The sequence below is a fragment of the Salarias fasciatus genome, chromosome 16, assembly GCF_902148845.1.
Source record: "Salarias fasciatus chromosome 16, fSalaFa1.1, whole genome shotgun sequence".
Classification (NCBI taxonomy): Eukaryota; Metazoa; Chordata; class Actinopteri; order Blenniiformes; family Blenniidae; genus Salarias; species Salarias fasciatus.
Window position 1 is genome coordinate 3,114,091 of NC_043760.1, and position 60,948 is coordinate 3,175,038.

Below are 60,948 nucleotides of genomic sequence, written 5' to 3' on the forward strand. Positions count from 1 at the left end.
CGTCCTCCTCCCGTCAGGCTGTGGAGCCTCCTCCTCATTTATCCGCCCTGCGCTCGTTTGGAGGAGAACATATGTCGCAGGGATAAAAGTCCAACCACAGGTAAGAGGCTTCTGGGTCAAAGGTCGCCTGCCAGAGCGTTCTGACACGGCGACATGGCGAGCCGGAGAGGACAGCAATGAGGCAGAAATCAAATTCTTATCTTTTGATTAAACTAAAATTAATGCATCATGGTGGAATCTTTCAAATCGATATGTACTCAACAGACATGTCTGCATTATCTACCTAACCCTAACCACTTCAGAAGAAAAAACAGGGATTTAATCCAAAATGTCAGCTAAACTTAATCTCAATGAGGAGTCACGTCGCCTAATTCCATTCATTTTTAACCCTTGACAGGACACTCAATAAAACACTCCGGATTATCAACCTCAGAGTGTTCCTAAAGGATATTTCATGAAGTTAACACACTTAACATTTATAAAGAATAGAACGTGACAACATAATGTGAAGTAAGTAATACCAATCTAATGATGTGTGCTCTATGGGAGGAAGATGCTCTATAACCAGGATGTTGTTCATACGGACCAAACTGGAAGCTCAGTAAACATGTCTCACCTGTTCTCGGATTATTCCACTGCAGCGCCTCGTGAATGTCGACCAGGCGACTGACGGATGAAGCACTCGGAGCAGCGAACACCGAAAGGCAGCCTGTTGGCTGCAGGTGTGTGACGCGCTCAGCTGCTGGATGTGTGTCAGCTTGATGAGTCAGAGTGTTTCTGTACAGACAGGACAGACCGAGGTGCGCCCGTCTGCTCCACAAAAATGCTGTTTGACTTGAAACAAATCAGACGGAGAGGTTTGAGGCGTGGACCGGTAGAGGTTACGTAAGATCAGAACCTGACTCGGTCGATCGAACGTCTCATTTCGACAAACTCCTCAGTGAGTCCGCGGAAATCTGAAGGACTGTGTGACAGAAGACGTGTTACTGGAGGGTTTTACAGCTTGTTCTCACAGCAGCGGCTCCATGAAGCAGTTTCTACTGCTGCAAACAGCCGGAGCAGAGCTTTTGCTTTATTCACACTGAATACTTGAATTACGCCGATCAACTTGTGTTTCTTTACATACATGGAAAACATTTGAGTGAATTGCACTATATTACTGACGGTGTTGGATTAGACTGGATTAGCTGGATTAAGTTTGATGCCTCCTCATTAAATCCGTCTTTATTGCTGCGGAGGGCCGTTACAGGTCAGTATTTTACAAAATGCAGCAAGCAGCTTGCACAAGTTACCATTCACAGCTAACAGCTGGATTAGGGGTGTTCAACCTGCGGCTCTGGAGCCACATGTGGCTCTTTAGTCCCTCTGCAGTGGCTCCATGAAGCCTTCACCACATGATACAGGAAGAAACATTTAACTTATTTTGAAACTATTATATGATTCACCACTCTTGGCTCAAAAGGGATTCAAAAAGGGTTCAAGTACAATTGGGAAAAATAGCAAAAACCACAAAAAACGAGGAAGAAAAATGATAGAACAGCTTAAAAAACCTGAAATGTCTCCAATTTCTAACATAAGAAAATGAAATATGGGAGGAAAAAATATACCAAACTGTTTAAAAGGAGGTAAAATGGCTAAAATTTCAAAACTTAAAAAAAAAAAGCTTGACAACAACAAAACTGTTAAAATCAGGGACAAAAATAGGTTCAATGTAATAAAATGTTCTGTTCTAAACTGTTAAAACTTCATGAATGCATCAGAAGACACTTTTTATTTGTACATCAAAACCAAGAACAAAACTTCCTGAGCTGCATTCGCCTCATTTTAAAGGTTGAATGTTCTTTATGGCTCCAGAACTACTGGACTTGACAGAAAGCCACAGAAACGGCTCTTTTGGTCATAACGGCTGCAGAACCCTGGTCTGGATGATGGAGCATCTTCCTCCTATAACATCCGGATTACTGAGCGTTTCCTCCTCCTGACTGAAGTAACTTCAGCTCCCGTTCAGTTTTTACAGCCTGGAGTGTGTAGCACTAATTTCCATCATGTTTTTATCCGTTTCCTTTCCCTCAGTGAGGAAGTGAGTCCGTGTGAAGCGTGATGTCGCCCCCTTGTGTCCGCTGACAGAACTGCACGTCTGAATGAAAGGCCCGTTAATTAAAATACCAAGTTTATTGGGACACATATCATAAAAATACAGATTGAAAAGAGAGGGAAAGGTTATCCACACACACGCGCACACACACACTCTCTCACTCGGTGTAGTGATCACTTCCTGTTTCCACGGCGGCGTCACCAGCCGAACATGTACTCCATGGCCTTGGAGACGAAGCTGTCGTCTTTCCGGGGTGTGTGTCTGTCTGCCACCACCTGGAAAACACACATTCATCTGTACAGTCACGCGGCAGGACAAAAAAAACCAGCTGATTAAAGTGAAATAACACTATATATCAGTAATAACCTGTGTTTATAAACTCAATCTGACTGCGTGCCTTTGAGCAGCAGCGGAGTTCATTTTCTGTTGCACCTCAGCTCACGTTTTTTCCGCTACTCTTAAAAGAAATGAGTTATTTATGATTAAATGAAATGAAATAAATGTTTTCTCTGAGGTTTTTACCATTTCCTTACTGGTTTGGCCGGATTGGAGTCTTTTGCGGCCCAGTTCGGTCCATGGGCCTTATGTTTGACACCCCTGTCTTGAGGTGAAGATAAAAGCTATTTATCAATTTGTACAGTTTTAACTATATATTCTAAATGTGTGAAATATCTTTGGTGTCATAAGATTATTTTTTTCTCTCGTCCTTTTTTTAATAGTTTTAGACATTTCTTAAAAAACATTTTTCAGAGGAAATAAATTATTTTGAAATGTTTTAGTGTGAAGATAATCTGAATTCATGTGCAAAAGCCAATAATGTAACTAATTTGGCCTTTTGCCAGAGTGGAATAAAAGCAACAACAACTTTATAATAATGTGAGAAACCAGCTGAGGAGTTTTTACTGAGCCTTGAGAAAGTATTCGGCCTCCTTGAACTTCTCAAAGTTTTGCCACATTTCAGGCTTCAAACATAAAGATATAAAATTGAATTTTTTGTCAAGAATCAACAACAAGTGGGACACAATTGTGAAGTGGAACGAAATTTATTGAACATTGTGAACTTTTTAAACAAATAAACTGAAAAGTGTGATATTATTCGTCCCCCTTGCGTTAATTCTTTGTAGCGCCACCTTTTGCTGCAGTTGCAGCTGCCAGTGGTTTGGGGTATGTCTCCATCAGTTTTGCACATTGAGAGACTGAAGTTCTTCCCATTCTTCCTTCAAACAGCTGGAGCTCAGTGAGGCTGGATGGAGCGTTTGAACAGCAGGCTTCAGCTCTTTCCACAGATTCTGGGTTGGATTCAGGGCTGGACTTTGACTTGGCCGTTCTGACGCCTGAATATGTTGATCTGTGAACCGCTCCGCTGCAGATTTGGCTTTATGGATCATTGTCCTGTTGGGAGATAAATCTCTCCCAGTCTCAGGTCAGGTTTTCTTCCAGAGCGGTCCTGGACTTGGCTCCATCCATCTTCCCATCAGTTTGAACCATCTCCCCCGTCCCCGCTGAAGAAGAGCAGCCCAACCCATGATGCCGCCACCACCATGTTTGACAGTGGGGACGGTGTGTTCAGGGTCAGGAGCTGTGTTGCTTTTACGCCAAACATCATTTTGCATTGTGGCCAAAAAGTTGGATTTTGGTTTCCTCTGACCAGAGCAGCTTCTTCCACAGGTCTGGTGTGTCTCCCAGGCGGCTTGTGGCAAACTTTAAACCAGACTTTTTATGGATATCATTGAGAAATGGCTTTCTTGTTGCCACTCTTCCATAAAGGCCAGATTAGTGCAGTGTGGGACTGATTGTTGTCCTCTGGACAGACTGTCCTCCCTCATCTGGAGATCTCTGCAGTTCCTCCAGAGGGATCATGGGCCTCTTGGCTGATCTCTGATCAGTCTTCTCCTTGTTCCAGAGGAACGTTTAGAGGGACGGCCGGGTCTTGGTGGATTTGCAGTGGTCTGATAATTCTTCCATTTCAATATGACTGCTTGCTCAGTGCTGCCTGAGATGTTTAAAGGGGCTGTATCATGGAAAATTCACTTTTTGTATGTTTTAACCTTGTTATATAGTTATGTTCTCACCAAAAACACCCCCTAAGCATTTTTTCCTTCGTGCCTGCGTGTTTGAGCTTTCCTCGTGTTTCTGCTGCTCAGAGAGGCAGCCCCTCCCGCACCCATGAAAACGCTCTGTTTCCCACGTTCACGTCACACGGTGAAGATGGCTCCCCTGAGCCCCCCTCCCGCAGGCCCTCGGCAATCAGCGTTGCTGCTTTTTGTATCTCTGATTACGCAGATAAACTCTAACCATCGTCTGAAAGCAACAATCAAGCAAGAGCAAGAGTCTGAAGGGTCTGAAGGGTCTGAAGGGTCTGGAGGGTCTGCGCTTGGTGAGTTTCTAACAGGAAAAGACGCTTTCATGTGTCTTTGTGCGTAGAGAAGCTAGAGCTAAAGCGCTAAAGCTAGCCAACGTATTTGTTTTGAAGCGCTGATTGGTTGAAGTTCGCTGTCAGTCAAAGTCCACAGGGGGAGAGGCGGGATTTTCAGTGAAACAGAGCGTTTTCTCTTCCGGGTTTCAGAATTAGCTCCAGAAAATCTTTTATTTCACACAAAATGACTTTTCCTTAGCGCCAAAAATAAACTATTACCATGTTAATGCCATTTCTAGGGTTTGGACGAGCTAAAAAAGCAGGATACAGCCCCTTTAAAGCTTGGGAAATCTCTCTGTATCCACATTAAACTTTAAACTTCTCCACAGCAGTATCTGGGCCTGCAGGGGTGTTCCCTGGTCTTCATGATGCTCTCTGCGCTTTAAACTGAACCCTGAGACTGTCACAGAGCAGCTGCATTTATACGGAGACTTGATTCCACACAGGTGGATTCTATTCATCATCAGTCATTTAGGACACTGGATCCTTCAGAGATCCTCACTCAACTTCTGGAGTCAGTTTGCTGCACTGAAAGTAAAGGGGCAGAATAACATCACACGCCCCACTTTTCAGTTTTTTATTTGTTTAAAAAGTTTAAGATATTTAATGAATTTCATTCCACTTACGATTGTGTCCCACTTGTTGTTGATTCTTGACAAAAAAATTAAAATTTTATATCTTTATGTTTGAAGCCTGAAATGTGGCAAAATTTTGAGAAGTTCAAGGGGGCTGAATACTTTCACAAGGCTCTGTATAACCATGACTGAGAGTTGAGAGTTTCCTCCACGACCCCCTGTGGGCCCAGAGCCGCAGGTTGAGCAGCTGTACCTGGTAGTCGCTGGCTGAGCTCCGGTAGGAGGCGCTGAGCGGCCGGATGGCGGAGCGGGGCGTGGAGGGCAGCATGGAGGGGGTGGAGGCGGAGACGGGGGACGACACGGCGTCGCTGCAGTCCATCACGCTCTGCAGGAGACACAGGGACTCAGTGGAGCCGGGGCCAGAGGTCAGGGGTCAGAGGGCGGCGCCAGAGCTGCCTCACCTTGTCGATGCAGGGCTTGACTCCCACCATGATGGAGTCTCCGAACACCTTCCCGTCTTTGGACAGAGCCTTCCGGGCCTGGAGCCGGGACTGGTACTGGAGGTGCATCCAGTTCCCTGGAGAGGCCATCTGGCAGCAGGGGTCAGGGGTCAGCACAGGGGTCGCCACATTACCACAGACAAACATTCTTTCTGGTGTTCCAGCAGATTTGATGAAATGTTTGTAATTTTACAGGAAATGACTCCGAACTCAACACGAAGCCAATCTGGAGTGAAATCTTCCTGAAACTTCTCCTGCCGCTGCTGCATCAGGCTTTTTCCCCTGAACCCCTCCTGACAGCGAGGCCTTCAGGCTAATGCTAGCTAGCTAACTGATGGTCAGCTGGGATCTCAGCGCTCTGCTGTTCGCTACCATTAAGAAATTTGTTTCATTTAAAACAATAATCAATGTTTTCTTTGAAATTTTTACCACTATCTTGGTGGTTTGGCCGGATTGGAGCCTTTTGTGGGCCGGTTTTTGCCCCCGGCCCTTATGTTTGACACCACCGTCCTGGACACGCACACACCTTGTGTTTGAGGATGTTTCCGTACTGAGCGAACTGCAGCAGGATGAAGGAAGCCGAGGCAGGGGGGAAACTGGAAAACACACACAGAGACACACACCCAGTGAATACACACACACACACACACACACACACACACACACACACACACACACACACACACACACACACACACACACACACACACACACACACACACACACACACACACACACACACACACACACACACACACACGCGCAGTCTTGTATTTCTATCCTTGTGGGGACCGTCCATTGACTCCCATTCATGTCTAGCCCCTAACCCTGACCCTTACCCTAACCCTAACCCACACCACAACAAAGCCTAACCCTAAAGAAATGTTTTTGCACTTTTACCTTTTTTCAGTAACAACAACATGGTCAAGAAAACACTGTTTCTCCTACTTAGGACCGGAAAAAGGTCCCCACAAGGCACGTCGTTTCACGTTTTGCTATCCTTGTGGGGACATTTGGCCCCAACAAGGATAGAAATACGAGAACACACACACACACACACACACACACACACACACACACACACACACACACAGTCATGTAGAAATACCCGAACACGGTGACCCAGGTCTGGTCCAGCTGGTCGTCTGAGGACAGAGCTTCTCCCTGACTGTAGAACGGATCCACCTGAGCCGGAGACATACACACCTGCTGCATGCCCACACACACTCCTACACACACACACACACACCCATACAATTGTGAATCAGAAAGATAAAATGCAATTAATTCACAAAATTAAAATATGTGTTTCAGTCATTTCAGGTTGTCTCATTGGGAGTGTTTCAGCAGCCTCTCAGTAGAATTTGAATAGTTTTTCTGGAGTGTTCTGGTGTTTTCCTCAGGAGAATTTCAGCAGTTTTACAGAGTGTTTCAACACTTTTCCCCCCCAGAGTAGTTTACCTGTTCCAGGTGTTGAAGCCTGACGAGCCGACAGCGGAGACTGCATGACTGGAAAAGACTTCACGAAGACAAAAACACACAAAGGATTGTTTTGAAGTTTAATCATCACTTTGCGCCAACGTCTCCGTCTCTTCAGAGTTCACCAGCTATAATCCACCGTGACAAAACTTCACAAGACTGACGAAGAAGGTCAAACAGTAAATATCTTTTTTTAAGTCATGCAAAACTTAATGGATTCTAAGGCAGAAATTATCCAATTTGTACATTTCGGATCCAGTGATGTTCATTTCCAGCTGTGCAGTCAGATCTTTATTTTAAATGGTGACAGTTTGGAGGAAACGACGAGACTTTCTGAAGCTCAGCGTGAACGAAGTGTCTACTCTGACACGAGATCACAGATCCTGAGGTTTTCTAATGAAGCACATCCATTTGAATTAAACTTGTGTTTCGGCCCGTCGGTGTACCGACCTGTCTGTGTGTGTTAAGGGGCGTGGCTACAGTCACCAGGTCGTCATGGATACTGCGGACAGGCGGGGCTCCGCTCTTGTCTTTGGGCGTGGGGACGACGGGCTGCAGAGCCGATCCTCCTACGACTCCTTTAAAGACAAACAGAACCCAGTGAGCCCGCCGGGCCGGATCCCCAGGACTGCCCCCGACACTCCACACTTTGACCTCTGACCTCTGTGCGGCGTCGTGCTGTCCACCACGGGCGAGGACAGGCTGAAGGGGCGGGGCTGCGGGCTGGCCGGGGCCGGGGGGTCGCCCATCAGGAAGCCGGGGAGGAACTGAGCTCCGGAGGCGGGCTTCGGGGACGTGGGCGAGCCCAGGGTCATCGGTTCAGAGCCCACTGTAAGACACAAGCTCATCTGAACCGCTGGAACGCTGCCATTTCAGCCCCGAGGCTGCAGACACCTGCAGCATCCCGGTCAGTTAATTAAGAAAAATCACTGCAGCTTTAACTGTGACCCATGAAGACCAGGGTCTCAGCCCCGTTCAGGTCTGGTCTGGGCCTTCTGATGCCCTGACCTTACGTCCTGACCACAACACCAGTAATCATGGTAGATTTCTTCTTCCTTACAACTAAACCACACACAATTTAATCCCATTTAAATCAGCGCCCCATGTTTTAAGTTCAGCAGTGTGTTGCGGTCAGCTGTGTGGAGAACAGCACTCAGATCCTGAAGATTTGGAGCTCGAGATGCTGCTGCTCACAAGAGTCACGTGGTTTCAGCACTGGAGGAGTGTGAACACAAACGCACAGATACACATAAAAAAGCCCATCACAGGGAGAGAAATTCAGCTATATAAAGATTCAAAGTGGAGTTTTATTACCTTGCAGCTCCATGTCGGCTCTTCGTTACCTTCTGGCCGCGAGTTTCAAAAGCCGGAAGTGACGCTTGTTAGAAAAATGCCGACACTAGCTCACCAGGCTGGAGAATCTAACCGACAAACGTCTAGATTACAGACTGTTCCCGGAAAGGAACCTCGGCGACAGCATCAGAAATATCTTAAACAGTCCAGTCAAGTTATCCAGAGTATAAAAAAGACAAGCTTCCTCGGTTTAAGCTTTATTTCTGGAGCTCTGTCAAGCAGCTGAAGCCGCTGGAGCCACACTGGAGGAGCACTTCCGGTGCACGACAAGATGCGTTCAAGTGAGCTGTGGATATTTGACAGTTCGTCTTCCGGCTTTGTAGATGTAGTCTATTACAGTAGTATTTAATATATTATTTGTTTATCAGTTATAGTTTAGCCATCAAGACACTTTTTCTCAACGTTTAGATCTTTATTCTTCAATATGAATTCGTTCCAAACGTGAAAACCGTGGGAAAAAAAGCATGCAAATAAATACATTGTCTCCAAACCAGTCCAGAAAGGGACTGTGGCTGCTGGTCTCAAGTCAGTCCACCTGTAGACTTGGTGAAATAGGTGGAGTCTGTTGTGGTCTTGCTTGGTTGGAACAAAAACCAGCAGCCACAGTGGCCCATTCTGGACCGGTTTGGAGACCACAAACACGCCCGAAATTATTCATAACCCAGGCAAAGTTTTGCCTTAAGTTAGTTTTAGAAACCAGGAAGTTTCCATTGACCAGAAATGACACAGGAGTCGCTCAATAGATATAGATACTAAGATGATGAAGCATTGAGGGGGAAAAAGTCCACTTTTGTTTACATTTGATGAAAAAGTGCCAAGTGGCAAATCCTAAATTATTCATACCCTGTGAAAACTGCCAAAATCTCTTGTAAAAACAAAAAAGTCTGAGCTGTTCTAAAGCCTCTTAATTCCCCTCATTCACTGGGAACGGTTGTTTTAATCAGTTCAACACATGAAAAACAGCATCTCTGCAGCTGGTTTGTGAACAGTCATCAAAGGAGCTCACTGAGGACCTGCTGCTGCTCACGAGCCAGGAAAGGGTTATGAGGTGAATATCTATGTGTTTTAAACTCCCAGTGAAAAGTATTGTTAAAATCAGTATAACACGCACTGTGGAAAAAAGGAAGGAGCAAAAAGTGACACCTGTGCTGGACAGGAGCAAAGTGAGAGACATGAAAAAGCCTCTAACAGCAGCACCAAGGCCGTCCTGGTGAGTCTGGGATCTGTTGGTCCAACAGATACAGTCCAGGAGGACGGCACTTCTCCAGATAAGGTTCACAAAGGTTTTTTGGCCTGTGGAAGTGCTCATCTCTTCTGGACAGAGAGCAGTTTATACTCTGGGGGTGTTTTTCAGCTAATGGGCCAGAAAACCCAATCCCAGACCTGCGGTAAAGCTCCTTCACACACCTGGGGTGACACAGCCTGTCACTCACACACGCTCCAGGGCCCTCAGGGTGTCCTGCATGGGGTGGGAGACCTTGTCCCACCATCCCCACTGGGTCCAGGGGACACCCCAGGACAGAGCCGGCCTTCTGGATCAGCTGATCCAGCTTCCTCCTGTCAGCAGCTGAGATGCTGCTGCCCCAGCAGACCACTCCACAGAAAATGGCTGAGCCCACCACGCAGTCATAGAAGGTCTTCAGGAGCGGCCCCTGCATCGAGGAACTCAGCCTCCTGAGCAGGTAGAGTCTGCTCTGGTCCGTCCTGTACACTGCCTTATACTTTTGTCATTAAAGAAGTTTACAAAATTATCATTGCTTAAGGTTAAACAGAAATGATCACAAAACAAATTTCATGATGTGACCATTCTCAGGGGCGGGGGGGTTCAGATTATTTCAGGTGAAAATGGCTTGAGAAAATCATGGTGGCTGTTCATGATTTGACCATTCTCAGGGGGGGGATACAGATTTTTTTCAGGCAACAATGGCCTGAAATAATTTGCATCCCCCCTGTAACTTAGGGAAGAAGCGAGCTAGTCCTTTGAAACTCCATCATCATCATTCTTAAACAGAAACGATGACAAAATGGGGGGGGGGGGGGGGGTGTTACAGATCGAGTTGTACATGAAGTCTGCAGTGTACAGGGTGAACAGGAAAGGAGCCGAGACTGCTCCCTGCGGGGCTCCTGTGCTGCAGACCACCAAGTCAGACTCACAGTCCCGGACCCTCACTAGCTGATTCTGATCAACAACATCAGACAGTCTGCAGAGGAACTGCAGGGGACATTTTAACTCAACAACGACCCAAAACTCTCAGAGACGCTGACCAAGAAATGGCTAAAGGACCAAATCATGAACCGTTTGTGGCTGACATGAAACCAACTGACGATGTGTGGAGGAGCAAAAGATCAGAGTGACTGAAAGAACCTCCAGTTTGAAAGAGCTGGAGCTCATTACTGAACATGAATGATCAAAAATACCAGAGGAGACACAGAAAGCTGCTCAGCAGCTATAGGAAGAATCTGACGCTGGAAGAGACAATCAGGGTTTTTCTACTGATCATCAAGAAGAGTGTGAATAGTTTTTAGACATGCCACTTTTAGTTCGAAGTAAATAAAAGGAGTATATTTCCCCCACATTGGTGCTTCTTGTACATCGACTTTTTATTGTTTGGAAAAAAAACCTGTCATTTCCAATTTAAAACAATGAACAAACAAAAAACTTGCTGGTTGAATGAAAGTAACTTAAAGTCAAACTTTGGCTGGAGAATGAATACTTTTGGGCTTCAGTTGATAAACACATATGAAACTTCATATAAATAAATCTGTGTAAATAAATCATTCTGTGTTTTATGAAAATACATATACACAAATAAATCTATATCAAATGTACACTCAAATTTGTAGACATGCTTATTTATATACACACATACAAATACAAATATAACATGTAGATCTAGCTTTCCGTGTCTGAAAAGAGGCAGAGGAAAGTTCAATTTATTAACTTATGCATAAATTTATTTGTGCTTTGATTTAAAAGAAGTCTGTGGCGTTGTCACTTACAATGTTGGCATGTAGTTGGATGTTTGTTTGATGGTTTGTGTTAAATTTTAAAATATAAAAATACTCCAGTAAAGCATTTTCAATAATAAATTTGATGAAAGTTCTTGTGTAAAATGTCTAGGACATGAAGGAAGTTTCCCAAAGAAACTTGACACTACTGTTCTTTAAATAAGATACAAAAAATAATAATCTTTGAATTCACTTAACGTTAAAAATAAAGTATTAGTTGTGTTGAATTTGCAATGTTTTTTGTTTTTTTTTGTTGTAATTTTCATCGTTTTTATTTTTTACCGACCGGCCCTGAACTCACCACTTTCACACTGACGTCACATTGTGTGTGTCAAGTTAATGTTTCTGAAGCAACACTCATGAAGTCAGCGGGGGAATTATCTCGTAAAAGCTCTTATTGTCATAGGGAAAAGCTGGAAAAATAATTGTAACGTTCACTGAAGAATCGTAACGTTCATATTTATCAACTTGAAAACGAGGAAATAGTTTTATTATCGGTTAAACAGTGGTTGTTAGCGGAAGCTTTTATTGCAAAAAGCGGAAGTGGTCTGTTGCGGTCATGGGCAGGCTCGTATTGTGAAAAGCCAGTAGCGGAAGTGGTCCGTGGTGGTTTTGGCAGACTTGATCCCGGCGTGTGATCCGGGACTGGGACTCGGATGCAGATCTTCTTCTCAGAAGTTGGGACGCGTCAAAGGTAAAACATCTGCGCTTTTAATCTGTCAGATTAGGATTATCGTCATGTTCGCCGATGCTGAGCGTGCTGTTTAGCGCTGTGGCTAAGCTAACGAGCTAATCAGCCGTTCGGAAAGGGCGTTATTAGTTAGTTATAGCTTAGCTTAGCTTCATTTAGCTCACTTTAGGTAACAGAAATACAGAAATAATCGGAAAAAAGACAGTTTGAATCACATATCTGTTATAAATGCAGGGGCATTCATGTGTTATTACATATTACAAGGCCTCGTTGAAGTTTTTATGTGTTAAATCAGTGTTTGATCACTCTGTGTATTAAACCAGATGTTACAAATTACTCATAAATGTAAAAGGGTGTTCTCGATTTCGTCAGTTATCCTGCTAATATAACAACACTACGTGTCAGAGAGTGTGCAAACTCACGTGAGTTTATATCCGTGAGGGATGTAGAGGTGAAAAGCTGGAGAGCCAATCCACACTGGACACATCTGCAGACACACTTTCACTCATCCGACGAGTCAGGGCTGAAAAATGACTCTCAAACAGGAACACCTCAATAACTGAGGCCATAATGGATGAATACATGTATTTCTACCCTCGAGCATTCAATCAGATCCTCTAATAATCAACAGGATGCAAACGAGTCATGTAGTGTTGTAATTCCCCTTTGTACCACAAGATGGTGCATTGAGCTACTTTTACTGTGATATTGTGATAGAATTATATATAAATATACGAAAATAATATGCACAAAATATGAATATATAGGATAAAATAAATGATGAAAGTGCACTAATAGACAAAAAACATTGAAGTGAGACAAAAATATGTTTAAGAGATGGATAATAAGAATACACAAAAAAAACATTTTAAGCTGATTTTTCCCGTTTTTTAAATATGTTGATGAGTAAATGTGAAGTCTTAATATATAAACATTTCTATCTTTAGAAACTGTGCAGATGAAATGTTCATAAACAAACCATATTAAGACGTAAACATGCATAACACATCTGTATTTGGGAGTAATCTTTATAACTTTTATGTTTTAATAAAAACAATGATCTTTTACTGTTCACACGAGAATAACTACAGAGCTCCTGAAACAGGATAACAGCAGATTTCGAGTGCGTTAGTAACTCAGTGCTGCCACCTGCAGCGGAGGAAGTGGAATTACACAAATCTTCCAAACTTAGTGTAGTTTTAAAAGCAATTTAACCAGCTTCATGTTCCAAACCTGACCTCCGTTTGGACTGTAGGACATTTTCCCAAGTACCAGGAACCATGAGAGGAACTTTTTCTGTTTTTTCTGTCAAACTCCCCAGTAAACCTCTGGGATTAGCTGTGTCGTCCTGAACAGACTGGATGGTTACTGTTTAGTTTTGGGTTGGAAGCTTTTCGTTTCCTTAAAGAGAAGCGCCTGGAACTAAAGCTCCTTCTGCTTCAAACGCTGTCGTGCCTAACGACCGGGTGGAAGGTTCGAATCCTTCTCTCTTCTCAAACAATCTTGAGCTGAAGGCTGTTTGCGGGTCACCCGGTTCCTCCTACGATCCGCCACATGAGGACGGTTCTGGAGACGCTGGCAGCTCCCTGGACGTCTGCAGGTGTCTCTGTGGAGGACGGAGTGTTTGAAGCTGATCAAAACACAAACGATCCGATTCCTGCTGTTTATATGACCGTATTTTCTGGACTTTCAGTCATATCTGTTCTAACTTAGAGGTTGTTTTTTCCTTATGGCGGCACATTTTGGGACTCGTGGTCCAGGAGGGCGGGGGCCTCGGTCCCTGGAACCCGTCCTGATGCTGGATGAGCTGTCAGATTTCACGGGACGCTCTGGGTCTCTCTCCTTCCAGACGCTCCAGATGTTGGTTGTTGTGACCGTACTGAGAGCAGAGGCGATGGGGGGCAGGAAGGCTGCCGGGTGTCGGAGATCCCGCCCCTCCCCCGTCCTCCCAGCGCTCTTCCTCCTCGCTGCCGTCCTGGTCTCGGTTTGGGCCGATGGGCGGGATTACTACGACCTGCTGGGCGTCAGCCGGGAGGCCACGACGAGGGAGATCCGGCGGGCGTTCAAGCAGCTGGCGCTCACTATGCACCCCGACAAGAACCCAGTGAGTCCCTCCAAGGAACCCGGTGGAACCGTGCCCCGGCTCCCGTCCCACAGACCGGCTGCTAACGGCTCCGCGTGGCGTTTCAGGGCGACCCCTCGGCCCACGAGAAGTTCCTGCAGGTCAACCGGGCCTACGAGGTCCTGAAGGACGAGGACCTGAGGAAGAAGTACGACAAGTACGGGGAGAAGGGTCTGGACGAGCAGCAGCAGGGCGGGCGCTACGAGAGCTGGAACTTCTACCGATACGACTTCGGTACAGACTCAGACCCGACGGCGAGCCCAGAGGAGGCGCCGCGGAGGAACCCGCCGCTCTGAAACCTCTCTGTTCCCTCTCTCTGCAGGGATCTACGACGACGACCTGGAGATCATCACGCTGGACAGCGGAGACTTCGGTAGGAGCGTTTTAAGGCTTTACTTCCTGGTGTCTTTCGGGCAACTGTAGATGATTCGTTTCGCCTTTTATACCCGGGCTGTACCAGCTGGCTGTTTTCCTCTTTGACCAAAGTTATCCGTTTGAGAATCCAGAAGAAACGTTTTTCAGTGATCTCTTCGACGTTCTGAAGTGAAAACCTCAAACGTGGGTGAAACGATGAGACACGTCAGCGTGCGGACGACCAAACGGCGGTTTAATCAATTAAATTACAGATAAAACAAATAGAAATGAGAAAAAACTGCAAGAACAAGTCCGTCCAGTACGATTGAAGGACGTAGCCTCGATCTGCAGATGGACTTGTTTCAGGAGAAACGTGACTTTACAGCGTCTGTAATGTGAGTTTTCATTGAGCTCAGGTTCTGGGCGTGGCGTTCTGCTCCCAGGCAGGGTTTTCCTTCCAGTCTGTTTGCGTTGGAATCCATCCAAAGTTTCTTATATTGATCATGTGTTGGATCTTTTTGTCTTTTCTTGAATGTGTGTGACTAAAACCCAGTTTTAGGAAATGAAACCAGCCGCTACAGTCAGTTCCCTGGAGGCCTTTCTTTCGAGGAAATCAAGAAAACATGAAGATCTGACCTTGACTGAAAAATAACAGTGAAGGCTGCGAAGCTGAATGTCGAGTCAAAGGAGCAGAACTGATGATTACAGCAGTGTGTGTGTGTGTGTGTGTGTGTGTGTGTATGTGTGTGTGTGTGTTTCAGAGGCCGCAGTGAACTCTGGAGAAATCTGGTTCATCAACTTTTACTTCCCACGATGCTCGCACTGCCACGACCTGGCCCCGACGGTAACTCAGACCTTCAACAAGCCTCAAACTAATCTTTGTTTTTTACTTTGAAATGTTTGAAAATTTCCTGAAACGATCAACAGAATGCCAGAATCCCACATCTCCAAACTCACAGTGGTGCCTGCAGTCCCTGTAGCTTTAAATCGGTTCTCTAAAGACCAAAGAAAGAAGAAGATCGGTGAAAAGTGACATTAGAAGTTTTTACTGCCCTCTGGAGCTCAGAGACGGTACTGCAGGGATATTACGTCCCGTAAAAAAGGGGATTTTTTCTGGAAAAAGGGAAATACAACAAGGAAAAAGAGAGAAATAAAGAAAATGAAGGAAAAAAGAGGGTAAATTGAACATTTTAACTCAGACGAGTTATTTCAAAAACTTTAACCGAAGTGACCACATTCGGTGAATTCCACGTTTTTGTCCGATTCTGTCAGAATCTGCGTCATATTTAAGGAAAACATTCTGAAAATGCAGCGTTATGTCACAGGACAGTGGTGCTGCAAAATAACATGGAGCCAAACTTTTACACAGAGAAAGTGAAACATTCATCAGATTGAAGCATCTTTAACCACAAACTGTGATTTACAGGTCAGGAAATGCTTCCAGACAGATTGTTTAGTCAGTGTTTGAACACGGTTGTTGCTTCCAGAGGAAACAGGAAACCATCGATCCTGCAGCTCTGTGAACATGAACCTGGTCGTCTTGTGTTTGCTGCTGATTGACGGCGTGCTGATTGGTCCTCTTCTCTCTCTCTCTCTCTCTCTCTCTCTCCCCCTCTCTCTCCGCTCCGGGCGCCGTGCAGTGGAGAGAGTTCGCCAAAGAGATGGATGGCGTGATCCGGATCGGAGCAGTGAACTGCGGCGACAACAACCACCTGTGCCGGCGGATGGGCATCAGCAGCTACCCCAGCCTGCTGGTGTACCGGGCGCAGCAGGTCGGCGCTCGCCGCTCGCCGCACGCCGCTTGCCACACGCCACACGCCCTCAATCCAAACACAGCAGGTGGCCGGAGGCGGCCGGAGGCGGCCATGTCCTCCTGTTTTCTGGGCGGAGTCCAGGGAACTGCCGCCACGCCTTCCACCAGCATCGCCCGTTTAGCCGATGACTGTCATCAGAGTCCGTTTAATTACAGTCATTAGAGGTGATCGAGCTGGCTACATTAGTTGGACACAGGAAAAACAGTTTAAAGTCTGTTTCAAAGCTTTATTCTAAGGTTCCTGCTCTTTATTAGAGAAGAGTTCAGTGACGATCAGCTGATTCACTGCTTCTGGAGGGAAACAAAGACGAACCACTGGAAGTGACTTTAGTGACTGTCAGTGTGATTCATCCAGATTCTAGAGCATCTTCCTCCTCTAACATCACATTCTAGAGCATCTTAAAAGTCATGAATAAAATCTGCCGTTAACACTTCCAGCTGGTAGACGTGGATCTGTTGCTTCATATAATCTGTTTAATCTGGACTCCAGCCGAGGCTCCGTCAGCAGTCGTCCTCACAGAGCGTTGGTTTGTCTTGGCTTCCGGAACATGATGAGCAGCGTTAAGACACATCTGAGCGAGGCGGATCTGCGATCGGCAGAGCCTAATCTCCGGTTAATCTGTGTTTGTGTAGCGACCGGAGAGGTTCAATGGCGAGCGCAGTGAAGACAACCTGGTCCGCTTCGCCATGCAGTTCATCACCACCAGCGTCACGCAGCTCTGGCAGGGTGGGTTCCTCCTCCTCACACACCGTTCACACTCTTCTCCCAGCCTTCACCGAAACGTCTCGACCAATCAGAGATCAGCGAGGAGCTGCTCAGCCGTTCTGATGGGACGTCTGGAGGGTTCAAGGCCGTCTGGACACTTTCAGGCTCAGCTTTCACTCACATGCTTCTTTTGTGACGTTTAAGATTTACTTCTAGTGTGTGTGTGTGTGTGTGTGTGTGTGTGTGTGTGTGTGTGTGTGTGTGTGTGTGTGTGTGTTTTATCCAGGAAACATGTTTAACGAGATCGAGTCTGCGTTCTCGTCGGGCCTCGGCTGGCTGATCTCCTTCTGCTGCGACACTGGAGGTAACTGTTCACACTCTGTCTCCGTGGAAACGGGTGAAAACACAACTTTTTGAAAATGTGAGTCGATGGATAATCAGGAGCACGTTTTCCTCCAGAGTGTCATGACCCCCAGTCCAGATTCCCCCGGTCCTGGTCCCGGTCCTGGTCTGGGTTCTGGTCCTGGTCCCAGTCTGGGTCCCGGTTCTGGTTCTGATCCTGGTCCCAATCCTGGCTCCGGTCCGGGTTCTGGTCCTGATCCTAGTCCCGATCCCGGTCCGGGTCCTGGTCCTGGTCCCGGTCCGGGTCCGGGTCCTGGTCCTGGTCTCGGTCTGGGTCCTGGTCCCTGTTCTGGTTCTGGTCCTGGTCCCGGTCCCGGTTCGGGTTGTGGTCCCGGTCCGGGTCCTGGTCCTGGTCCCAGTCTGGGTGTCGGTCTGGGTCCTGGTCCTGGTCCTGGTTCCAGTCTGGGTCCCGGTCCCGGTCTGGGTCCTGGTCCTGGTCCCGGTCCGGGTCCTGGTCCTGGTCCCGGTCCGGGTTCTGGTCCTGGTCCTGGCTCATTTCCTGATGCTTCTCTCTGCAGACTGTCTGGAGCCCAGAACGAGGCAGAAGCTGGCGGGAATGCTGGTGAGCGGCGAGCCGTCACGTTATCTCCGGGTTTCCTCACGGCTCAGTATAGCTGACACACACATGCACGCACACACACACACACACACACACTCCACCTCCGCTGGAACAGAAATGTCCTCCGCAAATGTCAAACAACTTATCACCTGAGAGCTGAGCCGCCGTGGAGCTGATCGTCCCGCCGACCTGTTGACCTTCAGCCCTGCTGGCTCCTGATCCGGACCCCCTCCTGACGTCTACCTTTGGATTTAACTTTCATTTTAAGAACTTCAGAGCAGCCAAAGCCTCCTTTTAATACCCGGTGTCCTCCAGAGGGGGCCCAGACCAGAGGTTGGGAACCAATATAGCTGCAGTTCTGTTTTCTGGCTTGTTCCTCTTCAAGTATTCGACCCCTTAGCCGTCGATTTAGGTCCTAAAGTTGGTCCAGGACCGTGGAGAAGGTTGTAGTTATGCAACGCCAGAAGTCAGTGAAAAGCGTTTCTTTGGTTTTGTTTTGTTTAGCTCATGCTGGGTGACGTCGTCTCCAGTCTGGACTTCTGGTTGTGAATCATGAACCGTGAGGCTGAAGCTTCAGCATCAGGAGCTGATTCAGAGTCACGGTGTGTGTTGTGTGTGTGTTCAGGACGGCCTGGTCAAGGTGGGCTGGGTCGACTGCACCAGCGAGCAGCACCTGTGCGACAGCTTCCAGGTGAGGCTCCGCCTCCGCCCCGACCCCCCTGGCTCGGCCGGGTGAACCAGGCCTCAGTGGTGAGCCGGGCCTCAGTGGTGACGATTGATTTCTGATCAGGTGACGACGGGAGCGACGGCCCTGTTCCCTCCGGGGAGTTCTCTGAACCAGCAGGGCAGCATCCTGGTAGGAGCTGTGTGTGTGTGTGTGTGTGTGTGTGTGTGTGTGTGTGTGTGTGTGTGTGTGTGTGTGTGTGTGTGGCGTCGCGGCCGGTCGGACTGACTCGCTCCTCCTGTGTGTGAAGTGGATCAACTCTCTGGACAGTAAAGAGATCCACAGCCAGGTGATCAACCACCTGCCGGACCTGGAGCTGCTCACCGCCGACTCCTTCCAGGTACCGAAACGCCGCAGCCGCCGACTTTAACGCGGCGCCGCAGGACCGGCTGACGAGTCTCCGCCTCCCTGATCCTCAGAGCAAACTGGCTCACCACCGCTGGCTCATCAGCTTCACCTTCGGAGACAGAACTTCCTCCAACGAGTACAAGAAGCTGCAGGCTTTCCTGAGGAGCGACCACATCCAGGTGGCGTGTCTGTCCGTGTGTGTGTGTGTGTGTGTGTGTGTGAGATCTGTGTTGATTGACGCTCCGTCTTCAGGTGGGCAGAGTGGACTGTGTCGCCGACGCGCCGCTGTGTGAGTCTCTCTACATCCATAAGCGCTGCGTGGCGGTTTTCAAAGGCCTGGGGATCCACGACTTCGAGATCCACCACGGTGTGTATTCACAGCCCCTTTCATCCAGAAAACACACCATCGGTTCATCTTTTCACGAGCTGGATGACCTGCGGCTCCGTCTCTGGGGTTAGGTTACGTTTGAACAACCAGCCGGAACATTATGATCACCTGCCGAATGCCGGGAGATGCTGAATTCTCTATTCAACCTTCAGCTTCTGTGTTTTCATTACTCGCAGTAAAACCTTTGTTTTCTCAGGAAGACTCAGTTCTTCAGTGTTGCGGGTCGGATTCTCCGCCTGACTCTCCGTCCCTCCGTCTGCAGGTAAAGACGTGCTGTACAACATCGTGGGCTTTGCCAGGGACAGCGTGCGCGCTCACGTGACGACGCTGAGGCCCGAGAACTTCCCGTCCGACAGGAAGGAGCCGTGGCTGGTGGACTTCTTCGCTCCGGTCAGTCGCGACGCCGTCGCTGCACCGCAGACCGTCTGAGTGACGAGCAGCAGGTTTTCGTTCAGTGATCAGTGTAGATTTGTGTCTCCAGTCAGTGTCTGGAGGTTCACCTCCATTCAGATTACAGGAATAAAGTCTGGACCTGTCAGAGACTGCTCCTTCTTTTCTTAGTTTTGTCTCCAACACTTGGTTTTCAATAAGCTTTTCCATATGAATCCAGATTTGAAGCGAGTTCTCAGAGTCCAGCGTCTCCTGGACTCGTTCAGTCAGCTGCTCCGGTGGAAACTCCTCGTGGAGCCTGACACCTGCCGGGAGGCTTTTTATGGCTGTGAGCTTCAGGCTTGTTGGTTCAGATGGCTCCAGGTTTACCTTTGAGGCAGGTTGACGCTGCTCCGCCTTCAAGTCAAACAGAGACGGGGCGGCTGGAGGGAATCGAACCGCGACTCGCTCTCCTCATAACATGAACGCTGAAGAAATGAGGCTGGATGTGGAGAATTAATGAAACATCAACAGTAAACTTGATGCAGAATACAGGATTCCCATTTCAAACCAACACCTCTCCTGACTTCCTGTCTAAGCATCGCTCTTCTTCCTTCTTCTGTTCTTCTGATTTCTGCCTGCTTTTTGAGTTTTGGAGACATTTTCTGTTTTGAAAAAGCGTAGATATTAAAGCTGGTGTCTTCCTGGTGCAGTGGTGTCCTCCCTGCCGAGCTCTGCTGCCCGAGCTCCGCAAGGCCTCCATCCAGCTGGCCGGCCAGATGAAGTTCGGTACTCTGGATTGCACCATCCACCACGGCCTGTGCTCCACGGTGAGCACACACACACACACACACACACACACACACACAATTACGTTTGAGTAATTTTTCAAGTGATTTTCAAAAAGACTCTTAAGTCTCAAGTAAAATTGTTAAAAATGGGACACATTTAAAAAAAAAATCTAAAATAGCTGGAATTTCTGGAAAAAAATTTAAATGGGGGAAAAATATACAAAACTGTTAAAAAAATGGTTAAAACAGCTTAAATGTCCAACTTTTCTACAAAAAAATGCTGAAAAATACAGGTGAACTCACTAAAATCAGGCCCAAAACCAGGTGAAATGAAATATTCTCCGTCCTGAACTGAGTTTAAAACTTCATCATAAGAGAGTCTTTGTGCCTTTATCTAAACCACACGGAGCCCTTATTTCGGAGGTGGAGCGTGTTTATGGGCTCCAGCGGACCAGGATCGGCGCTGCCACCGTCAGTCTGACTCTCAGCCTCTCCCTCTCGTCCCGCCTCAGTACAACATCCAGGCTTATCCCACCACCGTGATCTTCAACGGCTCCTCCATTCACGAGTACGAAGGCCACCACTCGGCCGACGGCATCCTGGAGTTCATCCAGGTGACGACCCCCCCGCGGCGGCGCCGGGCTGTCTGATCGCTGGCATCACCACTCCTCAACGTCTGCTTTCTGCCTCCGCAGGATCTGATCAATCCCTCCGTCACCGTTCTAGATCCCTCCAGCTTCAAAGAGAAGGTGAAAGGTAAAGAAACTCATCTTACAGTGTGGAGGTTTGGGGGAATAGAAAACATGAAACTCTTCGTCCTGCAAAGAAGGAGCCGTCAGGAACACAGCTGATCACTTTTCTGCAGTCTAGACCCTGGAAACTTACTGGTCTCATAGAATTCAAAGCAATTCAAATAAAGTAATCAGTAACTTATTGCCAGGCAACATCCAGGAAGAGTTTAGTGTTAGAGAAAGAGGTTAGAATGTGACTGTCCTCATAAAACACTCAGCTGAACAGTGAAGACGGAATTAAATGTCGTGCAACAGTTTGTATTTCAAATATCTGAATATAAAAAATGAGCAACTCGGCAGTGGAGAGACAGTCCGGTGTGTCCAGTGTGTGTCCAGTGTGTGTCCAGTGTGTGTCGCGGTCCGCTCACGGCTCTGTCCCTGTGTTCCAGGCCGGGCCGACGGTCAGGTGTGGGCGGTGGATTTCTACGCTCCGTGGTGCGGCCCCTGCCAGGCTCTGCTCCCCGAGTGGAGACGCATGGCCCGGGTACGACTCCTGCTAACCTCCTGCTTCACACCGACACATTTCAGACGCTCTGAGTCCAGGTGTCTGATGGGAGATGAGCTAGGCGATCAGAGCAGGCCTCACATCTCCATCAAATCATTCATAAGAAAAGCAACTTCTGGGTTTGTCCACTAGATGGCACTGTTCTAATGTATTATTTACTGTACAGCTGTGAAGAAATCAGTTTTCATTCCTTCATCGCTGCAAACACCAACCTGGTTTCAGCAGAGAAACAAGTAGCAGCAGGATGGAAATAACCTGTTTGATGGAGCGAGAACCTTTCCAGACTCTCCCCACAACTGCTGCTGCTCTGGATGTTCTCAGTCTGATCATAACCAGGATGTGAGTCCTTCACAAGACGTGAGGATCGAGCGTTGAAAGACCTTCTAGAACTGTTAGATCGTCAGAAACTCCCACGCTGTCAGGGTTTGCTCCGAAGCGAAGGAGTCTGAATCTCAAAAAAAATACAAGAAATGGATCAAGGAGAGACCAGACGGAACAAGGAGCCACACAGTGTCAGGAGAACCGGACAGCATGAAGACCTGCTGTGCAGGAGGTTCCACGAGGACTCTGATCTTCTGCAGAACCTCTTAGAGAATCTCTCTCTCTCTCTCTCTCTCTCTCTCTCCTCAGCTGCTGTCGGGCCAGATCTCCGTCGGTTCCGTCGACTGTCAGCGTTTCCAGTCGTTCTGTCAGAACCAGGGAGTGAGAGCGTACCCCGAGATCCGCCTGTACTCCGGGAGCGCCCGGCAGCCCGACCGCTTCTCGTACGTTCCGTTTTAAAATGCTCAGAACCTCCGGGAGTTTCAGAACGTTCCAGATCAATGTTCCGTCTGTCTGTCTGCAGGAGTTATAACGGCTGGCACAGAGACGCTCATTCGCTCAGAGCCTGGGCGCTCAGGTCAGCACACACTTCCTGCTTCCTTAACCTTCTTTCCTCACATTCTGTTTGCTCTTTCACCCTTTATTTCTCTCTCTAATTTCGTGTGTGTGTGTGTGTGTGTGTGTGTGTGTGTGTGTGTGTGTGTGTGTGTGTCCAGCTCTTTACCTCGGGCCTCAGTGGATCTGACTCCAGACACCTTCAGGTCTCTGGTTCTGTCCGGTAAGGACCACTGGGTCCTGGACTTCTACGCCCCGTGGTGCGGACCCTGCCAGCACTTCGCCCCAGAGTTTGAAGTTCTGGCTCGGGTGAGATGATGATGATGACGATGATGATGATGATGCTCTCAGACTGGAGGCTCTTCAGTGGCTGTCTGTCCTGTGATTGGCAGATCCTGAAGGGGGAGGTCCGTGCCGGGAAGGTGGACTGTCAGGCTCATCATCAGACCTGCCAGTCAGCAGGAATCACAGCGTACCCCACAGTCAGGTTCTACCCCTACCAGGGCAAGAAGAGGGTGAGAACACACACACACAAACACACACACACACGAATGTGGTCCGTGAAACGGTGGACGCAGACTTGAGCGACTGGTTTTGTTCATTTGGTGGCAGCATCGAGTCTCTTCGGCCTCTGGGGGGCTCAGTTGTTCCTTAATGACACATTAACTTCAATTAAAAGAGATGCTGTTCCTGATCTGCCCACTAGAGGTCACTTTTTCAGAGTTGAGATTATAAAACAACTCCGAGATGTAAATCTGAACCATGAATAACCAGTGGTGGTATCAGGAGGGGAAGACAGCGAGCTAGCACTGGTTAGCATGGGTTAGCACTGATTAGTTTATGACAATGAACAGGTGACGCGACGAGCTGCTAGCATACGAGTGTCGCCGTGACAACGAGGACTTTAGACTCTAGAAATGGAAAAAATATGAGTGTTTTTAGTCCAGTTATAGGATTCCTGCCTGCCTTTCTTCCTTAGTTTGTAAACCGATTTGTGTGTGTGTGTGTGTGTGTGTGTGTGTGTGTGTGTGTGTGTGTGTGTGTATGTGTGTGTGTGTGTGTGCAGTACGAACAGAGTGGCGAGCACATCAACAGCCGGGACTCCGGCGTGATCGCCGACACCATCAGACAGCGGCTACAGCGACTGTCGCCACGGTTACAGCAGAAGCCGAAGGTGAGTCCAGCTGAACTGTCGTTCACACGGCGACGTTTCCGGTGGCAACGCTTCGTTTTTGCGTTCCCGTTAAAGAACAGTCTCACGTTTACACGGCTGTGTGTTGAAAACTGTGTCTGTTTCCATGGAAACGGCGGAAACACTGAACATGATTAAAATATAAACAGACACATTTCCAGCAAAAATCTTTCAGAAAGATGTTAAAATCATCAACAGGGTGTAAAGAAACAAACCAAGTCATTCTCAGTCAAGAAGTGTTGTAATTCCACTTTGTACCACAAGATGGTGCATTGAGCTGCTCCACCTCATGACAATACCACGAAAAAGACAATAACTTTATAATTTAGCACGTTTCAAGTGTGCAGCTTTGTGCGAACATCAATCCTCATTCAGGAATAGGGTTTAACTTTTTAATTTGAGCCAGTTATCGATTGAAACTTCCTCAAAGTTGCTCTTACACTGAGTTTTACGTCTTTTATGAGGTCAATTTAAAATCTGTGCTCCTTCACTGTGATTAAAGCCCTTCAGAGTGATCAGAGCTCCTCCGCCGTCTGACCTGCTGCTGTCGTTGTTGTCGTTGTTTGTAGGACGAGCTCTGATGACGTCGAGGGGCGATGTGATTGGTCAGGATGGGATGGTCAGCTGACAGTATTCTTCTGGCTGTGTGGGATCTACTGAACACTAGTCTTTCTTTGTTTGTCTCCATTGTTTGTATTTACTCTATGAAGTAAAGCTGTGGGACGCCGCACTCCGACCGTGTTACTGACTCGCTGTGGACATCGTGCTGTATTTTACCTGCTCTTTCTCAATAAAGTGTCTTTCTGTGAGGCTGTTCACAGAATTTTTACTAAACTTTCAGCTGTGTCTGTTTTCTTTCTCCGTCAGTAAGCTGACAGGAAGCACGAGGAGAACTCTGCACTCACAGTGTCGGGTTTCACCTGAAGCTTTCTGGAACATTTAAAGAAAACGAAAAGAAGATCTGAAGAGCCACTTTTAGCTTTCGTGTGGAAAAACATGAACACATTAATAATGACTTTATTCAAATACTTAACATTTTTTTTAAAGTTACATCACTGAACAATAAAAATAAGTGCTTGTGGATAAATACAGTATTTCATTTAACTAGCTGCCTCCGAGAAAACATGGCCTCTCAGGTTTTAATGAACCTGGGTTTAATTTCTTTTATATGAATTGACGACATAAAGCAAAGTTATTTTTGGTCAAAAAATGATTTGAGGGGTGAAATGATGCATTTTGCTCAATCTTGATGGCAAAACTACTCCTGACTGAGAAGCAAATTCCGGGATATTTTGAATTTCATTTTTGAACGAAAAAGTCATTGATTAGAGGTTTCATAATTCTACTTATATTAAATTCAAGATGGCGTCAAAATGGATGCCAAATATGGTTTCTTGCCATAATTTGACTTGGACACTTTGACTTGTTCAAGGCCTCTAACAATAACAGATAAACAAAAAATAAATAAATAAATAAAAACACATAACAGATCATAGAATATTTTAACCCTTCTAGATCATTTTCTTGTTTTTTTTTTCTTCATTTCTTGTGTAATTATGCCTTTGTAGACACATTTCTGTTTCAGACTGAATTATTTGTTTTGTCCTCTTGTGCCACTGACTTCCATTCAAACTAAATCAGTTAAAGGTGCATTAAGGAGTTTTTCAACTTTAAAAATACTTATTTTCCACCATAAATATGTTCCACATTTTTAATGATGTGTACAATGTGCCCTGACATATTCATTACCAGTACCTCTAACAGCGCTAAATTGTCACTTGAAAGTTGCAGTGCCGGTCCGGCACCAGAAATTTTTGGGGGAGAATTTGAAAGGAATGACGTAATGCGCACTCCGACTGGTTAGGTTTCGTTTTGTCCTCCATTACTCCGCCAGATGCTTAGTGAGCAACGACTGAGCAGGATCTTCCAGACAGTAAGAACAGACTGGCTTCTAGCACTGCCACAGCTCCACACAGACTCCACCAGGCAGAAGACACTTACATTTTACTTGAGCGCTACTAAAAGAGCCAGGAAGGAGTTCCTCTCTTCTGTGCACACGAGCCACAGGCACGAGTTTTTCATTAAGCTGCATTATGCCCAAGGCCTGCAGGGGGCGCTGTTTCGCATAAAACGTGCAAACTCCTTAATGCAGCTTTAACTGGTGAAAACAACCAGCATTTATACAGGATGAGAAGTTTTTATTTCACAAAAAAAAAAGTAAAACAAATAGTGCTGTCATGCGATCAAAAAAAACTTAATCTAATTAATTACAGGATTTGTAAATAATTAATCTAATTAATCACATTTTAATCTCATATCTGCTTTAGGTCCCCAAGTGAAGAATTCAAATTCAGGGATGTTACAGAATTGTAGTGCAGGACTCATCAAATGAAAACACCGAGAAGAGAAGATTTGAAATCCACATTTTTGTTAATGATGAATGAAGCTCAGTCAGGACGTCTTGTCCAGAATAAATTCTGAGCTCAATAAGGTAACTTAGATAACACTTTCAGTGTGTTTCATTAAAGAAATTCAAAAGAAGGAAAAGTTTAAGTACATCCCAGCAAACCAATTCGGCCTGGTGCACTATTCACAAATGCAGTACAAACACAGATAAAAAAAAACTGAAATAAAATAAGTCTCAAATAGCCACTTAAGCAAACTAAATTCAAAATGAATACTAAGCTAACTCAATACAGCAATTTAAAATGAATACAAATAAAATCAGAAAATTGTCAATTCAATCGAGGGGAAAAAACCTTTGTGGGATTTTTGCTATGAAAACAGCATTTAATCTCTAAATTGAACGAGGTGGATTCTGTACCATGTTCACATTTCGTTCTTGTTCCTATTCTGGGTTCAGGCTCCTGGTGTGTGATTGTTGTCCTGATGTGTTTCACCTGTGACTGTGAGTGTCTGACTGTTGTTGCGGAATTTAATTTCCATCTCAGCTGTTATACTTCCTTCAGTCAGCAGATGGCGCTGTTGATCCTCTGAATCCACAGAAAAACTGCAGGTTGGAAAACCTCTGACTTCTACTGATTAAATGTACTGGTACTGATCTTATTTTCACTGGAGATGGAATCCGTTATTTCTCCTTAAAATATGAAATCTGCAACTTTAATCAAGTCTGAGTCTTTATTCAAACTGTATGAAAACATTTCTGTCTGCTGTCAAATGGTGTGAAATGACTAAAATATGTTTTAATCGTCCAGAAAAACACCATAAAATACAGAAAAAACTGTTGAGTCAGACACTGGAGCCTGAAATGAAGTTGACTGAAATATTGACTTATAACTGAAGCTTTCAGAGCGTGGAGTAAATGTCAGGGAGCTTAATGGCTCTAAAAGTTCAGATCAGATCCCGAAGAGGAGAACGTTTTGGACAAAACTGGAATTTCAACCTCAAAATCTTCAAAACTCCGGTAAAATGTGAAGAATTGATGTTGGATAATATCCTAGAAATCTTCATTCTATTGACTCTTTATTGATTCTTCTTCCTCCTCAAGGTCGTATTTAGTAACTTGTGTATCTTCATTATGGTTTTCTCTGTACATAAATCTGATGGAAAAACTGAAACATGAGGGACAACAGTGGTTGTAATTCCTGAAAGTGTTTTTCTTCGTCCTGTTTGGACTTTTTGGTTGGTGGTCTTACATTAGAAATGTAGAAAAATGTGCTTAAACATCATCGCTCTGCAGAGAAAACTACTTGAAACCTGCACAGAATGAGTCCTGCAGGCCACATTCTTTTGAAAATAACAGATACAGAATTAATCAATCGCACACTAAAGACTGATGACTAAAACACATTGCAGTTATTTTAAGAAATTCAAAAATTGTGTGATTGACCCAAAGTAAACTATTTCTCGGTGGAATTTGTTAACCTAAATGTTGCGTGAAAGTGGAATGGAGGCTGTTTTTGAATTGAACTGCATCCTCCATAGTGTGCATGCTCTCTGTTTATTCGAGATATTCTAATTTCTTCAGTTGTATGGGGTCATTTTGTTCTGCACTCCACCTCAGTCATCAACATATGTTTGAGACGTCCATATTAAAACTGTACTTCAGGTTAGGATTGGGGTTGGGTCAGCCCCGGGGGCCACACACCAACATTAGGTGAAACACATCAGAACAATCAGACACCAGGAGTCTGAACCCAGAATCTCAAAGCAACCAGAACAAAATGTGAACATCGGACAGAATCCAACTCATCAAATGCCAAATTTAGTTATAAATCCTGTTTTCAAAGGAAAAAGGGTACAAAAGTTTCTTTATCCCCTCGTGTCCTAAATATGTAAATTATGTTCTCATTTAAACACAAACATGTGATTTTTCCTCCTTCCTTTGTGTGAAAAGTACAACATATTTTTTTACTACAGTAATGAATCTATTCTTTGATTTTCAAATCATTTATTTATTGACACGTTTAATGTTTTTTTTTCTTTTGAGAAATAACCCCCCCCCCCCTCAAAATAATCTTGTATATATGCTCATTTTAGCCAATTAAAGGCAACAATTCCTGAATACATATACATACATACAAGCTGACTAAAATGCTCCCATCATTTAGGAGTCCTTGGTGAGCACAACCTGAGGAAGAACGGACTTTTTGAAGAATACACTGCCAGGTGTCATCAGTTGTTTCAGTTGCTAAATCTTCTTGGGAGACCGTAAACTCAAAAATATATTACATATCACCTTGATTACCCCTCCGCTGTCCACATTTTATCTACTGTAGTTTCAGCTGGAAGGCCAGGGAGCTGGGGGTGTTTGCTATTTGGGAAACTTTGAATTTGAAGATAACGAAAGAAATGAATTTGTGGGATATTAGAATTTTGGGTCAATTGGGAAAATGAGTCAAATATCTAAAATCTTTAAAACTATGTGTGTCATTTGTGCCCCATATTTTGAAAGCTGAGTCAATCAAAGAAAGTGGAAATACGTAGTTACAGCAAATTGGTGATGGAATTGACATGGCATGTAATCCAAACCTTCTCCTGCACTGTAACCAAATTCTAAGGGAACTGTACACTAATGGGTTCCGTTTATAGGTGTACAGTTCTACGGGAAAAGCTGAGCCCAGCAGAGCAGACAGGGAAGTCTTACCACAGAGCGCTGATTCCATGTGGAGCCATGCTGCTGTCTGATAGTGATATTTGCAGTTCGGTACGGCCAGTCCTCCTGATTGTTTTGTTATTTGCTAAAAGTTCTTACAAATCTTAGGGGGGTATTATTCCACATAAATGTAGATATACAGTATATATTGGTCCAGTATTGAAATAATGTGTTTTTTGTTTTTTTTTTTTGTATGTTGGAAACATTGAAATCGATATTAGAATTTAGGTAAAATATTAATTTTCACTGCATTAATACATCCAATTAGTGATAATGGGAGATTGCTCCACCTTTGACATTCTGCTTTGGTGGATTTCAGGAGGGTGAAATTTTCATCAAATGAGTATTTTTGCAAATTTTGTAATTTAATGTCTAAATAAGTCAGGCGGTTGGTTTTTATCTTAAACTGAAATGGTTGAAATGATAGCTTTCTGGGTAATTAGTTTATGGGAAACAGTTCATTCACTAAATTTCTCTGACTCTAATGTCTGAATGCAGTTTTATGGTTGTTTTGATTCATATTGCAAAAAGGAGCAGCGACCATGGACATTCCGGCCTGGTTCCACGCGGTGGAGTGATAAATACTGGGATTGTGGCGTATTTGACCGATCACGAAGCATGGGTGAGCTACATAAAGATTTTATCCATAAAATAAAAGTTTCACCCAAACAAAATGTATTTAAAGTGTAATACAAATAATCCTCCAGCTAATCAGACGCCTTCTCGCGTCTAGAGATGAAGCAATCTCAGGTTATGGGGAGAATGACGTGTTCATGTTAAAAAATCTGTGTAAATTGAAAAAGCCATGAAAAACGAAAACAATTTAGATGCCAGCTTTCATTGCCACTTAGTATAATATGAAGAATACCGCATGCAGCAGTGAATAATAAATATTAAAGCCAACAGTAACTTCAACTTAAGTGAACTAAATGGTCCTTTAGTAAAATTGCTCATTGAACAGTCTTGTCCTACATTAACAGGGCTTCAAACTTTTTTCAGACCATGACCCTGTGGAGGTGTTGATCCACCAAATATTTTGATACAAAAATTCTAATAATCAAAATAAAATGCTGTGAAATATGGCCTAGCCCCCTGCTGTGACCCATTTAATGGTCTGGACCCCACTCTTTATCAACTCTGCTTTATAAGATCAGCATGCGGCGCCTCAAGGCAGCACTGGACTCTGCCACCGGGTCGATAATGCCTTCACTGTCATCACTGTCTTTTTCTGTGGACAACAGAACAGCCTGCAGGCGATCCGGGCCCATGGAGGTCCCAAGTCTGTTCTTCATGAACTTCAGTATGGCGAGAGTCCTTTCACAGGCCTCCTGCGTGACTCTCAACGTCAGCAGGAACTTGTTTGCTCGACCACTGGCAAGCTAGGCATCTGTAGGTAAAGAGACAGGATGTGATCGAAGCACGAGGGACAGTTCCTGCGAGAGGAGCAGCTCCTGCTGTCCAGCTCCAGGCCCTCCGGAGCCTCAGTGCGCGCTTCTCTTCTGACAGTTCGGTGACTGTCCTGACCTTGACGGTGGCGTCTTCAGTGTCTCCCGCTGAGGACCAAGGCCCGTCAGTTTGGGGTTGTGGCTCGCTCGTCGGCATTTGCTGAGCTCTGCCAGGGCTGTGTTTTGGGAACACCATATCCAGGTTTTCAGGAAAGTTTCTTGGTCGGTGCAGACGAATCAGAGCAGAGCGCTGCACTTCTGCAGAGTGACAGTGATGCCGTCTGTGGCTGTGTCGAGGATTACATAATGCACTTTGGGGTTGTCGTCCCTCTCAACATCCAAACCAGATTCATCGTGTGGCCGTTCACCTGCCATTACTTTCTCTTTTCGTTGGCGATTCTCTGGGAGGACAGTCTGGACGTTAACATCACAGTCATCCAGCTCCTGGAGGTCCAGTTTTCCCGGCGCTCAAACACACCTCTGCTTCCTTGACACTGTCAGAGTCTCTGGAACCGTTTCTCAGGTGGTCGTCTGTTCCTCTGTGCCTGTAATTAAACGCTGGGCAGTTAGCATGTCCACTGGTCGGAAGATACTTTGAGACTGCAAATTCTACAATTTCATTTAGCAGACGCTTTTGGTCCTGCCCGTGGACTGGCTTCGGTTCTACTGCTGGGATCCGTGGTTCTTGTGCTGGACCGTCCAACGGACTGTCCTCAACATAGTCCTAGGCTTTACTTCTTATTGTCTCATGCTAGCTGTTGCCAAAGCTGTCCGTCCCTGGGAGAGGATCCCTCTATACTGTGGTTCTCCCCAAGATTTCTTCTTTTCCCACTGGGTTTTTGGAGTTTTTTCTTGCCGGATGAGAGGGTCTAAGGCGGTGGTTGCTTCGTTTTGTCTCGTTACTGTAAATATTGACATATTACCATTATGCTTATTCACTGTTTTTATTTTTACCGACCAATGTAACATCTTGAAGCCTCTGAGGCAGCTGTTGTTGTGATACTGGGCTATACAAAAATAAAGTGAAATTGAAATTTTGTCCAAAGCGACGTACAACAGTAGGGGCATTTCAGGGTTCAGTGTCTTCCCCAAGGACACTTCAACATATAGGGGGAGACGGGAATCGAACTCACATTTTCCTGATTGTGAAACGACTGCTCTTCCCACTGAACCACAACCACCCTATGAGAAATGTCTGCTACTGCTAAAACTGCTACATCGTTTACCAGTGAGAACAGTGATGCACTTTGCGTGAAGACTCCTGTAGTGTTTTTCGACACAAAGTCAAGCACATGTGCACAGCACCATATGTGGACTTGCTTGGGAGACTCTGCAGTCAGCCGTCTGTCCTGACATGCTAGCAGCTCCATCGGTTGAGTCACCAGCACAGTTTTTGATGTCGATGCTTACTTTATCAAGGGTGTGTCTCACTATCTCTACAAAGCTGATTCCTGACGGTCAGTGACAGCTGGAAGCCTCTCATGATAACATCAGTGACAGACCTCAGGACTCTCTGGTCCTTGATGTCAGGATTTGGGTTGAATCCAGTTGGACTGAAAACGTCCTTGTCTCTCTTACCTCATCAGCTGATTAGATGGCTGAGGTATCAGTGACCTCTGAGAGCAGAGTTACAAAGGACCCCCTTCCTTTACCCCCTCCAGTCTCTTTTCCCATCTTGCTCTCCTTAATGCAGACACTGACCTGCTCTTGTAAGCAGACATCATATTTGCTCATCAACTCTAAAATATTTCCATGGCCCGAAGCTGTTTTCTGGGCTGCAGGCAGCTTTGTGTTTATTTGTAGAGTTTAGTCTCACCACAGTCTGGGCGTGATTTTTGACAGTTCCTTCAAGTTCGAGCAGCAGATCAGCGCAGTTGTCAGAAGAAGTTTTTTCAATCTGAGGACTTTGGCAAAGATTAAAGCGTACCTCCCCCAGGCAGGGTTAGAGCAGCCATGCACGCCTTTGTCACCTCTCACTTGGATTACTGCAGTAGTCTTTACACCGGTATTGATAAAACCCAACTCCACCGTTTGCAGCTTGTCCAGAACTCTGCCGCTCGACTCCTCATCTGCACCAGAAGACTCGCTCACTTCACCCCGGTTCTCGCTTCCCTTCTCCGGCTCCCCATCCGCTACCGCATTGACTTTAAAATCCTTCTAACAGTTTTTAAATCACTTCACCAGCTTGCCCCTCCGTGCCTGGCCGATCTTCTCCACCCCTTCACCCCATCCAGAGCGTTACGGTCGGCTGATCAACGCCTTCTTGACGTTCCAAGGTCTAGGTTAAAAACCAGGGGGGACAGAGCCTTTTCTGTGGCGGCCCCTAGACTCTGGTTACTCCGTCCCCCCCACATCCGAGCAGCCGAGTCCGTGGGAATTTTTAAATCCCTGCTGAAGACCCACCTCTTTTCTTTGGCCTTCAGCTAGGTCTTACCTTGTTTTGTGTTACACATATAATTTTATATTGAAAATTAGTTAAGTCAAAATATTCATAAACAAATATCACCACAAAAACACATAATAATTTAAAATTAGAATAAATCAACTCAATTGTAATTCACATTCAGTTTTTCTCCTCTAATATATTGTGTTGGACTGCGACGTGGTCACGTTCAGTCATGTAGTAGTGCACACATACGTCATCCATGATTAAACTAGCCTAGCTTCACCGTCATGTCAAGCTAGCGTGCAGAGGTGTGATGAGAGGTTCGAAAACTCTCCAAACATGGCTCCAAACAGGAGCTATTAGGAAAAGAAGTGCAGAACAGGAGGAGAATACAACCAGCAGCCCCGCTGGAACTGAAGCTGACGACAGTGATGGGAGCACGAGCGCTAGTGGCATCGTAGCTGAAGCGTCACCGGCGTCTGCTAGCGTTAGCAACAAACAACGCTGCATGTGTGTATGAGAGAGAGAGAGAGAGAGAGAGAGGACATAGAGACCAAGAATATTATAATACTACTACTACTACTACTAATGATAATAATAATAACAATAATAATACTAATAATATAATACTTTCAACAGACAATTGAAGACTCAATTGTTCAGAGAAGACCTAGGGACTTAATCCGACCCCATCTTTGGGGAAGAATAGGTCAGGTGGTCTAAAACCAGCGCTTATGTACCACTGACCAAGTTGACACAAAAAAAGGGGGGGTAGTGGCTCCTCTTCTGCAGCTTGATGGCAGCTCCCTTGACCAATCGCACTTGGAGCAACTGAAGCATTTACTGATGGTTTCTTTCTTATGTCTGTGTTCTTGCTTGTGTTGTACGTCGCTTTGGACAAAAGCATCTGCTAAATGAAATTGTAGAACTGTAGAATATTAGAAATATGCCTGCTTCCTATATGTGTTGTCTTTAGCTGAACAGGGTAGACTGTTTCTGGATTGGTTATTATTATTTATTTATTTATTTTACTTTTGCCTTAATGGTGGTACTTGGGAAGCCTCAGTGCACTGTTGTGTAATGGGAAATGACAATAAAAGGAAGTCTACGTCTCAGTCTAATATTTTCTGAGGGGGTACTTGGTTTAAAAAGTTTGAGAAACTCTGCGATAGACTGTCTGTGTCGCCTGTTGGGAAGCTGAACGAGCTGCTAACTCCAGCTATCCCAGCTGCTTCCTCTGACTTCACACGGCTCCCTGCTCTTTTGTTTCGGTGTCTCTGAAAGTTTTAGTAAAGAACTTGATCAGCTTCAACAAATGCTCCTGAAACTCCGCATCTTCCCTCCACTCTGCAAATGCCTCATGGCTTTCCGACTCCTTGGTAACCTAATTGATGATTGGGTGCAAATGTGGCAGGCAAAGGTGAAAGGTCAAGGTGGGATAGTCCATTAAATGTGAGAGTAAGAGCTGACAAACAAATATTTAATTGAACACATCCATATTTGCATGTAGACAGATTTATCTTTTATCTCTTACAGATAATAATTCGTATGGAATGACGAAAAACCTTTTTATAAATTAAGAATAAAAGGAAACGGATGTATTTGCTTTATTTCTGATAACTTATGTGTGAACTTTTGGCACATTCAGCACTTCAAATATCTAAAAACTCTCACATGCGCAGAGTGGAAACCCACAGCATGAAAGAATAAAAAAACAATGTTCAAAATGTTCCCATGTAATTACCTCAACGAGCTGAGGTACTTTCCACTTGGGTATTATTGGAGCGGGGCATTTCTGAGGATCTGCGCCTCTGTGGGCAGCTGGAGGTCAGCATTGACGCAGCACTGCTCCATAAACCGCTGGAACCGCTGGAAGCGCGCACCGTGCGCGCCCTGCTATTGTTTCACGGTGTGAAATGGAGCGGCGCCTTGGATCAAGCTCTGTGGGAAAGGTGTGTGTGTGTGTGTGCGTGTGTGTGTGTGCGTGCTGGACACTCCGAGGCTTGGCTGTTTGACTTGGAGCGCGGCGCGCCCCCGTGACGCGGCGCGCTCATTAACAGATGTGGACTTTTACGCGCTCCATCAGCGCTCAAAGGAAAAGCGCTGGCGCGGATTCTCACGTGCTTTTAACCATTTCAGTCAATTCCAACTTCACTCGAAGCCTTTTGAACTTCACCAACTCCAGTAATCTGCGTCCAGAGCAGAAACTCCTCTGCTGTTCGGTCATCACAGCCTCTGGGCGTTTCTGAAGAATCCCACAGCAGAAGTTTAGAAATGTCCACAACATCTCAGCCACAGTCTGAAAGCATTTATTCAAACGGTGTCAGAAATGAAGCTGAAGCAGGTCAACAGTGATTAGAAGAAAAAAAATCTTTTTCTGGGCTGTAATTTCAGTCTTCACTACAGACATGGAGAGAAAAATCAGAAATCAGAAAAGATTTAGATCCTGTGTATAAGATGAGGAGGAAGAGAGGAAAGAGGGAGAGATTAGAAATAGTATTAAGAGGAGGAAGGAAAGTGAGGAAGATGAAGAGGATGAAGAGGAGAAATGGAGAGAAAGAAAGAAGAGAAACTTTTTTTTCTCCAAATTTAACCTTTTTCTTGGAATTCTAACTTTGTTCTTAGAATCCAGATCTTTTTCGTCAGAAATTTTCACTTTTATTGTTATATATTTTCTCTCAGTAATTTGAGCTGGTAAGTTTCCCAAATAAGGATTTCCTTTTTCAATTTCAGTAATGTGTGGAGCTGCAGGCCTCAGGCATGTTTCAGGTGATCAGCTGATCGTAAAGAGGAGCTCCTGATTGGGCTGTGTTGGCCAGGCCAGCTGTTTCTGGATGAACACTCTCAAACGTGTTTACAGGGAAAACCCAGAATAAGCCACACGGATTTCACATAATGTTAAAAGTAGAATCACATTCAGCGTCTGTTTAATGTGATTTAATCAGTAAACAGGTCGTCATTTCGGTTATGTCTTCAAAAAATACAGTCGGAGATTGACAGAGGAGAAACCTTACATGACACAGTCTGCAGGTTTAACTCGAGTCTGAAATGAAACGAGCTCCGTCACAAACAGCGAGTCTAAATAAAGTAGAAACGAGGAGAAGGTGGACAGGTCGGTTAATCAATGCATGAAAACTGTGCAAAATTCCTTTAATTCTTTACATTTTCTGCCTTTAAATGACTGAAAACTACATTGAAAATATTGAAAAGATCATAGAAATCACAGATGTTATGTACAGGTTGTGAGTGAAATGAACTTAAAGTAACACACACGAGCAAACAGTCGTCCCAAAGAGACGAGAGGGGAACCGGAGCCTCAGGATCCAATTTGAAATCCGACAGAACAGACTCAGTTTCCTGCTCCTTTTTCACACCATGTGCCCGTTTCTCCACTTTTCCAGTCACTCTGTGACAATTCCTGGTTATTTTGTCTTTTCAGTGTCTTCTGATTCCTCTTGTTTTCCTGTCAGCTCTCTGTGATGCTTTTTTTTTGGGATAATTTTTGTGGCTCTACAGTAAAGATGCACCGATAACGTTGACAAGTACGAGTTCTCACCTTTATAAAGTATATTCAGTAATAAAGAATGATAGAAGTTAAAATTGGATTAAACTCCATTCAGCCTCTGATCTGAACCCGTGAACCACCAGCTGCGGCCGACGCTACGTCACCTCAACGGGATTAAGGGCCTCAGGGTTTTTTTCTTGAGTCATTCATTTTCCCTTTGAATGGCATTTTTATGGGATTTTAACTTTTTTTCTCAGAATGTAGACTTTCTATAAATTATAAATTTAAATCTTTTTTCAGAATTTTGATGTTTTTCCAGGAATTTAATGTTTTTATTTTAATTTTTTTCTCAGAATTGTAACTTTTTACAGAATTTGCAATGATTAGAATTTTTTACATGTATTTTTAAAACATTGACTTTTTCCTAAATTGATCATTTTAACCTTTTTTTTCTGAATTTTGACTTTTTCTGAATTTTTTTTCAATTTCACTTTTTTCATACATAACATGCAGCCATGCTGTTTGTCTCATCATTTTCAGTCTCTTCATGCTTGAATGACTTTGTAGTAATTGTTTTCACTGTGATATTCACTCTCAGCCCTGTTGAAATATTTTTCATGGAATTATTTTGCACCATTTTGCCGTCATACTGAAATTTAATCCATTTCTCCTTTAATTTCATCTTTATCACTGAGTTTTGTCTCCTCATAGGTATTTTCTTTTTCAGATATCTTTGTGTTGTCATTTTGTGTGTGTTTCTTAATAATTTGTGTGTGTATTCATCCTGTCTGGTAACATTCTGTATTTATGAGTCATTTTATGCCGAGTTTTCATGATTCAGGCCATTTTCACTCAACAGTGTGTGACCTCAATACTGTTTGTACCTCTGTGCTTTTTCACTTCTTGTTGTTTTTCACACTATTTCTGCTGTTTTCTCTCACTTTTTCTGCACATTTCAATAAAGTTTTGGTCGATAGATAAATGAGGAAAAGTGGAGCCAAAACTGAAGGGATTCGGTTCCACTGAAAGTGTCGTGTACATGTTGGAATGGCTGTGTTTAAAGCTACACTCCCTCTCTGTCTCAACCGAGTGCTGCAGGTGAACACACACACACACACACACACACACACACACACACACACACACACACACACACACACACACACACACACACACACACACACACACTTTTAAAAACACACATGAAACAATGTCTGTGCAAAGAAAAACAAAGAAAAAACTCAGACTTCAGTGAGTCCGACAGATGAAGAGATGAACTACATTCAGCTACAACAGCCTGTGATAGTGCAATATCTACACACACACACACGCGCACGCATGCACGCACACACTCACACGCTCAGTCTCACACACACTGTGTGGTCTCAGTGGCGGCTCCGGGGCTGGGGCGCTCGGCGTTTCCCCTGCAGGACCTGATCCCACCTCTGGACACAAACACACAGGAAGCAGCAGGAGTCAGAAAACGGCCACTGGGTGAGAAACGCCTCAAACTCTGGATTTCCTACCACAGTCAAACCAAACCCGAACCATCAAGGAGTCACTAAACATGCTGAACCTTTCAAATTTCAGTCACAGCTGATAAAGTTGACGTGTAGAATGTAGGCATGTTTTTCAAACTACTTTGCTTTTCCTGTAATACTTTCTAGTGGTTTTAGCCATTTCAGCTGTTTTACCGCCAGTTTTCAATATTTTTTTGAGGCCATTTCATCAGATTTTTCTTCAATTTTAAACATTTTTAGCTGTTTTTCAAACTACTACTGTCATCTTTCGTTCCTCCTTTCTAGTAGTCTTAGCTTTTCTTTCATTTTACTCTTCTTTTCTTAACTATTTTTAGAAGACGTGAGTGTTTTTGAAGGATCGTATCATTAAAACAAGACAAAGATCATTTAGTGACAGCTTCAGGGAGCTAAGCAGATTCCGGAGCTGCAGTTTGCTTTTTTTTTAACTCCACACTTATATCAGGACTGCAGCTAGTTTCCTGTCAGCCAGCCTGATTCCAATTAGTTTGTGTTTCTGTGTTAGGAAGAGTTTTGACTGATGGATGATCACACACACACACACACACACACACACACACACACACACACACACACACACACACACACACACACACACACACACACATCACTGTGTGGGTAACTAGCTTTAGAAACCTGGATCAGATGCTCATATGTTGTAAATAAATCAAAATCAAATCAAAGCAGAAGTTGATTTGGGGGCCAGACAGTAAAAACCACGTGATTCACTTTATGCAGATGATGTTAGTGTCTCCTGATTTGTTCTTCTAAATAAAACTCAGCTGTCATTTCCACCAGATCTTCAGATTTTTCAATTTTTCCCATTTACACAACCCTGAATTTAAAAGGTGGAGCAGTATTGGTTCCTCCATGATAGTAGAAGTTGGATAGCCCATCTCTGAAAGGTCTGAAGTCAGTGAGTTGGGATTTACAAACTGCTGACTGTGCGTTATTTCTCGACCTGACACTGACCTTCACTTTCCGGCCCATTCGGTCCCTCCACTTCTGAGCAACAGAGCTGTCGATCAACAGCAACCTGCGAGAAAAACCAGTCAGATTTCAGTCCAGAATTAGAATCTTATGGCTCATTAAGTTTTGCTCTACATATAAACATTTATCTAACGGTGCATTTATGTTTTCTGCTGTTTTGAACAATTCTATCAGTTATTTTTGGGCTAATTACCTACAATAACACATTATACCCACCACATGATATCACTGAATCTTTTTATAACTACTCATAAATAATCAAAGACATTCATAACCTGTCTTTTAAAGAATTACTTCAAGAAAACTCTTCCTAAAGTTGGTTATAAAGGCAATGTGAGAGTGAGATGTTCTTCAGAGAGAACGTCCCCCTCGCTCGTACCTGGACGTCTCCTCGTTCTCGTAGCCCATGATGAGGTACTCCTCCCCCTGGACCAGCGTGGGACACAGGCAGGAGGACGAGTAGTAGAGCGTCACCGTCTCCCTGGGGATGTTGACCAGCGAGGACTTGAAGACCTCCTTGACGTCGATCACGGCCGTGGGCTCCAGACCCTGGTTCCTCACGTCCCTCACCCTCGCTCTGATCACTGAGGGGGACAGGAATCACACGGGCACAAGCCAAGATTAGAATTCACAACGAAGAAACAAGTGTGGTTCATCTGTGTGACACAAACAGGATTCATGCTCCCAGATTCCTGCTGTAAACACGTCAGAAGCGGACAAGGATAAAGAGATACCCTCTCTGTACAAGAGTTAAATGACCCTAGAGTTTGGCGTAGTTAAAAAAAAAAAAACATTTGCAGACTTTTTGTTTCCCTGTATGAACGCGTTGCTTCATTGCTTCATGTTGGACAGAAACAAACTTATTTAGACCTGGAAATACGACATGATCCAGTTAAAGCTGTGAAGACAGAGTGGGAAGCAGCTCAAGCAGTCAATGTTGATTAACAGCGATGAGACCACCAGCAGGCACGTCGATGAAGCCTCCTCTGACGAGCCACCACGCTTCACTACACTCCGCTTCAGTTACATGTGAGCATTCTGGAACGGGGCTCTTGTTTCATGACGGTTGGAAACATAATCAAAAGTCTTGCCAAATGGATTTTGTGGCCAGAAGAAAGAACTGTGTGAAGCTTGCATGGAAATCTCGGCAGGATTTGCCAAATCATGCCTGCGTGGAAAAAAGCTGCCCCGTCTTGAGGTTGTCTTTTTTTGTCTCTAATTGAATCGAGCTGATCTAATCGTGTCTGCTGGAGACTCTGATCTCCGACATGATGGGAAAAGACAGGCCTGAGAGAAATCAGGAATCTGAAGGTCAACTCAGTGCAGTGAGATTTCCAGGATAATTGATTCGGACATTTCAGGCACGCCACAAGCGAAGTAAAGAGGATTCAGATTTGAGGGAAAAAAGATTTGGAGGATGTTTCAGCCCCTCCCCCGACTGACCTGGAGAGCCCAAACCATTAGAAACCATTACACTCCCATTTATCCACATAAATATTGTTACTTGAGATACTATAAACCCGGGCTTTTCACACTGAGAGCCTGGATCAGGAACTTCCACTAAGAAGTGAAGGTTTGGAGACGCTCTGACAGTCAGTGTTCAGCGTTTCTCCACCAACAGGAGCCACGATAAAGAGAACAACACACCACAGAGCAACAAACTGCATTCTGTGTTCGACACAACTTACCGTAGTTGTAGTTATTCCTCAGGTAGGTCTTCAAAGACATCCGGACCGTCTTACATCTGCAGTTGTCGACTGAAACGAAAGAAAACTTTGATTGACGCTTCACAAGAATTATGTTCGGGCACACCTCCTGAAATCTCAGCCATTTTCTGATTGTAGGAGTTTTTAAATCGTTATGACATGAAAAACTTGCCAGGTAAATAATTTTTACAACCTCACAACAACCTCGATCCAGATCCAGATCTATCAAGGTGCCTTGACCTGCTGGGATTGCAGTGAAATGCCAGCGTCTCCATAGGTGAGCTCATTCTAAAGACCCATCGGTGGTTGGTTTCATAACCTTCGGACAAAGCCGAGCAAAGCTGTTCTTCTCAAACTGGTCTCATCAGTACTGGTCTGGAAAGACCCTGTTCACACCAGAACCATGACTGGCAGCAGAACTGTTTCGGTTCAAGAGGATTCATGCTCGGACTGAATGACGTTGCACACCGTTACGGACACATTGTGAAATTGAAAAATCTGGGCAGCTCAAACACTCAGGCGTCCACCATTCTCACTGATTCACTCACACAAATGAAGAAAAAATATTTAGTCCAACTGTAGTGCACAGGTACAGTACTGAAAAGTTTTCTGTTTCCACGGAGATCAAGACTGGTACAAGATGAAAAATGTGCACTCTGAAAGCCGTTTTCAAAAGATGCCATTTTCAGAGAACCCAAGCCACTGGCATACCAAGAAAGGTTTTAGTGTTTGCTCTTGAAACTGCTGTAAACGAGCTAAAACTTGGTGCAAAAAAATGTATGAGCAATACCGCCTGAAGCAAAAATTTCTCGTACCGTTTGGAACGTTGGTTCAGAAAATAATCCCCAGTTAGAATCCTTTATGCATCTCATCTGTTTTGTAGCTCAGATGAAACAAAGCCCGATGTATTGATTCCCGACACAATGAAAGAAGAACCTGACTGTAGTGACAAGCGTGTTACCTCCGCTGGGTCCTTTGCAGTGCAGGTTGTTGGAGTCCATTGGGAAGTCTGGACTTGATTCTGTTGATTTGAACCCAGAAAAGACAGTGAGCGGATTACGCTGATGTGTAGACAGTCACAAACACACTGTCTTTTCTTAACTTTTCTTCACTACTTTTCTTTAAACTGCCTCGATTCCTTGTTTAAACCACGATTAGGACAATTCAGAGTTGTATCGAATGGATAAAAGCATCTAATGCTAACAGGCATGAAGAATGGGTGAATGCCAAGACTTCCAAGTTTCATGTTTTGCTGATGACAGCTCTGTGTCCGTACACATAAAAATATCCCCCAACCGCCACTCAGCTGAGCACTCAAACGTTATTCTACTTTCAAAGAAGCTGAACCAACACTTTTACTGGAATCTTTTATTTGCACGAGGATCTGCTGGTTGGTTTTGGGCTGTGTAGTGTTGCAGTGGTTAGCACTATTGCCTCACAGTGAAAATAGCACAAGTTCAAGTCCAGGCTCAGGGCGTTTCTGTGAAATGTTCATGTTCTACCTTTGCATACATGAGTTCCAATCCATTATTATTATTCATTTATTTATTTATTTATTATTGTTGCCCTGTGATGGATTGCTGACCTGCTCCAAGTCTTTTACCCACCATCATAAATTAGATAATGTGAGCACAAATTATGGATTTACAACACGCTGATTTAGGATGAAAGCACAATTTCAGTGGGTTTGCACCAGTTCTGCAAAATTCTCCATGGCACACGGCAACCCAAACTTTCACTGATGTGATGATATTCAAAAAGGACCACCATTTATTACCTTCACAGGTCCAACCTGGACTTGAACCAGGGACCTTCCTCACGATGCAACAAGCATTCATATTCAGGGAACCTCGAAAGAGGCATCGTTTTTCTCACAAAGGTCAGTCCCAGTTCTATCTGAACCAACCAGTTCACAGAACAGGAAGTGATCAGGTCATCAAGCGGTCAAAGGTCATCCTCACCTGGGTTACACCTGGCAGGGTCCTGGTAGTATGGATCTACGGAGTCAAGCAGAAACAGTCACTTCAAATGATTTCTTAATTATAAGTAAGGGATGGGAAGATGATGGCCATGCTCGTCCTCTTCAATTTCAAGGAAGTAATGGAACGACAAGAAAGCATCAAGCAGTGGATGTTGAGAGAATACTGTGGTACTCCAAAGATAAAAAAAAAAGTTTGCCAGAAGTCCCTGATGATAACACTTTACACACTAAGTGGCTTATTTAGGGGTTCAGAAAATTTATATATATATATATATATATATATATATATATACACACACACACACACACACACACACACATATATATATATATATATATATATATATATATATATATATACACACACACACACACACACACACACACACACATATATATATATATACAATGGGGGAAATAAGTATTGAACGCATTAACTGTTTTGTCATTACATTTATTTCCAAAGATGCAATTCATGTGACATTTCTTCCAGACACTGGTATTAACTCAAATAATCCACACATGAAAAGAAATCACAACATTCAAATCCATAAATAGTGATTATGTGGAATTAAGTGCAATAACACAGGAAAAAAGTATTGAACACACCATGGGAAAGCTGTATAGTTTGTCAAGGAAAGGCACCATACCATCTCACACCTGAAAGTAATTAGTCTTTGTACTTCCTATAAGTGCAAACCAACATCAGCTGGGTTAGTGCTAATTGATGGCCCTATAAACAGGTTGTTTTTTCACCAAGTAGTCAAACAAGACACATCTCATGATGGGTAAAAGCAAGGAGCTCTCTCAAGACCTTCGCAGCCTGATTGTTGCTCAGCATCAGAATGGAACTGGTTACAGACTTATCTCAAAGAATCTGAGTATTCCAGTAAGCACCGTTGGGGCCATTATCCGCAAGTGGAAGAAGCATCCCCTTATCATCAACAGGCCGCGCACAGGAGCTCCTCGCAAGATTTCTGACCAGGGAGTCAGAAAGATGGTCAGAAGAGTTCTCAAAGAGCCAAGGACCACCTGGAAAGCACTCCAGCAAGACATGGAGGCAGCAGGTACAAGTGTTACAGAGAAAACGATAGGCAATGCACTCCACCGCCATGGCCTCTATGGACGCTCAGCCCGCAAGACTCCGTTCCTCAAAAAAAGGCATGTTGAAGCTCGTCTAAAGTTTGCTAAACAGCATCTGGATAAGCCTGTGGAATACTGGGAGAATGTTGTCTGGTCAGATGAGACCAAAATTGAACTTTTTGGCTGTCATACTACACACCATGTTTGGAGGAGAAATGGCACTGCACATCACCCAAATAACACTATACCAACAGTGAAGTTTGGTGGTGGAAACATCATGGCATGGGGTTGTTTCTCATCTCGTGGTACTGGCAGACTTCATATAATTGAAGGAGCAATGAATGGAAACATCTATCGGCAAATTCTTGAGATGAACCTCCTGCCATCCACCAGGATGATGAAGATGAGACGGGGCTGGACCTTTCAACAGGACAACGATCCGAAGCACACGGCAAAGTTGACTCTCGAATGGTTTAAAAAAAAGAAAATCAATGTGTTAGAATGGCCCAGTCAATCACCTGACTTAAATCCGATCGAACATTTGTGGAAAGAACTAAAGATAAGGGTTCACCAGAGGGCACCAAAGAATATTCAGGATTTGAAGACAATCTGTGCGGAGGAATGGGCAAAAATCACACCTGAGCAGTGTGGGCGATTAGTTCATACATACAACAAGCGTCTGGAAGCAGTCATTGCAAACAAAGGCTTCTCCACAAAGTATTAAACGAGTCTCAGATAGTGTGTTCAATACTTTTTTCCTGTGTTATTGCACTTAATTCCACATAATCACTATTTATGGATTTGAATGTTGTGATTTCTTTTCATGTGTGGATTATTTGAGTTAATACCAGTGTCTGGAAGAAATGTCACATGAATTGCATCTTTGGAAATAAATGTAATGACAAAACAGTTAATGCGTTCAATACTTATTTCCCCCATTGTGTATATATATATATATATATATATATATATATATATATTTTTTTTTTTTTTTAATTCTTCTTTTCAATCTAATTTTTGTAGCAAACCCAACCCATTTCTAAAAGGATTCATATCTCCTGGCCAAAAAGTCCCAAAAAAGTAAACAAGCAAAAAAGCTACAAAAGTTATTTGCTAAAAACTACCAAAAAAGGTGAAACAGCTAAAACTGTCATTCATCCATCCATCTTAGTACGCATGGGGCCATGGTGACAGTTTAGAGATCAAACCAGTCCAGACATCTGTTCTTCGCGCTTCTGCCGGAACCCAAGTCTGTTTTCATTTCAGAAAAGTTTCTGTTTTCATGCCAATGTTTTAGAAACAATGTCCGTTTCCATGGAAACGACAGAACTAGTGAAAACGATGTAGTTAGAATGCCAAGCCTCAACGTGGCACAGTTGCTTGTTTTAGCAATGAAACCACCCACACATGCTGCAGAGAACAAACCACTCTAAACATTGACAGTGGAGAACATGGACAATCATATGGACAGAACACCGAGATGGACTGTTGCTATGGTGACTGTCAACTCTAAAACTACCAAGTCCAGGAGGATCTGGACTGGAACCAGGACAATGTGGACCAGGAGAACTATTTACTACTGCAGTAATTGAAATGTGCGGTAACACTTTACTTGAAGCCCCCCTGTATAACATATTATAAGTACATCTATAAAGCATTATAATGCCATTATAGCACGTGTAGCTAGGTCTAGCTTTCAGACGGCCAATAATTCTACCGAGTTCTTTAATGTCCAACTGTCTCTGAATGCAGCACAAACTGCCACAAACTGGCTTCATTCTCTTCAAACTCCTGAATAGAAACATTGAGGAAAGTGGAGCGATCCACCCTGACCGAACCTCGGAGAGTCAACAAATCACGCCGAGGGAAAATCCCAAAGCCCCGCTGAGCCGGGCCGGGCCGGTCCGGGACGAGCCGGGGCCGACCAGAGATGAGTGGGCGGATCGGGACGGAGGTCAGAGGGTGGCTGGGCGGAGGGGAGGTTTGAAGAAGCAGAGGACAGTGAGGGTTTTATCGAGGGTGAAGTGAGTGGGCCGCTCGTATCAAGGAGCTCTTTCACTGAGTCGGTGGGAGCGCAGTCGGAGGGGAAATGAGTCACGCTATCTGTCGGAGAGCAGAAACAAACCGCCGTGGGCAGGAAGGGGACAGAAGGGACATTTCTCAGTGCTAAAAACCCCACTCAGGGTCCCGTACCCATCGAAACCCCACTAGTATTAGAAAAAGAAATACAGTAGATATGTGTGTGTATGTAAGAATTTGGATGTGCATGTTTTGTTGTTTTTTTTAACTGTAATAAAATGTAGTTCACATAATTTATTTAAAACTGTGAAACTTCCATGTGTTTATTGTGCATAAACATAATCTCAAGCATTTGTTGTGTAATTTGTGAAACTTGTCAAATAATAACATTACATACCAGTGAAAAAAGCAGTTAAAATATGTATCCTGTATTCACATACACCAGTAATTTGCTTAACATTTCACCTCAAAATACAATTCAATATTCAATAAATATTACCTTTCAATGAAAACAAAAAACAAAACAAAAAAGTATTGAAAACTTCATGTGAAGACTGAATGAGGAACTTTGTGCTTCTGGATGTTTATCAGATGTTCACGTCAGGGTTGGAAAACTTGCTGCAGGACCTAAATAGAAAGTAATGTGAGCTCCAGATCACCGCTGGGTATTTACAGAGCTCTGCAGGTGAAAAAAAGAAAAAAAAAAACTCTCCGGAGATGCCAGAATATGCAAGAAAAAGCTAAATATATACACTTGGTGGGGCCGATGTGGGCTGAAGTGGGTAAACACCTGGGTAACTGTGGTTTGCCAATGCCCCTGTGCACGCCGTCCGTTCAGGTATTAGCAGCTGTAACGAGTAACAGCCGCTCCCAGTCAACATCTGGATGATTCCACATGTGAAAACTGTTAGTTGGAAACACTCTGAAGGAGCAGAACACTTAGGAACTGCTGTGCTTTGTAGCACAGTAGCAACTAAACATCTTCTTCCAAGCAAAGAGCATCTTTCTGTTAGCAAAGCTTGAGCTGAAGCTGGAATTCTGCAGAGCTGCTGTCTCTCTCTGACCTATGTAGTTAGCATTAGCTCTTAGCACATATATATCACGGAAATCCTGTTCCGTGCTCGACAAACTTCAGCTCCATTTGCAGAGCTGCTGTCTCTCTCTGTCCTATGCACTTAGCATTTAGCATTAGCAGATAGTTTCACTAAAATCCAGATAACTGGATGAGCACTAGGCTAATCCTGACAACACGGGAGGTGCTTCACTATAAGCTTAGCAACAGCCTGAATCCATTTTAGCAATGATTAGCATCAGCATGATCTGATAGAATTTAACCCAGAATTTCCCAGTTTGGGATTAATAAAGTAACGCTCTACGATCTCTATGCTCCAACTGCCTTCCTGCATGTTGGTAGTTTACCTGCATCATTTTGTTTCTCAGGCTTGGTTCACACAACCACCGTGTTCTGAGACACTGAAAACACAACTTTTTGAAAACAGCTTCCAAGGTGAAATTTTTCGAAAGCACTCTGTCTCCATGGAAACGGGAGAAAACGCAAGTTGGTAGTTTTAGAGATGACAGTCACTGTAATTACAGCCCAACTTGGTGTTCTGTCCATTTGAATGTCCGTGTTCTCCATTGTTACTGTGTTGTTCTCTGCAGCTTCTCTGTCTGGTGTCATTACAGAAAAAAGAAAAAAACAGTGCTCCAACTCGTGGCCCTATATGCTAACTACATAAAGTTTTCAAAACCTTTTCTGAAACTAAAACTCAAAACTGATGCCGATTCACAGAGCATCATCGTGTCGATGGGGCCTGCCATGGGAACTCATCTTGGTACCGCGCAATGACATGAAAAGCATTTGTCAAATGAAGTTTAGCATAACTCCATGTGTCCAGGAGACATGCTGCATTTATCAGCTCTCGAAATGATGCTGGATATTAGAATATTACACCTGCATTTTCACTGACTCTCATCGTTTGCACCTTTAAAACAATAGCCATAACCAAGTTCGTCTTTCGACTGCTTCCTTCAGGAGTCACCAAACTCGGCCATCCGCCTCCTTCTACCTCAACCTGCTGCCTCTTCGGCTGTAAAACCAACCACCTCCAGGTCCTCCTTCACTAAGTCTTCCTCCAAAATCCACTAAATCCACCTCTGAACAAGTCCAAACCATCTCACCCGGAACCTCTGGAGCTGCGGCTCTAAACTGTTCAACTTCAGCTTGTTGAAGGTTCAATACCTGGTCCTTCCGCCTTGACGATGGCCTCGGGCGAGATGCAGACCCCGCGGTCGTACAGCGGCAGCTCGCTGCAGGCCAGGTTGTCGGGCCAGCTGTGGTTGTAGCGCTTCATGACCGGCTCGCAGCCGGACTTGGCCCGCTCGCACACCGCCTTGCAGGGCTTGATGGGCTCGTGCTGGAAGTCGATGGTGCAGATGGGAGCGTACATGGCACACAGGAAGAACAGCAAGTCCGGGCTACATCCGGTACCTGAAAAAACGAGAAAATACCAACGAGGGCATTAACGGGAGTGTTTTTCTTCTGATTACTACCAGAAAAACACCACGACAGTACATCAAAACATTTAGTAACTGATACTATGATTAAACCCCATTACAGTTAGTAGAGCTCTAGTGAGCTGTTACTCAGTATTACTGTCAAAAACTCCCTTTCCCTGTGTCCTGGTCATTTAGCATTAGTGTTCGCACTTTGATGTGTGAGTAAACAATTAATATCTTCAAATTACAAAGGCAGCTCCAGTTACTGAAGGTTCAACGGGTTTAGTGCATCTCATTTATTGGAGGTGAGAACCATTGTATTTCTGAAGAACCACACATACACACATACACACACACACGCTGAGTGAACTGTGTGTGTGTGTGAAAATTGTTTCACTATTTCAACGAACTCCTGCTGACTGAAGGAGCTGACATTAATGTTGACATTAATCCAAAACCAACTCAGCTGTTCAAAACTTCCCACGCAGAGCATCTTCTGACTGATGTAGCTTCAGCTAACTTTCAGATTTTAGAGCATCTTCCTTCACTAGTGTCCAGATTATAGAGCATCTTCCTCCAGTAACATTCAGATTATAAATCATCTTCCTCCTCTAACGTCCAGATTATAGAGCATCTTCCTTCACTAGTGTCCAGACTATAGAGCATCTTACTCCAGTAACATCCAGATTTTAGAGCATCTTCCTGTCACAGTAACAGTACGAAAGCAGCTGGGATGAAATTCTACAGTCTGGATGAGATCTTTAACACTCATTTGCGTAAGAAAGCCAAGTTCACCTGTAGGGATTGAACTCTTCCCCTCAATATGGAAAACAAGCTGCTTCCTTCCAGTGTCTGACTAGTCATTCCCCCAAACAGATTTATGTTGTCCTTTGTGCCGAGCTCAATCGGGGCTTGAAACTCCACGGAGAGGAGGAAGTTGACGATTGTATGTGGCTGTTGCTTGCATGTCTTTCTACTTATTGATTTAATTTAGCGAACTCTGACCTGCGGCCTGTTTCCCCTCATGTTGTGCGCTGTGTTTTGTGGACATTTTGCACTTTAGCTAATTCGCTGATCACGCCTTCTATGTTCATGTCTTTTGAATGTGACTGTGATATGTTGTCTGCTGCAGACCAAATTGCCATTCAAGGGACAAATCAAAGAAGTAAAGTGAAGTGAGCTTTTGACCACTGTAAGTACATGAATCACCATCCCAAGTGAAGAGTTTATTTTGCACACAAGAAGATGAAACACAGACTGAACATTGGTACTCAATCACTTGCACAACACTTAATACTCCTGGCCAACTGGACAAAGTACAAAAAAATTCCCTTGTACTTCAGATGAACATAAATTAAATGCGGTTTTAGAAAAGTTCCACTTCTTGAAATCTCTTCTTTGTAAAAGGCCGCTGAGCTGCTCCAAACCTCTCAGACTTGGTGTGGAAACATTTCAAAGTTGGTTATTTAGTCTCAGATCAGTTCATCTGAACTTGGGTTGGATTTCTTTCCCAAACCAGCACGAATCCTCTCTCTTCCATCAGGGAAGCCACGGTGCGTTCAGGGACCTCCGCCTGACCGCACACCGGACTTCCAGTGACTAGCATCCGACGGGATATTTCACACAGGACCCGAGCAGAAAGGGTTGGACCTTGGGCAGAAGCCAGATCAGCAGTTCTTGGTGCTGCGGAGTGGGACGACTGAGGTTTGGCTGTGCAGCTTCACAATGAAGTCACAGAAATATTTTGAACTTGTGACCTGAAACTGCTTCCTGGTTTTTGGCCTGAAGGTCTTTCATTAGGACATTTTTTATGGTTAGAGCTTAGTGCTTTTCCCTTTTCCCTCCCCACTCCTCCACTTTGAGCTGAGCTCCAAGTTCCCTCAAACAACTTATTGAAGACAGATGTGAATCAAAACCAGTAACATCATTTAATGATTCTGTTGATTCTGCATCATGCAACAAAAGTCAAGTATCAGACTTTACCACCAGTTTCAAGTAAGCTCCCAAAAGACACAGCTCTGATTAACACCAAACATTTACATTCTGCATCAACTCACCCAGAGATTTTCAGTCCCATTTCCACCGAGTCGCCCCGGATCACCCATAAAAACTGTTTTGTACTTCTTATTTATTCTCTGATCAGTCAAAATATTAGAGTGAAGCCAAACATTGGCAGACACACCAATTCTCACCATACAGACACATTCAGATTCAGATGGGGTTTAAATCTTTGTTTCCTTGGAGGAAAAAAGTGAAGCCAAACCCTGGTTGACAAGCCCACTTCCATCAACCTGAGAATGCAAAAACCTTCAAAAATCTTGATTCTGTATGTTTTATTTTGTTTTCTTTGACGTGTATAAATCTGACTGAGACAACCTCGTGGCAGGCAATGCCTCAGGACTCCCTATGCCCCAGGTAGGGAAGGAATGATCAAGAGACACTTCGAAAAAGCTGTGTGAAATTCCAATTAGTCAATTCACAGTCAGGAATTAGTCCAAAACCTCATAAGCTATCAAAAAGCAACATACAACATTCCAAAATCCCAGAACGAGGCAAAACCTTGTTCACTTTTTTCTCTGGAGGATCCCAGACCACATCCAGTGAAGACTGCTGATCCCCTCTCTAATCTCTGACTGACTAAAGCAGTGAAGCCAAACAATGGCGGACACACCCACTCCTAAGAAAACAAATGCAGGAACCTTCAGGGCAGTGTTCCAGGTCTGCTCTAACTTCGAGAAAGAATCTGTCTTTGACAAGTGTGGATCTAATTGAGACAAAAGCTAAGTCTCGGGAACCCCTTCACCCATTTGCACTGGAAACCAAAGATCAAAAACAAGTTCTAAAATCTGTGTGAAATTCCAAAAACGTCGGTCCAAAGTCAGGAATAAGTCAATACATTAAAAAAAAATCAAAAGTTCAATTAAAACAGCAGAACATTCCAAAACAAAGTCAAAATTAGACTAGACCTTGTTCACATTTTTCTTCAGGTGATCCCAAATCACAGTTAAGAATGGTTGTTGATATGTTTTCCAATCTCAATTCATCAAAACTCAGGAAATCAAAGAACGGTGGACAGACCCACTCTTAACAAAGTACGTCCGTTTTGGCTTCTGCTCTGAGTTCTAGAACTTTTTGGTGGCAAGTCCAAATCTAGATAATCTAAATAAGACAACCACAGGCGAACACTTGGGAACCTCTAGGAACCAATGATGAAGAACCAAATTCCAAAAAGTCGGTCCACACTCGGAAACGAGTCAATGACAAGTCTAAACCTCCAAACTGCGAGAAGTTTAGCAAAAATCAGGTTGTATTTTGGCAAAACCTTGTCACCTTTATTCTTGGGTAAAACAACAACAGACACAAACACTTTGAATGAGGCAAAAGCAGAAGATTTCAGTTTTTCACTATATTCCACAAAGTGCCTGTTTTTGGTTTGTTTTTGACCAGTTGAACTTTAATTGAGACAACCTCGCAGCAGGCAAAGCTTCAAGTCTGCCAGTGAACCCTGCCATGGTTCTAGAACCGAGGCTGTGAACCAGTCCTGAGAGCTAGATGATCAAAGTCCTGAAATTTAATTCACAGTTAAGAACCCAGTGTCAACCCCGCCTCCCTCCTTAAGCTGGGAACTGTTGAAGAATCCATGAAAACCAACATAAAATAATCCAAAAGACTGAGTCAAAATGAGTTCAGAACAGTACAGAACCACTTCAAATTAGCTGTGAAATCACAGTGAACTAAACACTTAGAAACCACACACACACACACACACACACACACACACACACACACACACACACACACACACAAACCCCATTTGGAAACCAAACAGAAACCCAATCTCCGTCTGCAGCAGTGCTTCCAAACCATTTGTCTCTAGAGGCCCTCAGATTCCCTCTCGAAAGGCTGCGGATCACCTCCACTCGGCCTCTGATTCCACAGAACACCACAGCGAAGCCAAACACAGCCGACACACCCACCGTCAACAACATGCAAACAGAGGAGACACATCGGGAAATCACCAAGGCCTGCTTCATTTTCTAGAAAGTTCTTTGTGTGCAAAACATTTTGGATCCATTCATAGTAAACAAGCCTTGTGCCCCTCGTCTGATCACTGATGTCCACCTATGTTTTACTGATCTAAAGTCAGTTCTAGACGCTGTCTAAACGTCAAAATCCAAAACTAGTCCGAATAGATGAAAACCAGCAACAACTCTGGCGTGAAAGACTTCAAAAACTGGATCACGACGAGGTTCGACCTAATTCCGTCAACTGTAAAGAGAACATTTAATCTATCATTTAGCTGTTGAACACGCTCCAACAGCAGAAGAAGTCAAAGCTAAACATTTGACTGAAATTAAGGAAACGTTTTTGAAATGAAAAAATGAAGATGAAAGTGATGCCACCAAAAACTAAGGTGGCATCACGAAACATTAATCAAGTAGTAGGAAAGCCTGGAGGTGTCCTGCACGTTTCGGCTCTCTCCCGGATTCATCAAGCCTGGGTAGAAATCCCAGAAATGAGCTCACATTGTAATCAGGTGTGTTGCAGCTGGGAGAGACCTGAAACCAGCAGGACACCAGACCTGGAGGACCAGGACTGGGAAGGCCGGTATCTGCACAGGTTTACATCCATTAGTATTAAAAAAAGGTCTCAAGATGATCACAGTTTATAATGTTCATTTTACAAGGTTTTAGCTTGGTTAAGTTTCGGTGGACTTGACTTAGTTATTGAGTACAAATCAAACCACGACTGGGATCGGTTGAAATACAAGTGTTAACATTTAATCAGGTCACTTTGGACTTGGAAAACTGGGCCCAGAGGCCAAAAAGGTTGATTAGGGATTAAAACAAGTACTAATCTTTAGCTGCTCATTAATACGGAGCACCGATATGAGTGCTCATTAAATGCCACAAAGCTTAATTTATTCTCCATAAGCTAATGAAAGCCTTCTTCAACCATTCCCTCAGTCCGGTCTGAACACACACATCTGAACCCCCCCAGAATTATCTGGGATTACATTTGAGCCAAAGAAGTGTGTAATATTTACCTTCTCCTGACAGGATAAGAAAGTGAAACTAGAGACGGAGAAACGCTCCTGCGGTCAGATACCTTGAGACGCTGTATGTGCAGAACGTGCCGCTCTTCAGATGGGAGAGATTGTAATGTTTGTTGTCACTGAAAACCACCGTGTGGTAAAAAGTTGAGTCCACATCAGGTCATGTCTTCAATTTGTGTGTGAAGGAGCCAGGATGCAGCAGGGAAAGCATCCACTTTAAAACCCAGGCAGGTCTACGATGCCATTAGAAATGACTTGATGTCCTGGACTCCAGAGCTAGTTTTATGAGCTGTGAGGAAAAGGGAAATGAACAATCAAAGGCCGCTGAAAAAAGTCATCCAAACCCACCAAAAAATGTCAAATCATGAGGATAAAACAGTCCAAAAACCAGATCACAATCATCCTAGACCAAGTTAAGACAACCAGAAAGACACTTTTCACTATGTTATGGGGTAAAACAAAAGAACCAAGGAGTTTTCCAGGTCTGATTGAGTCCCATTAACACGGCGTTTCAATTGAAAATACCCGATTTTTGTTTCAGAAAAGTTTTGAAGAATGCATAAAAATGACAGAAAACCTGAAAACCATGCAGTTTTCCTGCAGGGTGAAAAAACACCAAGAACAACAACAAACATCGAAGTATGCCACTTGCAGATGACAGTGAATGAAATTAAATATCCACATTACTGGAGAAGTGCTGTTAAATCCAGGAGAGAAGAGCACACCCTGCATTCGTTGTAAAAAATGAATCCTTGATTTATGACGACATGCACAGTGGCAGCGTTTTCGGAATGTTCCGTTTTTGTCATTTACACTGTGTCGAAGTGTTTTCAGTTAAAAAATGTTGTCGTCTGTTTACGCGCACACAAAAAATATTATTATTTGAGTTCTGAAGTCATTGGATTATTCAGTTGATCATGGAAACAGCTCAATGTGATCGATCTGATTAAGAGACAACTAGATTTCTTTCCATTAGTCCGATTGTGCATCTATACAAGTTAATCAGATGTATTATATATTTTTTTTTTAAAAAACAGGAAGAAACAGAAGTGATGTGATCACTACATGATCAGAAGACAAAAAAAAAATCAACCACCTTGATCTGCAGCGGAGGAAAGCCGACAGAGATCTGCATCTGAAGTGAAGAGGAGATTAATTTTATCCTAAATCAAATGAAAAACTTATGAAACAAGCCAAACGCCAACGATACCACTAACGTTAAAACTCCTGGTGTCACCACATTCAACAATATGAGAAACTTTTAGAGTAGTGGGAAATTTAAGTCTCAGTCCAGCTGAGCCTGCAGAGAATGAAGTTTGTGTACAGAAAGAAGGAACCGTATTGGTGCAAAGTGCAGAGATACAACCATAGAGCCCTGATCAGCAGATAGAGACATGGGGCGAACCCTCATGCCCTAAGGAAGAACAAAAACAAAAAGCACAAAAATCATCATTCCTAACAATGATTAAATATGATGCACTACATTGTGTTTTGTAAAAAAAAAACAAAAACAAAAAAAAAACTATTTTTGCCTTGAAACTGATACATTGTTGCGAACTCAGTCAAGACTTCTAAATGATGTCATCATATAATTTGCATGTCTAGGTCAATAATTACATGATGATGATGATTTCATTTAAAACTGATACAATGTTGCAAGTCCTCAGTCAGGAAAGTTCTAAATGATGTCATAATTTACAAAGAAGGAACTGCATTGGTGCTGTGTGTCATGTGACCAGAGATGGAGCCCTGACCAGATAGAGATACAGTCATAGAGCCCTGAGCATTAGAGCAGATAGATACACAGCCATAGAGTTCAGCCATCAGTTTTATAATAAACTAGAATTTGGCTCTCAGAGAGCGCAGACCTCCGCCACAGCTCAAATCAGTCACCAACAACAATAAGAACACCATATATAATAAAACAACTTTTTATTTCTCCCCAACACAAACAATGTCTGGGAGAAAGCTGTTTGTTGCATGTTCATATCTCAGTGTGTTTCCTCACAGTGACTGACACTCTGAAATCCCCCAATTTTTGTCTGTTCTGGATCCTGGTATCCGGAATACTTCCGTGATCTGGATCAGCAGCTGATATCTCTTAGAGTCATTGAAGAACTTACATTGTAATTTTTTGCTAAGCCCCCTTGTCATTTATTGTTGAGTTAAGCCCAACTATGTCAAAGACTGCCCTATCTCTCAATGATAAAGAATCGTTTAAAACATTCCTGGATCCAGACAGTGATCCGGATCATCACCAAAATTTAATGGATTCTAAGTTGGCCCAAGACCCACCTTTCCACAAAGTTTCATTGCAATCCGTCCATAACTTTTTCCGTAATGTTGCTAACAGACCAACCAACAAACCAACAAACCGACGTGATTACATAACCTCCTTGGAGGTAATAATTCAACATGCATCTGAAAGTTCATTAAGAGGAGATCCAGATTCTTTGACATACGGTATTTAAACACATTTTTAATAAAGTAATGCAATAGTTACTTATAAAACATTGTAACTCTACTACTAACTCAGTTACTTTTTTGAAGCGATAACTTGTAACTATAACTAAATACTTTTTAAAAGTAACTTGCCCAACACTGGTCATGTGGACCTGAAGGGGTCCCAACCCACAGGTTGGGAACCACTGAACGTTGTTTATCATCAGCAGGGTACATGATTCATTTTTAACTGGAATGTCATTTTAACCAGGGCTCAAACTTGAGAAGTCTTCAAACAGGAGCTGAAAGCAGAAAGCCAGCAGCAGGCGTCACCGGCTCCAGCGCTGCCCGCCGCTGCCGGAGCCAACTGCTCTTTTCTTACCTCTCCAGTAAAGAAAACATAATCAGAATGATTATTCCCACAAAAATGTTTCCATAAACTCAAACTGAGCTGATGGTTTAGGAGGTTGGAGCAGGTCCAGCTCCAGTGCAGGCAGAAGGCAGGAGTGATGAAACAGTAGAAAAACACACAAACAGACCAGATGCCCGGAAAAAGAAAGAGATCTCAACCCTGATTAGGAGTTCCATCAAGTCACAAACCCAGACTTCATCTCCACTCTTGCGCAAGTTACTGGAAATCAGTACGTGAAACGGGATAGCTCGTGGATTACTAGAAATGTACAAATTCCTCAACGAACCAGATGGAAGGTTTGTTTCCTTGTTTGCCATTTTTGACGGGAAATCATGTTAAAAAAAAAACAAATGCGACGATGTTAAATTCATTAGCTTACTATTAATATACTGAAGTTACATCAATTAGTGGAAGGAAGATGCTCTGGAATCTGGATGTTAGGTGAGGAAGATGCTCTCCTCTCAGATATCGTTCATGTTGCTGTCAAGACGACTCAGCCAGAACATCTTCACAGGTCAGAACCATGACCTCTGGTCCGTCCAGCGTCTGTCCCACCGATCCGGTTCAGGGAAGCAGGATCACTGACTGAGGGTGAAGCCTGGCACAGACTGCTCCTGTCACCAGTCCACCACAGGGACACACTCATCCACAGCTCACACACCCGCTAAACCCACCGACGAACCCCACTAGCATCTGAAGTGCCGGAGAAAACAGACATACAAAGAAAGAACATGCAAACACCTTATCGCTTGGTTTTGCTCCGAACTGCTACTCAAGACAATAATTCACAGAACACCTTCACAAAAGGTCAAATGTTACTTTTACTAATGTGTAGAATGACACAATACAGCAGTAGCTTTAGTGTATCTCCCAAAGTCCAGATTTTATACTGATGTAGTTCAAGTTTCCACCACAAGATGGTGTGTTGAGTCACTCAAAGATCGAGTGAGATGGACTCGATCTCTTAAAACTACCAACAACAATGAAGAGTCAAAACTCTGAAAGGAGACTGGAAACGAAGCGACTGGACATCTAATCCCCCCGAATCTGACCTAAAACTTCCACCGTGTTCGTGAGAGACGCTGTGAAAAACATGAACCCTGGTTTTATCAAATGCCACTTGATTCGTTTAGCTTGAATTTCTTTACTGAAATGTTTTTTCTTTTAAATTCTGCTCACCGTCATGTTTCCATCCACATTTCCATTCCACACAAGTTAAACTTTCCATCCACCAGGACAAAAATAAGACAACTTTATTATGTGATTTTCAAAAGTTGTTCGTGTGAACGTGAAACGTTTTTGAAAAGAAAGAGCAAAACCGACGCATTTTGAGTTGACATGTTGTGTAAATGGCGCCTGAGATGCTCGTAGAAACAGTCCCTCCTGGAGTGTAAATCTGAAGTGTGACTCTATTTACAACATTTAACACCATTTATAAAAGTTAAAGGTAGCTGATAGTTCAAGATAGTTCAATTCTAAGCCCCGCCCCCTCCTTGGTGATTCGCGTGTTCGTCTCCTATCAACCAACCACAGACTGAACCATCCTCCAGGACTGAGGAGGGTGTGTCACTCGCCCACCTCCACTTCTACGCATTTCGACTTTAGAATAGTTTGCTTTGCGGAGCGGTAATTCTCGCTTATCGGGGTTTTCATTCGCGGAGCTGCTGCTCACTCAGCTCTGAACAGAGTCGCAGTTTACAAGAATAAATCTGCGTCGGTAAAACTCAGCGAGATCCAAACACAGAGCATCAAGTGTTTGAGTCCAGACCTGAGTAAACAGGAAGACTGCAGCTTTCAGACGAGCACCGAGCAAATATTTAAAAGAAGGCTGGCCTGCAGCCGAGCGTCGTGTCGCCGTTGTTGACTATAGAAATGATCATTTACATTCTATTTAATAAAGCTGGTACTCACAGGTGGTAATTTTCACAATATTAACCTTTAAAACAATCTTTATTTGTAGTTTTCCCAACATGTGTTGTTCAACTTCAGTTTTTTAACTGAGTGAAATCATAACTACTCAGTTTGAAGTGACTATTTCTGTGCTGCTCAACTCAAACTGTTTAATTTAAATGAAATAGTGGAATATACAGCAGAAGTACTGCTACTGATTAAACTGTATTCGATTAGAAGTACCGGTCCCAAAAACCCCAAACAAAGTCAAGTGGAGCTGCAAAGTGTTCTCCTCTCATGTTACTCACGAGAGTCACATCCTGTTGACGTGTGTCTCCTGCTGTTAAACGGCTCAGCAGGTCACTCATGAGTTAGCCTGGTTTAGTTCAGTTACCTGTCTGAAATGATCATCAAACAGCAACAATCCTCGTGGCCGTACCGACTGATCCCTCAGCATCAGTCCCTCCAGGACTCTTATCTGATGCAGGCGCAACGATTTTCCTCCCACTTCAACCAGGAAGTGACGGAGAGCAGCCTGAGAGTCGGCCGGAGGCAGCAGGCTGCCTCACCTGTGTGTCAGAAATATCCACACTATACAGAATACAGAAGCAATATTCGCTTCCTGTGGCGTGGATGCTGCTCCGTCTCTCGGGCCCCTGCAGTCGGCCCCTCCAGAGCAGAGGGTGGAGCTGAGAACTGCAGCAAAATCAATAGAAGAAGAAGCTGCTGCTCGGAAGCAAACGGCAGATCAGATCTGAGCAGATCAGGACGAAACGTCACAAACTAAAATACCAACGGAAAGTTCACTGCCTGTTTAGATCAATATGAACCAAAAAAGACAACAAAAGCAGTGAAGCAGCGAAGCTTCCTCTGCTCATGTAGAAATGTTTCATTTCTCTGCTGGATGGCAGATCCAGAGTCTGCTGTTTGTGAAGGAGCCTGAACAGCGGGACCTGTGGGTTTCTCTGACCAGGGAACTGATTTCTGTTTCTGATTTAAAAACCAACATGGAAAAATTGATCCAATGAAAAGAGTGATGAGAGCGAGAGAGAATGTGAGGCTGCAAAGTGTTTTAGACTCTTAATTGGTTCAGGTCGCTGATTGCTTGGTTTTTGTTGTGAATTGCCTTGAGTTAGAATGCTCTGAATCAATCTACCTCCTCGTATTTAATAACGATATCTCTATTTAAAGCACATTAGTCAAACAATCTATGAAGTAGAAACTAGACAAAACAGTTACAAACACTTATTTTGGAGTATTAATTCTAAATTGTAAAATAAATGAAGTCATAAAATTGTATTTAAATATGAGTAAAATTACATCTTAGAATAAAAATTATTTTTAAAGCACAAAAGAGCATTTTTTAAGTAACTGAGTCGGTCCAGAGGATTTGTCACTTGTGAAATATTTAAAATCTGCATTTTTAATAAATGAAAACATACCTACATTGAAAACTGAATTCAAATAGAGGCATTTTTTTTTAATGGTTGAAGTCTGAGTACAATGGTTAGCATAGAAATAATTAGATGAATACTTTCATAATTCAATTAATTGCTTAATTAATTCATTAAGTATTATTAAATAGTAAAGGAATGGCTGAAGTTGAATAAAATGCCTTAAATAAATATAAATAACTCAGTGCAAAATTAAAATACGAACGTCAACTTTAACAATAAAGTATATCAAAACATTTTTTACCCGCGCTTTGTAAAATAAGAACTCGCTCGTTATAAATATGCAGATCAAAAAGCTTGAGTGTTTTAAATTGTTCACATATTCAGTAGTTCAGTAGATTATATGGTGTAAAGCTGTGATTTCTATTCCTGTAATTAAAGAATTGATATAATCAGATAAAAGTCTATAGAAGTGAGAATTAGATGGCTGATAGGAGACAGTTCATGATCACTAATGTGCAGGACTTCATGGGGCCCTGCAGCCCCCCCTGCAGACCCCCCACCCCGGGGCTCGAACCCACTCACCCAGCAGCCCCTCGAACTGCTCGATGGCCAGCACGGCGTTGTCCTGCGTGCTGTGGTGGAGGTGGTTGGGCATCTTGGTCATGTTCCAGGGCATGGAGCGGCACAGCGGGATCCGGACCGGCTCGCAGGACGCCGCCCGGACCGCGGCCGGCCACAGCGCGCAGGACACGGCCAGGAGAGGCACGCAGAGTCCCGGGGAGAGCATGGCGGGGGCTCGGCACGGACAGCGGGGATCCGGGGGGAGAGGTCCGGGTCTGCTCGCTCCTGCGGCTCGGAGCCTTTTCTGCTGCTCCTCAGGCTGCAAGAGGGAGGAGCAGCAGCTCCACCTCCTGCACCTCCACCCCCTCTTCTGATCCTCCACCCCCCCCCCCCCCCCCCATCCTGATCTCCCCCCCCCTCCTCCACCTCCACCTCTGATCCTCCACAGGAACACTTAGATTCCTTTTAGATGAAAAGTCAACACAGGCAAAGCTGCTAAAAGCTCACAGATGAGAAACCCACCGGACACATGTAATAAGGGACTAAACTGCACAGTTTAGTCATGCAGGCAAAGTTCACACCAGAGGTTCTTAAAGTGTGGGGTGGGGTCCCTCTGAGGGACACCGAGGGGAAGTCCGGAGGTCCAAGGACACTTCTGATTTTCAGATCATCAGATTTTCATAAGAGATTCTACTGCGAGACGAGACAGATCCAATCAATCCATGAAATAAATTATTAATCCAGACCCAGACCCAGGCCCAGAGCCAGACCCAGAGCCAGACCCAGACCCAGACCCAGAGCCAGACCCAGACCCAGACCCAGACCCAGACCCAGAGCCAGACCCAGAGCCAGACCCAGACCCAG

General features: G+C 44.1%; 3 protein-coding genes across 4 annotated transcripts; 1 reads left to right on the forward strand and 2 right to left on the reverse strand.

The window, feature by feature from the left end:
* Window positions 1–1,994: 1,994 nt before the first annotated feature.
* Window positions 1,995–8,672, reverse strand: nup35 (nucleoporin 35). Its single transcript, XM_030111564.1, has 9 exons — window positions 8,380–8,672; window positions 7,727–7,894; window positions 7,516–7,643; window positions 7,048–7,105; window positions 6,695–6,815; window positions 6,113–6,182; window positions 5,548–5,676; window positions 5,340–5,471; window positions 1,995–2,370 (listed from the first exon to the last, which is right to left on the reverse strand). The coding sequence occupies exons 1-9, from the start codon at window positions 8,390–8,392 to the stop codon at window positions 2,293–2,295; spliced, it is 897 nt and encodes a 298-aa protein (XP_029967424.1). The 5' UTR covers window positions 8,393–8,672; the 3' UTR covers window positions 1,995–2,292.
* Window positions 8,673–12,042: 3,370 nt separating this feature from the next.
* dnajc10 (DnaJ (Hsp40) homolog, subfamily C, member 10) lies at window positions 12,043–24,883 on the forward strand. Its single transcript, XM_030112644.1, has 25 exons — window positions 12,043–12,121; window positions 13,968–14,222; window positions 14,309–14,474; window positions 14,563–14,613; window positions 15,356–15,438; window positions 16,235–16,366; window positions 17,041–17,134; window positions 17,400–17,477; window positions 18,034–18,077; window positions 18,700–18,765; window positions 18,865–18,930; window positions 19,049–19,138; window positions 19,218–19,325; window positions 19,399–19,513; window positions 19,797–19,924; window positions 20,617–20,733; window positions 21,207–21,308; window positions 21,390–21,450; window positions 21,875–21,969; window positions 22,621–22,754; window positions 22,835–22,888; window positions 23,028–23,175; window positions 23,259–23,381; window positions 23,933–24,040; window positions 24,628–24,883. The coding sequence occupies exons 2-25, from the start codon at window positions 13,977–13,979 to the stop codon at window positions 24,637–24,639; spliced, it is 2,421 nt and encodes an 806-aa protein (XP_029968504.1). The 5' UTR covers window positions 12,043–12,121; window positions 13,968–13,976; the 3' UTR covers window positions 24,640–24,883.
* Window positions 24,884–35,898: 11,015 nt separating this feature from the next.
* frzb (frizzled related protein) lies at window positions 35,899–60,409 on the reverse strand. Of its 2 annotated transcripts, XM_030112693.1 has the most exons (8): window positions 60,106–60,409; window positions 48,070–48,318; window positions 42,706–42,741; window positions 41,706–41,765; window positions 40,727–40,795; window positions 39,418–39,622; window positions 39,021–39,084; window positions 35,899–37,955 (listed from the first exon to the last, which is right to left on the reverse strand). In XM_030112693.1, the coding sequence occupies exons 1-8, from the start codon at window positions 60,308–60,310 to the stop codon at window positions 37,896–37,898; spliced, it is 948 nt and encodes a 315-aa protein (XP_029968553.1). In that variant the 5' UTR covers window positions 60,311–60,409; the 3' UTR covers window positions 35,899–37,895. The 2 variants fall into 2 exon arrangements, with proteins under 2 accessions (XP_029968553.1, XP_029968554.1); XM_030112694.1 differs by lacking the exons at window positions 41,706–41,765; window positions 42,706–42,741.
* Window positions 60,410–60,948: the final 539 nt, after the last annotated feature.

Coding starts and splice junctions, on each gene's coding strand:
- frzb (XM_030112693.1), bottom strand. CDS start 60,310: ATGCTCTCCCCGGGACTCTGCGTGCCTCTCCTGGCCGTGTCCTGCGCG. Junction 40,796..41,705: donor CTGCAAAGGACCCAGCGGAG/GTAACACGCTTG, acceptor CTTTCGTTTCAG/TCGACAACTGCAGATGTAAG. Junction 39,085..39,417: donor GAGAACGAGGAGACGTCCAG/GTACGAGCGAGG, acceptor TTTTTCTCGCAG/GTTGCTGTTGATCGACAGCT.
- nup35 (XM_030111564.1), bottom strand. Junction 6,183..6,694: donor ACCTGGGTCACCGTGTTCGG/GTATTTCTACAT, acceptor TGTGTTTTCCAG/TTTCCCCCCTGCCTCGGCTT. Junction 2,371..5,339: donor GCTCAGCCAGCGACTACCAG/GTACAGCTGCTC, acceptor TGTGTTTTCCAG/GTGGTGGCAGACAGACACAC.
- dnajc10 (XM_030112644.1), top strand. CDS start 13,977: ATGTTGGTTGTTGTGACCGTACTGAGAGCAGAGGCGATGGGGGGCAGG. Junction 14,614..15,355: donor GCTGGACAGCGGAGACTTCG/GTAGGAGCGTTT, acceptor TGTGTGTTTCAG/AGGCCGCAGTGAACTCTGGA. Junction 16,367..17,040: donor TGGTGTACCGGGCGCAGCAG/GTCGGCGCTCGC, acceptor GTGTTTGTGTAG/CGACCGGAGAGGTTCAATGG.